This window comes from Passer montanus, unplaced genomic scaffold (assembly GCF_014805655.1).
Source record: "Passer montanus isolate IOZ18808 unplaced genomic scaffold, ASM1480565v1 scaffold96, whole genome shotgun sequence".
NCBI lineage: Eukaryota > Metazoa > Chordata > Aves > Passeriformes > Passeridae > Passer > Passer montanus.
In genome coordinates, this window is record NW_024375034.1 from 868 (window position 1) to 69922 (window position 69055).

Genomic DNA, 69055 nt, shown 5'->3' on the forward strand with positions numbered 1-69055 from the left:
TTCCAGTGTAAGATGGTATCTATTATACTGCTGTTTGTAACAGCTGTACAGTGCATACGTAATTACAGTGTGTACTATATCAGGACTCTTGTGATCAATAAGTTGCAAATCACATATTAGCACAAAAATGTGAAAGCTAATACCTATATTTGTTATTCATAACATTCTACAACAGTCTCAATTGGGAAATTGAAATTGCCCTGGCCTCTTGGAAATCACTACAAACTGGCCTGAAGGTGACACTTTTGGATTATTCTTGCAAGATATGATAAATGACTCTCACTTTTAAAATGTTAAACGTTAACAAAAAAATACAGCAATGGATTGAATAAGGAAAAATTACAGCATTCGGGATGTCTGTGACTGTCAGCTACGTGCTCGTTTACGAAATGGATGCTCTGCCTTTTATACCCTCAGGCCCTCCCAAAGTTTTGTCAGTCAGCTCCCCCTCTGCCCCCACTGGTGGAGATCACTTCCTTACACCTTGACTGGAGCTCAGGTGTTGTCCTGTCGCCCCTCCTGGGGATGAGCCGGCCCTCCCCAAATGCCCTGACTGCTGAGGGTGTGTGAGGAATGACCGCTCACTTTGAAAAATCTTAAAACGTTTATTAAACCTTAACAAAAATACAACAAAAGGACTAAATAAGGGAAAAGTCACAGTGCTGGGAGCTGCCTTTTTGGATGCCTACCCTGTGGCTGGTTCTTTTTCGAGATGGCTGCTCAGTCTTTTATACCCCTGGGGTTGCATCAGCCAGCCCTGGCCCCTCCCAAAGTCTGTCGGTCAGTTATTCTTTGCCATTTATTGGTGGAGACTGGTTTCTTGTAAGGTGGTTGGAGGTCAGGTGTTGCCTTGCCTCACTCCCTAAGCAACAAGCTTTTCCATTCCCAACTGCCCCATGCAAGGTGCTCATGTGCACGCCTTCTTCTACCTGTCCTAGACAACCCAGGCTGTCTGATGAGAATAGTACAGGGTGGAGAGGTAAAAAAGGAAGATCAAAGAACATCTAAACTACAATAATATCAATAACTACATACATACTACAACATACATCACTAAACCTTCTTTTAATATTCATCCCTTAATTGCAAGAGCCGATCATCTCATTATCCATCTATAACAAGCCTCCCTTTTCTTTTTTGTAAGTTATTTGGCTCGAGTAATTAACTAAGTTTTAATAGCGTCTGTTGATGTGGGTGAGGATAGTGGAAAAGGGATTTAAGTAAAATGACTGGTGGAGGTGGTGAACAGAGGTCCAGTATGGCTTTTACCCCCCCCTCCCATGCCTACAGAGTTGCTGCCTACAGCAGGGTTGTTATAATCTTCTCAGTGGCGAGTACAGTGGCAAGCCTGGTCTTGCCCTCTGGTTCTCACTATACTTCAGGTTTAATTGAATCATTTTAACGTTTTTCACTGTTCCTCCCCATAACAGATACTTGTAATTTTCATAGGACAATTATATTAATGTCGTACAATTTAAATTCTCTGTTCAAAATGTTACTTAAACAGTTATCTAAAGTACTTAGACTAGTCGTGAGGCTTTCACTTGTCTTCCACGAAGTACAGTAATGGGGGAGTAGTGTTAGTCTATCAATATATGAGAATGAGTTCACACATGTATACATTTTAACAAGTCTACAGCAAAATTTAGGTACGAGGTAAGAATATAAATAACTGCAGTTGGAATGGGTTGATTTGGATCTCTGTTATAAACTAAGCTGAACTTTACATATTGTAAAGGGAGCTAGGGGCTCCTCTGGTCAGTGGAGCTCAGTAGTGATACATACATACTGACACACAAACACGTTTGTTTTCTTAGGTGAGACAGCAGCTAGGTGCACAGAGCTGTACATCCAGAGCCGTGTTTCTGGGCGTGCTCGGCCCATGTCTGCATGTAGGAGTGTGTGCAGAACTAGTACACACACACAGGTATTTGTTTACTGCTCTAGAACCTAGAGGTACAGAGGTGCATGTTAGCAGTGTACACCTGGACCCACCCCACTGCTGTGCACGCTCTACTTGAACATGCTAGCACAGGTGTGCCACAGAGACACTCACTTACATAGTCTCTACCACTGCACACGTGCTCACAAACACGAGACTTGCTTGTATGTAGAGGTTGTGTACATTAACACAAGTGTAGAAATCTGTGCACACTAAGATGTGTAATGTTATCACACATAGATCTTATACAGGGCTATGCTCACATTGCAGAGCCTGTGCACACTCACAGAGGGCTGTACACCAACTTAGTCATACCTGAGAGTGGGGTAATTTAACACACGTGCCCATGATGCACACAACACGTGCATGCCTTGGTCTACGTGTGCAGCCCATCACCACTGGCATCCCCGGCCTCCAGTGTGTCTGATGGCCGCGGTCACCCTCAGTTAGGTTGGAACTGCTGAAAGCCACCGTGCTGGATGCTCCTGGCTTGCTACCAGCCATGTGGGCCCACATGGTCCCTGGCTTGGAAACTGCGCATTCGGCGAAAGTTGCTGCCGGCAGCCCTCCCACTGCCCATGGCTCTCCACCATCTCTGGGCACCATCACCCACATGTCTCTCTGCCACCTTTGGGTGCCATCACCCACGTGGCGTCCTGATCTCACGGCTCCACAGGAGGGCCGTGGTGGACCCCGCACCTCAGCCGGTCTCTGACCGTCAGCAACGCCGTGTGCAATCTTGGCACTGCGCCTCCGCTGGTCCTCGCCCATCCTCACCGGGTCAGCGCGTACCAGAAACTCGCCGCGTCCGGCGCGGGTGCAAACGCTGATTTACGCAAACTCGGCTCCTGGCCTCGTCCGTGCCCGTGGGCTCTCCGCCACCTCTAGGCACCATCACACACGTGGCGTCCCGATCTCACAGCTCCACAGGAGGGCCGTGGTGGACCCCGCACCCCGGCCAGCCCCTGCACCTCAGCCGGACTCTAACCATCAGCAACGCCGTGTGCAATCTTGGCACTGCGCCTCCGCTGGTCCTCGCCCATCCTCACCGGGTCAGCGCGTACCAGAAACTCGCCGCGTCCGGCGCGGGTGCAAACGCTGATTTACGCAAACTCGGCTCCTGGCCTCGTCCGTGCCCGTGGGTCAGGCAAACCACTGCGGCGGCCCTGTGAAGCCTTGCTTGCCCTCTCCTGCAGCCCCCGCCTGGGGAACCCATGCACTCGGCTTGTCCCGAGCAGCAGCCCCCACTGGTACCAGCCACCACTAAGTCACTGTGGCCAGGCACGCCTCGGCTGGGAAGCTGTGGCAGGTATTGCGCTGCCAGCGCACCAGGAGCTTACTGCACTCCCTGCACTGCTGCTCCACGTGGAGCAGCCATTCGGTCCTTCCCCCCTGCTGCCCGCGGGCTGGGGAAGTTACCTCGACTCCCCGTCCTGACCCAAGCACCATTTCTGCTGAATGACGACATTCACTATCACTGTAACTCTGTGGCTCTCAATGTGAGCTCTTACAAATCTTTTAATGTCATGCATCCCACCAGGCCGGGGGTCCCTGCTTTTGTCTTTTATGCATCCTGCCCGCCACATTTCTGTCCTTCTTCTACACGTGTCCCGCCAGTGACAAGGTTCCCCCCCTTCTCTTATGTGTCCTGCCCTGCTTCCAGCCCGCTGCTCCACGTGGAGCAACCACGCGGTCCTTCCCCCCTGCTGCCCGCAGGCTGGGGAAGTTACCTTGACTCCCTGTCCTGACCCAAGCACCATTTCTGCTGAATGATGACTTTCACTATCACTCTAGCACTGTGGCTCTCAATGTGGCAACCTCTAAGTGCTCTTGAGCTCTTACAAATCACTTAATGTCACACATCCCACCAGGCTGGGGGTCCCTGCTTTTGTCTTTTACGCATCCTGCCCGCCACATTTCTGCCCTTCTTCTACACATGTCCCGCCAGTGACAAGGTTCCCCCCCTTCTCTTATGTGTCCTGCCCTGCTTCCAGCCATCCACTATCCCGAAGCTTCAACAGACCAGGATGGATCCATATATTACTACTGTGAAGCTCACGTTCATATACTGGAATTATGGAACTATATTCTGGCTAAAATAATTATGAGGATCTTTTACCCTAAGCACACTCCCAGAACTACTTCACTCACACTTTGGGCATACACACACTTCTAATTACAATCCTCTAGATCCTTCTCCTTCTTTTTTTCATTATATAGTCCTTTGTAATCTCTGGGTTTAGCTGCCATCACTGTTGGACCCAAGAGAAGTCGTTTGATCTACTAAAATCAGCAGTGATGCCATTGATCCAAAATCTCTTGGGCCACAGGTGAAGAGGCTTTATATCCCAGACGGGTCCCCATTTGTGAGAAACAACTGCTCACTTTGAAAATTTACAAGGTTTATTAAACCTTAACGAAAATACAACAAAAGGACTAAATAAGGGAAAAGTCACAGTGCTGGGAATTGCCCTTGTGGATACCACATGGCTGGTTCTTGTTCAAGATGGATGCTCAGGCTTTTATACCCCTGGGGGTTGCATCAGCCAGCCCTGGCCCCTCCCAAAGTCTGTTGGTCAGTTATTCTTTGCCATTTATTGGTGGAAATTACTTTCTTGTAACGTGGTTGGAGGTCAGGTGTTGCCTTGCCTCACTCCCTAAGCAACAAGCTTTTCTATTCCCATCTGCCCCATGCAAGGTGCTCATGTGCACGCCTTCTTCTACCTGTTCTGGACACCCCAGGCTGTCTGATGAGAATAGTACAAAGTGTGGGCGGAAAGGGAACTGTGGGAGGAACAGAGAACATCTAAACTATAGTAACATAACAACACATCATTAAAACTTCTCTTAATATTCACACAGTAGTCATCCCTAATTGCAAGAGCCAATCATCTCATTATCTATCATTATCCACACCTTGGAACATGTGAGAAACGACTCTCACTTTTAAAATTGTAAAGGTTTATTAAATATTAACAAAAAAAAATACAGCAATGGATTTAATTAAAAAATACTAAAAAAAATTAGTAAGGAAAAATTACAGCACTGGGTGTCTCTGTGACTATCATCTGCATGCTCATTTACAAAATGGATGCTCTGCCTTTTATACCCTCAGCCCCTCCCAAAGTTTTGTCAGTCAAGTCCTTCTCTGCCCCCCGCTGGTGGAGATCACTTCCTTACCCCTTGACTGGAGCTCAGGTGTTGTCCTGTTGCCCCCTGGTGATGAGCCAGCCCTCCCCAAATGCCCTGACAGTGTGCCAGTCCCTGTCCCCTGCTTGGCAGCCACCAGCAGCCACGGAGGGTGTGGAAATCAGCTGAGGTTCGCCAAAGGCCGGCGGGAGGGGAGGAAAGCTGGAAGAAAAAGAGTTGGTGGATGTGGCAGCAGCTCTCTGGCCACAGAGAGCAGGCACCGACTTCCCCAGGCATTTTCCTGGAGAAGGCTGTGAGAAGATCTGAGGAAAGAATGAGAAACAATTCTTATCTCTACTTGCTGCACGTGTTGTTGTACACATGTGGAATGTGTTATGGAGATTGTTTACCAAAGGATGATTCCTTAATTGGACACTGGATGGTGTTTGGATTGATTGACCAGTTAGGTCAAACCTGTATCAGACTGTCTGTAAGGGTTATGAGTTTCTTAATAAGTATAATATAAGATGACAGAATAAAGCAATTAATCAGCCTTCTGCAATCATGGAGTCAGTGCTCATTATTCCCTGCTCAGGGGACTGTTGCTACGAGAGCCAGAAACATTGAGGGGTGGAGGAATTGCCAGTTTGTCCTGATGCGGGAGGGGGATGCTCGGAGAGCTGCTCTGTCTTTTGGAGATCTCTCTCTTCCCATCACAGGATAGAAGACAGTTCCTTTCAAAAGAAAAGACCCAGAAGTGGGGAGGGTGGAAACATCTTTTCCATGATTTTAGCTGGAGACTGGGATTTGCAGCCTGGAGGCTCAAGTTACTCAAAGGGCCAGGCTGGAGGGGATGGGGAGCACTGCTACCCCCAGAAAGAAATGGGGAAGGGCTTAGGAAATGCACGTCTAGATCCCTTGGCCCATTAACTGTACAGTATTTTTATTAATGCATGAACGTTCTGATTGCTGAGTTTAATTGTTTTCTAAAGACACCACAGTAAAGGGTGGTGAAGCAGCTCAGGAATAGAATGGGGGAGTGGAAGAGAAGAATAACATTTCACGTGTCATTCTGGAAGTGATCTGCATATGGGATCAGAACTCCAGGACTTTGGTGTTTTGGCATTTCCCCCGCGGGCACAGCCCCGTATGCCGCTTTCCCTTCATCTGGAGGCAATCCCCCGCTGTCCCCAGCCCCTCGCTCCCTCCCGGGGTGGCTCCCCCGGTCGCTGTCGGGCTGTGGCGGGGGCAGGAAGCTCCGGTCCCGCTGCCAGCTCGCACCACACCGGGCCAGCGCCAGCGGGCAGAGGAGCTTTGGCTTCCTGTCCCCTCCCCCGTGTCCCCAACCCAGCGCCACCACCCCCGAGCCCCATCCTGTGTCCCCTCGGCTCGGCCGTCGCATGGAGGACGAGGACGGCTACGTGATCTTAGAGCGAGGGGACAAGCGGGGCTCTGCGGGGAGGTCCCCACCCCGGCAGGGTGCAGGTACTGGGGGGTCGTGCCCGCTGGGCACCCCGATCTTTGGGGGAGAGGAACTCGAGGGAGCTGGGTGCGGGCTGAAGGCACCCAGGAGTCGCCAAGAGCTGCCCAGGGTGGGGAAACTGAGGCACAGCTCGAGGGAGGCGGGTCTGGGGGGGCTTTTCTTGATGCTGTGGTTGTCTGCTGTCCCATTCCCCCGAGCTGTGACCCCAAAAGATGGAGCAGAGGGGGGTTTTGGGGTCACCCAACTCTTCGTGCTCCTGTACAGGGGCGTCTCACTGAGTTGCTTTGCCCCAGGACCTCCTGCCTTGGGCTCTCGGGGTTCGGGGAGGCGACAGGTGCTCCCGATCCCGCTCTTTTTCCCATATCCTTTCCCCAGCAGCAGGATCTGGCTTTCAAGAATCCCAGAGGGTCCCCGCAGCATCCTCCTGCTGTCCCCGCCGCCTCCTCGTGGCCCTGACGGCCGCCCTGGCGCTGTCCCTCGTGCTCTGCCGTGAGTTTCGGGGTGGCAGGGGGCTCCGGGCACCCCTCGGACCCCACCCCCGATTTCCCTGACCCCCCTCTGGCAGTGTCCTGGTGTGTGGCACAGCAGTGGCAGTCCCAGGGGACCGCAGGTTACGAGAGCGCCTCGCTGGGAGTCGCCCATTCGAGCTGGGACGGCATCCTCAGGGAGATGCGGAGAGTCCTGTGCCCGCCCCGAGGTAACTCACCCCCCGGGGGGCTCCTCTGAGCCTCCCCCCATAAAGAGAGGCAGGAGATGCCCTCCGGTCCCTGCCTCAGCAGCCGGGACCCGCCCGTGTGCCCGCAGAGAGCGAGGGGTGCCGGCTGTGCGCCGTGGGCTGGAGGCTGCTCGGGGCCAAGTGCTACTGGATTTCCGACGGGATGAACCCTTGGGACAGGAGCCGGGAGGACTGCAGGCATCGGGGCTCCGCGCTGCTGGAGCCCCGGGACCAGGATGAGCTGGTGACGGGAGGGATGGCGCTGGGGATGTGGGATGTGGATGCACCCTGGGTGGGGTGGTGCTGCCGAAGGGGCTGGAGGCACCCATGGAAGGGTGAGGGGCTTCCCAAAATCCTGAACTCAGCCTCCACGCTGTGTCCAAGCCCTCCCGAGTGCCTGTGGCTGAGTGTGGGGGACACGGGTGGGAAGCTCCGGCCTGGGAAAGAAGTGATGGCGCTGTTTTGGTCACCCCAAAAGTGGCTCTGTCCTGCTGACTAAAACAGAGCCATCACTTCTCCTTTCCCGGGCCAGGAATTCCTGAATGAAAGCCTGCGGAATCCCACACGGCACTTCTGGATCGGCCTCTCGGTGCCTGCGGCCGGGAGGGGCTGGGTGTGGGAGAACGGCTCCGAGCTCGACCGGGACCGGTGAGCGCCGGGGGGAGCGCTGGGAGGGCTCCCCACTGTCCCCGAGGGCACCCCATTGTCTCCGAGGGCTCCCCATTGTCCCCGAGGGCTCCCCATTGTCCCCGAGGACACCCCACTGTCCCCCAGGGCACCCCACTGTCCCCCAGGGCACCCCACTGTCCCCCAGGGCACCCCATTGTCCCCCCCAGGGCACCCCATTGTCCCCCGGGGGTGACACGGGCTCCTTCCTGCCCCCCGCAGCTTCCAGCTGGACCTGGAGGAGCGACCTGGAGCCTGCGGAACGCTCAAGGGGAACGGGATCAGCCCTAAGAGCTGCGGCACGAGGCTGCAGTGGATCTGCCAGAAAGAGTCTGTCCAGATCTGAGCCTCCATTGCACCCCAAAAGCAGCGTTAAGGCAGGAAAAATCCCAATTCCTGCGGATCCGGCATCCCCCGGGGATGGGCAGAGCCGCAGCCGGTGAAAGTCTCCCTGAGGCGGGCGATGTAGGAGAGAAATCAACCTTAAAAACCCGAATAAAACCTAAAAATAACGCGGGGAATTGCACTTTTGGGGCGAACATTGGGGAGAGGGAGGGAGAAACGTGGCATTTTATTTTTAAGGGGTGTTTTGGTACCGGGATGATCCGAGGTTCAGCCAGAGGGGCAGAACTTCAGACTGATGATCCACAGTGTCCTGCCCATGTCCCCTGTGCTCTCCCCGTGTCCCTCTCGTGTCCCCCGCGTCCAAGGCCAGCCACAGCCGGTCCTGGCAGCTTTTGTCTGGGAGCAATCCTCCGATATTCCCAATTTTAGGAAGAGTTATCCCCGCTTCGGCACCCGCAGCCTCTGAGCCCGTGCTGGCCCGTGCAGAGGAGCAAGGACAACCAAACAGCGATTAATTAGCTTAATAAACGCCTCCTAATTAGCGGGGAGGAGAAGTGAGGCCCCAGGGCTTCTCTCGGAGGTGGAGGCACTCCACGCACCGTGAGCTCTGCAAAACGATGTGTCCGCTTTCAGACACATCTGGAAAAGCATCAGTTGACCCCTTTCATGGATCCCTTAAAGTCCCTTAAAATCCCTTACAATTTTAATAAATTCAACCCCAGGCTGTCACCATTCCCCCGAGCTCTGACTCCATCCTCACCTTGGCATCCCCCAAACTCTCACTTGAAGATACCAACCCCCCACCAAATCCTTCCAAAACTCCAGAACCTGACTGAAAATTAATTAAATGTTCTTCTCCAGACCCCTCTGGGGAGCTAAATCCGAGGATTTTCCCACCTGCTGCCCTCCCTGGAGCCCAGTCCCGAGGGATGTTATGTGAGACAACACTGCTGCTTTTGGGGTGGGGGTCCCCAATTTGAGGCGTCCCTAACTTTTTTGGGGATTCCCACTTTTTTTCCAGAGGGTCTCCCCATCTTTTGGAGAGGTCCCCGCATTTGGAGGGGATTTCATTTGATCCATCTCATGGACCAATTCCCGACGTTTTCACGCTTCTTTCAGCGGCAATTTATTGCCTCTCATCTCCCAGAGATCAGGACGAATATTTTGATCTTTTATTTTTTCCGTTTTAGGGGGCTGAGGGGTTTTTTTTTCCCTCTCGTACTAACTCCTTGTCCTTTCCCCAGTGGGCAGCAGATTTTCCTTCGTCTGCAGAGGAAACCAGACCGGAGAAAACCAACCCCAGCCCCTCGCTCCCTCCCGGGGTGGCTCCCCCGGTCGCTGTCGGGCTGTGGCGGGGGCAGGAAGCTCCGGTCCCGCTGCCAGCTCGCACCACACCGGGCCAGCGCCAGCGGGCAGAGGAGCTTTGGCTTCCTGTCCCCTCCCCCGTGTCCCCAACCCAGCGCCACCACCCCCGAGCCCCATCCTGTGTCCCCTCGGCTCTGGTGTCGCACGGAAGGCGAGGACAGCGAGCGAGGGGACAAGCGGGGACATCGCCACCCCGGCGGGGTGCGGGGCTGGGGGTCCCCTGGGCCCCCCCGATCTTTGGGGTGCGGGCGTGGCCCGAGGCTGGGTGGGGGGGCAGAGGGTCCTGGAAGAGTTCGGGGTGTCACTGTGGGGGTTGGGGTCACAGAAAGGTTTGGAGGGAGGGGGACATGGCTGGGGACCCTGCGGGCAGGAAGATGGGAGGGGGGAGTTGCTATTGTTGTTATAATTATAATTATAATTATAATTATAATTATAATTATCGTCATCACTTTCATTATCATTACCATTACCATTATCATTATTATAATTATTATTAAATAAAGAATAGTAATAGTAATAATAATAATAATAATAAACTAACCACTAATTATTATTACTATTACTATATCTAATAATATCAATATCAATATTAATATTACGTAATAATTAAGATTTACTATTGATGTAAATATTAACACAATATTAATAATTTAACACATTGTTAGTAAAAATCAATACATTAATAATATATTAATAATACTATAATTAATCTTAATATCGTTATAATAATATTATGTTATTATATGTATTATAATAATATTTATAATAATGTTTATAATATGTCATAAAATACGAATAATAACAACAATAACAACCATAACAATAGTGATAATGCTAATAATAATAATAACAATAATGAGAATAAATCCCAGCGACTAATTATTATTACTATTGCTATATTTAATAATATAAATATCAGTATTAATATTAATTAATAATTAAAATTTACTATTGATGTAAATATTAGCATAATATCAATATTTTAACACCTTATTGATATAGTATTAATATATTGATAATATATTAATAGTACTATAATTAATATGAATATCAATATAATAATATTAATTATTTCTATAGTATTATTATATTTATTATAATACTATTTATAGTATGTCATAAAATAATAATAATATTAGCAATAATAATAATAATAATAATAATAATAATAATAATAATAATAATAATAATAATAATAATAATAATAATAATAATAATAATAATAATAATAATAATAATAATAATAATAATAATAATAATAATAATAATAATAATAATAATAATAATAATAATAATAATAATAATAATAATAATAATAATAATAATAATAATAATAATAATAATAATAATAATAATAATAATAATAATAATAATAATAATAATAATAATAATAATAATAATAATAATAATAATAGTAATAATAATAATAATAATAATAATAATAATAATAATAATAATAATAATAATAATAATAATAATAATAATAATAATAATAATAATAATAATAATAATAATAATAATAATAATAATAATAATAATAATAATAATAATAATAATAATAATAATAATAATAATAATAATAATAATAATAATAATAATAATAATAATAATAATAATAATAATAATAATAATAATAATAATAATAATAATAATAATAATAATAATAATAATAATAATAATAATAATAATAGTGATGATGATGTTTTAGCTTTCCTATTTTCCAGATCCTGGACTGCTTTAGTGTGTGACTGCACTTCATACAGAGTGTCAGCAGGTTCTCTGCACAGTTTAGTCACACAAACCAATCCTTTTGCAGCCCCAGGACCAAGGGCACCGCTGCAGCCTCAGGCCCAAAAAGTGCAAACAGCAGAGAACGGAGGAGAGCAGACTGGGAGGGTGGGACTGCATCACCTGGAGCTGGAATTGGACAGTGAACCCCAGTGTGGAAATGGACCAGAACTTTTATAAACGTCTGAAAATTTGTGACATGTTCTCCATCTTGAGTGTGGCCATGGCCAGGCTCTTGTGCTGCCCAAGGTGTATCCTTTGAGGACTTTTAATAAATCCCTGCTTTATTCTTTAACTCTCTCTAGCTGCTGCTCCATGTGGCCTCTCAAGGCATCAGTTGCTGGTTTGTTGTTGCTATTTTTATATAATATAATTATAAAAATAATAAAACCATAAATAATAAAAATAATAATATTATTTAAAAAATACTACTAATAATAACAACACCCCTCTCCATCTCAAAATCACCTCCTCCATCCCAAAGTCCCCCCTCCAGGGCATGGCCCTCCTTCCTGGGCACTCTCAGACAGTCCCAGGGGGTCCTGGGGCAGTCTCTGGGTGGGTTCCTGGGGGTGGATCCTGGAAGATCCCCATGGGACCTTCTCTAGGACTCCCCAGGAACTTCCAGGACGCTCCCTTGGACCTCTCAGGACCTCTGAAACCCCAGGGACCCCAGGGACCCCCTCCCCAGGACATTCTGGGGTGCCTTAGGACCTTCCAGGACCCTCCCAGGCAGCCCAGGGATGTTGGAGGATTGCTCCCAGACAAAAAGAGGGACAGCTCTGGCTGGCCTTGGCTTTCCAGGGGCCACCTCAGTCTGTCCCCAAAGCATTTTGAGTGAGACCCTTCCCAGAAAAGAGCCATCCTTCTCAGACAGGCACCCCTGGCTGAAAGTGGGATTTGGCCCAAGCAAGGAAGAGGAAGAAACAGGGGTTTGTTCCATCCAGAAAGCAGTTATCATTCCCCCTTCCATTTCTTTGTGGAAAGAGGAAAAAGCCCTCTTTTTCAAATTTGACTGCTTTCAGACTCGACTTTTGCATCAGAGCATGAACTGATTGGTCCTGCTGGATTGGTGTCCGTGGCAGTTTCTCTCTCATAGATATGTAACCAATGCCCAGGGTAATGCCAAGCCCCCAGAGGGTCTTGGAGCACTGCAAAACCATGAATAATTTGTATTTTTCTCTCTCCAGCCCCCTTCCAAGCCGTCCTTTAAAGGAGTTCCAGCATGGGCAGTGCTGGCCAGGTGATGCTTGGCCTCTCCTGGGAAAGGCAGCTCCCTTCTCTGGGACAGCAGTCGCTTTGGCACAGTCCCAGCAGCAATCCTGCCACCTGTGAGGAGAAGCCAAGCTACTCTGATATTTTTAAAATCCATCTGAATAGTGGGAAAACCAGTTTCTACCTGGGCTGTGTGATAGACCAAATTAAGATGGAAATGGGTTCAGGGCCAGCCTGCCCCCATTTGCTCTTGTGCCACCACTGTCCCCTCACCCAAAAGGCTCCTCTCCCTCCCTGGTGTGGCTTTTCCTCCCCACCCAGGTATTCATAGCAAGATATTCCCTCCTACCCGTGCTTTTTAGCCACATTAAGCACACCCAGCTCTTTGTTTCGTGGCGTTAGGTGAAGGTGTGTGTGAACATTAGTGATGCACCTGAAGAGACTTTTCAGGGCTGGAGGAACAAACAAGATTTTCTCTCAATCCCTGGAGAGCAAGATGTCATTTAGAATGCATAAATGTGGCTTTTAAGGCTATTTTCTTGAAGGCTGGGCTCACTGGAGTTTGCAGAGGTTTTTATAGTGGGAAAACCCAGCTCCTTTGAGTTCTCTTGGGCTGATATTTTCTGTCTTGGCAAGCACCTGGGAAGGGGACCAGCTTTGTGACACGGCATTGTGTCACTAACAGACCTGTTTGTTCCTTTTTCCTGCTAAAAAGAGCATCTGATGTCTTGGCACAGCTCTGAAAACCATCCCAGGAGGGCAGCGTGCTTGAGATAAAAGCCCTGTCTGCAGGTGTCACCTCCTGAGAGGTGACAGCAGACAAACAGCACCTGTAAGGCAGCAAACTCCAAATGCCAGGAGCTGATGCTGCTGCATCTGCTTCAAAAGGGTGTGGAGACAAAAGCAAGGCAGGTTAAGAGCAAAAGTTCAAAATGCTGCACCAGAATCTGCCTGAGAGGCTGCACAGGTTTATAAATTCCGAAGGATGTGTTCTGTAGGGATTACCCAGCAATGGCTCAGTGTGGGCATTTGCTCCTGCTGCCATCTCCCAGCAGAGGGGCAGCTGGCCCAGCACTCCGTGGTGCCCTGCAGCTGCTCCAGGTGCTCATTTCTGGGACATGACCAGATGCTGCTGTGCTGTCTGTTGAGTTCACACTTACTGGCAACCAGAGTGTTTTGTTGGCCCTCAAAACACAGCCCCAGCTGAAGCTCTGCTGCCACTGCACGGGGAATTACTGATGTGAAACTTTCCCCCCCCACAACTATTCTGCAACATAGCTGCTTCAAAAAGTTCCTTTTCACAACCTAAATTGCTTGGGGTGCTTGTCAGGTTTGCCCTGGAGGTTTAAAAACCACCGTGCTGGTCCCAGACAATATTCTGCTTCCTGTATTCATTTCACGAGGTCAAAATTAACGCCAAGGGACACACTGAGACCTTTAACCTCTTAAAAATCTCCTGAGCACTTTGGCTGCTGGCACTCTGCCTGTGGTTAAGTTTTATGGAGCAGCCTCACGAGTCTGCAGCCCCCAAATCCCCCTCCTGCCAATAAACTGGTTTTGGGATCCTTGTGGTGTAAATGATTGTCAGCCACGGGTGTGGGCAGTGAGGGCTCCCTCCTGATCCACCCAGAGCAGAGCAGATTTTGATCCGTGGATTAGCAGAAGGAACGGACTGGATAATGCTGTAATGGCCAGAAGTTCCTGTCTTATATACTGCACAGAACGCAAACTCTCCTCTAAAGATATCACAAAATTAGTTGTCTTAGGATGGCCCTTAAGGATTGTCTTGTCCCCACTGCCTGCTATGGGCAGGGACACCTTCCACCGTAACACTGTAAGATTAAGTTTGGAGATCCTTGTGGCTTCTCCTGTGGATATTGCACTGCTCAAATGAAAACATTAATTTTGTTTACTTCCTCTCAAACCCACCATGTGGCTCCAAGCCTCATCCAGCCTGGCCTTGGGCACTGCCAGGAATCCAGGGGCAGCCACAGCTGCTCTGGGCACCCTGTGCCAGGGCCTCCCCACCCTCACAGGGAAGGATTTCTTCCTAATACCCCACCTAACCATTTCCCTTTGTCCCAGATCCCTCTCCAGCTCATCTGGAGCCTGTTTAGGCTCTGAGGTCTCATCACCGGCAGGGGCTCTGAGGTCTCATCTCCCTGGGGACTTCTCCTGGTGCACACCCTGAGCTTTCCCAGGCCGCATCCAAAGCAGAGGAGCTCCAGCCCCAGATAATTAATAACCAGGGCGGGCTTACAGACTGTTTTTTTATTGTTGTTGTTTGTTTGTGTTTTTTATTTTGTATTTTAGCAGAAAATCGACCTCCGCCTCTAAGGTTTTACCGCCTCCCTCCAGGTGGGGGCGCTGCTCTCCCTCCGCCTAGCCATGAGGGGCGTGGCCTGACAACAACAGGGGCGTGGCCTCCACTGTTGAGGGCGTGGCCTCGCAGCTCTGTGGAAGGGACCCTGCAGTGCTGTGGGCGTGGCCTCCACCGCTGGGGGCGTGGCCTCACAGCTCCGTGGGCGTGACCTCGCCGTGCAGTGGGCGTGGCCTCCCCGCGCTGTGGGCGGGGCGAGCGGGGCGGGGCAGGGCCGGGACGCCGCGGGGAGCGGGAGGAGGAGGAGGAGGAGCGGGGAGGAAGAAAAGAAGGGAGGAAGGAGCGAAAGGGCTGGCGGCCGCAGCAGCGATGGTGAGCGGGCACTGCGGGGCCGGTGTGGGCCGGAGAGAGGCGTCCCGGCGCGGCCTGTGAGGCAGCGAGGCCCGGGCCTGGCCGGCGGGGCCGGGTGCGGGGTCCCGGGCGCGCCTCAGGGGATGCGTGGCGAGGGTTTGTGGCCAGCTCCTCTCCTTAGCTCCCATCCGGGGCCCATACCCTTCTCCTGAGCGTAAATATATCCTTTTATTCGCACGCTGCTTTCCTCATTTCCCGCAATTACCGGGTTTCGGGGCAGAAAGGGTTAGAATCGGTGTTTTGGTTGGTTTCGCTTGGGTGGGGCGCAGCGATGTTTGCCTCGTGATTTTGGTGGAGGTGCTGGTCTGGCTGAGAGAAACCGTGCTCGCTGATCGATTGTTGTTTTTTTTAGAGACGCAGTTTGCTAATTGGCTGCTATTCTTTTAGCTGCAAGCAAACTTCGGGATTGCTTGGAATATCGCCCACATTGGCACGGCGTGAATCCCGCAATTCCTCAAAGCTGGAAGGGGCACTAGGTTTCCTGGTTGTTTGGTTGGGCTTTTCCCCTCCCCCTTATCAGCAAGGGGAATTAAATCCCAGCTGCTGAGTGATAAACGAAACAGCATTATCATTGTGCCACTCCTTTGTCCCGCTTGGATATTGCATTCCCGAGTGCTGCTGCTGTTCCTGCTCTGCTGTGCTGTCCCGGGACAGCCCCCAGAGCCCGCACACCCGTGCTGGGGTTGATTTCAGCTGCCAGAATTTGGCCCTGGGTAGATCCTTGTGCCCGGGCCCTGCTGTGCTCGGGCTCTTCTCGCCCCAGTCCCCTCTGTGACAAAGGAAATTGCTGCTTATCGCACCTGGTTTGGTTAGGCTTTTTTTCCCCCCTTATCAGCAAGGGGAATTAAATCCCAGCTGCTGAGTGATAAACGAAACAGCATTATCATTGTGCCACTCCTTTGTCCCGCTTGGATATTGCATTCCCGAGTGCTGCTGCTGTTCCTGCTCTGCTGTGCTGTCCCGGGACAGCCCCCAGAGCCCGCACACCCGTGCTGGGGTTGATTTCAGCTGCCAGAATTTGGCCCTGGGTAGATCCTTGTGCCCGGGCCCTGCTGTGCTCGGGCTCTTCTCGCCCCAGTCCCCTCTGTGACAAAGGAAATTGCTGCTTATCGCACCTGAAAGACCTGCTCAGGTCTGCTGTTTTAGTCACTAGATTGGACAGTAGCTACTGCACGGGATTCCTGGGAAGTTTAGGAAGTTGTTTTTGTGCTCGGGGAAGGAGGCTTTCCTCTGGAGAGACACTGACACACACACATTTTCCCTAAGCTGTGGTTTCACTCTGGCATCCTGCCTGTGACCTTAGCAAAAGGCAGGGCAAAGCACTGGAAATTTTCTTACCTAGACAGGGTAGAATATTTATTTTTCCGTGTTCTGCTCATGTCCACCCCTACTCAGAGTTTCCCACCCTGTTCCTACCCTGAGAAGCTGTGTCTGAGTCGCTGAGCAGGGGAGGGTTTGCTGAAGTGCTGCCTCTCTCCCTTCCTGCCTGGGGTTTGTCCAGCAGCGCCTGGTGGTTGGAGATAAACGCTGGGATTTGGGTTATTTTGTGTGGTCTGCCTGCTGTGGCAGCAATCACAGCCATGCTGTGACTCCTGTCTTCAAAGTGGAGCCCCTTTCTGAGTAAGGATTTTGGGGTTCTGCTTGTCTCTTTCTCTAAATACACGACTTTGCCAATAAAAAGATGTCTCCATCTGATCTTCTCCTGCACCAGCTGCTTCCACCACAGAGCTGCTGAGAAGGACTCGGGGTGCTGTGGGTGGCTGAGCCCCAGCAGGGCAGGGGGGATTCTGCCCCTGTGCCCCTGTGCCCAGCTGAGACCCCACCTGCAGAGCTGCCCCAGCCCTGGGCCCAGCACAGGAGGGACCTGGAGCTGCTGGAGAGAGCCCAGGGAGGCACCAGGATGAGCAGAGGGATGGAGCAGCTCTGCTGGGAGCTTCCGGATTGTTCAACTCGGATAAGAGAAGATTTGGGGTGACCAAATTGTGGCCTTCCAGTGCCTGAAGGGGCTGACAAGATAGAATGGCTCCAACTGACAGAAAGTTAGGTTTAGGTTGGATGTGAGGAAATAGTTTCTCCCTGAGAGCGTGGGCAGGCCCTGGCACAGGGAACCCAGAGAAGCTGTGGCTGCCCCATGCCTGGCAGTGTCCCAGGTCAGGCTGGAGGGGCTTGGAGCCACCTGGGATGGTGGAAGGTGTCCCTGCCCATGGCAGGGGGATGGAATGACATGATCTTCAAGGTCTCTTCCAAATGGGTCTGTGATTCCACGGTTCTGTTGTTCTTATTCTTTGCATCCCAGGCAGTGAAAGACATTTCCTTTCAAGTACTAGCAGGCCTAGTACATGCTTTAGTCCTGCCCTTAGAGCATGAGCTGAGATTTAGGATTTCACCAATTGATGTAGCAGCAGGTGTCCTGCTCTGTTTGCTGTGGTGATTGTGATACAGTTTTCTGTGTTGGGAAAACTTTGTATTTCCTGGAAACCTGCATGTAGAAGTCCCTCAGGATCCTTTGTGGTCTGTTTCCTTTGCCTCTCTTTGCTCACCAGGATTTATCCATGCCATATCAGGAAGGGCACGTGATGGATATTGCAGGGGTCGAAGGGCTCTGCGCGTTGCTGTTGATAAGATAATTTTTGAGGATTCTGCCCTATGGCTGGACTCACCCAAGAGCAGGGCCCTCCATGTAGAACAGCAGCATTCAGTTTGTGCTGATACAGGGGGCTTTGTCCCAGCCTTGCATAACCCTGCTGGGAAGCTGTGCCAGGGCTCCCTGCTGCCTTTGTTCATGGATGCCTGCTCCCAGAACAATTGCCGTGCTGGGCTCTGCTTCCAGACTGCTCCTGCCAAGGCTTCGTGTCTCAGTGCTGTGGCTACCTCTTGGTGGCACCCAGGTGCTCACAAAATATTTCAAAGAAATGCCCATTTTGTTCTCTGGAAGGTATGCAGGGACCTGAGGCGTGGAGGAATGAAATATGTCCAGATGAGCCCCAGCATGCAGGGAGCTGGGCACTTATTTTGCTCTAATTATTGTGGTGTCAGCAGAGGATGTTTCCTTGCGCATTCTTGGAGCTGGTGACCCACAGAGATCCGTGGTGAGCTCACCTTTGGGTGGATCCTGTCTCTCGTGAGGTCTGTGCTGCCTGGAGCGTGCCTAGATGTGTACAGAAACTTCTGTAAATTGGTTTGCCTAAGGGAGCAAAGTGAACATGACACTTGGTGTATATTTTGGGTTAAATGAAATTTGAACTTGATTTTTGGAGTGTCTTGGGCTCCTGTAAAATTATATTTTTTTTGAGCCACCAATCAGTCTTCTCCAATTTTGTTTTGGTAGTTTTACATTCCATCTCCACAGTGGAAGGCAGAATGCTGCTGTACTTACTCTGACTTGCTGCCTTGTTTGTTTTTGTGCTGAAGCTATAATTAGCCATTGTTTAGCCACTCCTCTTGAGCTCTCAGGCCTGGTGGTACAGTATGTATACATTCATTTTGCAGACACTATACGTGGCAAACCTCCCCCCCCCAACTGCTGTCATTCTAAAAAAATATTCAGAATGGCAGTGGTGGAAATTAATGCAATGCAGACGAAACTGGTGGTGTTGGGGAGCTGTAGTAAGATGAGTGTGGCCTGAATGTGTTTTTAATTTCATTTACTTCAGCTCATGCATCCAAAAGTTCATGATTTTTGATTTCTGAGCGATCACGCATCCGGTGTCGCTCTGTCTGCCCACATCCTTTGGTCTTGCTGGGCAGCACGTGGTCCAAACCTCGAGCTGTAATTAGGAGCTGACTAACAAATATTCCCTGCCTGCTGCTTATGCAAAGGTATTTGTGAGGCTGGGGTTGGCAGGGAGGGCGGAGGAGCAGAGTCATTATTGGGGTGCGAATCAAAACACCGCAGGCACAGGCAGCAGCAGCGCTCCGAGGAGGCTGGGCTGCTCTTGCTCAATCCCATTGCTGCCTCTCCAGTAGGAATTGGGCATGCCAGTGGCTCCGAGTTGTGAAAAACACCAATCAGTTGTTTTTTAAATTTTAAAAGTTTAATAGTAATAAAATGGTTATAAAAATAGTAATATAATTAGGGTAATAAAAATTTGAACAGTTGAGATTGGGACAATGCGAGACAATAAGAACAAAGAGTTATGGATGGTCTGGGTACCTCCTTCTGGGCAAAATAAACCCGAAATTAACAGAGGATTAACCCTTAAAAACAATCGCTTGTTGCGTATTCATGCACCTCATACATGATGCATAAATTCCATTCAAACAAAGGATTCTGTCTGATCAGTGTCAGCTTCTTCCTCTGAATCCTGACAGCGTCTTCAGGGCTGAGTGAGGTGGAAAGAAGTTAGTTTTTTCTGATAATGGGGCAATAAATTCTCTTTCTCTGAAAGATTTAGGTGTCCTGTGGCTGCTGTCTCGGTGGGAGTCCTCTCTTTAAAAGAAAGTACACATAGCATAGTTCCTATTTTAACATTGCTATAACCTAAAACTATATTTAACACACTAGTTAAGAAAATTAATACAGCATAACTTTCTAGCATAACACAAATAATATTCCTTTTAATATTTGCGAAAAGCCAATCCTAAAATACACATTTTTCACAGAGTCCAGGCTGGATCCTCTGGTCAGATTTGTGGCCAGCACACGTGCAGGCAACGAGGTGTCAGCGAAGGCAGGGCTAATTGGAGTCTTCCTTCCACTTAGGAGCAGAATAAATAAGCGAGGCTGCCGTGTCCTTGATGCATTTATGTGGTTTGTTTTCAGTCAGGAAGCTTCTCCTGGGAAGAACTCCTTAATTACAGTGGCAGCACCGGTATTCCGCCTGCTCCCGTAATCGGAGCTGACCTAACTCGGGCTCTTGGAGCCATCTCCCTTGGCCTGGATTTCCTGTGTGACAGCCACCTCCTGCCCCAGCTCTGGGGACGTGAGAGAAGCTGTGGCAGACACAGATGTCAGGTTAGGGTGTGTGAGGAAGTGATCAGAGAGTCCCTAGTTTGGGAATATGTGTGGATTCAGGTGAAAGCTGAGGATGTGGTATAAACTGACAGAGAGTAGGTTTAGATTGGATGTTAGGAAGAAATTCTTCCCTGAGAGGGTGGGCACAGGGATCAGTGTCAGCTTCTTCCTCTGAATCCTGACAGTGTCTTCAGGGCTGAGTGAGGTGGGAAGAAGTTAGTTTTTTCTGATAATGGGGCAATAAATTCTCTTTCTCTGAAAGATTTAGGTGTCCTGTGGCTGCTGTCTCGGTGGGAGTCCTCTCTTTAAAAGAAAGTACACATAGCATAGTTCCTATTTTAACATTGCTATAACCTAAAACTATATTTAACACACTAGTTAAGAAAATTAATACAGCATAACTTTCTAGCATAACACAAATAATATTCCTTTTAATATTTGCGAAAAGCCAATCCTAAAATACACATTTTTCACAGAGTCCAGGCTGGATCCTCTGGTCAGATTTGTGGCCAGCACACGTGCAGGCAACGAGGTGTCAGCGAAGGCAGGGCTAATTGGAGTCTTCCTTCCACTTAGGAGCAGAATAAATAAGCGAGGCTGCCGTGTCCTTGATGCATTTATGTGGTTTGTTTTCAGTCAGGAAGCTTCTCCTGGGAAGAACTCCTTAATTACAGTGGCAGCACCGGTATTCCGCCTGCTCCCGTAATCGGAGCTGACCTAACTCGGGCTCTTGGAGCCATCTCCCTTGGCCTGGATTTCCTGTGTGACAGCCACCTCCTGCCCCAGCTCTGGGGACGTGAGAGAAGCTGTGGCAGACACAGATGTCAGGTTAGGGTGTGTGAGGAAGTGATCAGAGAGTCCCTAGTTTGGGAATATGTGTGGATTCAGGTGAAAGCTGAGGATGTGGTATAAACTGACAGAGAGTAGGTTTAGATTGGATGTTAGGAAGAAATTCTTCCCTGAGAGGGTGGGCACAGGGTGCCCAGAGAAGCTGTGGCTGCCCCTGGATCCCTGGCAGGGTCCAAAGCCAAGTTCGGTGGGGCTTGGAGCCACCTGGGATAGTGGAAGGTGTCCCTGGATCCCTGGCGTGGGGCTTGGAGCCATCTGAGATAGTGGAAGGTGTCCCTGGATCCCTGGCGTGGGGCTTGGAGCCATCTGAGATAGTGGAAGGTGTCCCTGGATCCCTGGCGTGGGGCTTGGAGCCTCCTGGGATAGTGGAAGGTGTCCCTGCCCGTGGCAGCAGTTTGGAACAAGATGGTCTTTAAGGTCTTTTCTGGCCTAAGCCCTTCTGTGATTCTTTGATCTCAGCACTTCCTCCCTGGACAGTCAGCCTCATGGTATTGCATAACATCAGCTCGCCTTTAAAAGCTACTTTTATTCTGTGGCCCCTTTTTGAACCCACTTGAAACCTTTTTTTGGGAGGAAGCAAGGGTAAAATCTTCCTGTTTTTCCCACAGGTAAACTCAGACAGTGTTTCAATTTCCACAGAAACAGAAGGCACTTGTAAGCAAAGTAGTTTATTGCCATTCTGTTTCTCTCATTCTTTTTTTTTTTCTTTTAAGCTTTTTTTTTGTGTCCTAAAACTCGAAGCCCAGCCGAGGAAATGCTGTTCTGGCAGAAATGCAAAATGTGCTCTCATTAGCTTTGGCATTCCTCCCCGCTCCCTTTTCTATCATCTGGGACAGAAGAGCATTACTGCAGTTAATTTGTGCTCTTTTGTAGTGGGGTAAGTGCTATCCTTGGAACCAGCTCAGCTAGCTAATGACTTCTAGAAATAAAGTACTAAGGATGTATTCCTAATCTGTGCAGCTACAAATTCAATATGTAAACTGCTTAGGTAGCTGAGTGCATTAATATCAGTACAAATGAGCACTGCAAGTCCTAATGATAGCAATTAGTATTTTATCTGATACCTGGGTCTGTCTTACTGCTCTGAGAATTAAAAACAAATCCTCCAGTGGAGCTTTTTTTTTTTCTCCCTGCTCTTTAGTGTGCTCATAAGTCAGGTTTTTAAACTGCTTCTGAAATAATCCTGTGGTTTGGGAAGCTTTTGTATGGGGAAGGTTCTCTTACAGAAAGAAAAGCAGCTTATCTACTCTCTTCTAATGGAGAGGGAAACCTTTATTTTTTGATGCCTTCACAAATAAGCAGTTTATTGTCTTACATGAAATTCTGTCCTGTAGACAGGTTTAAAATCAGGTCAGCCTGTTGTCTAGCCCAGCTGGGGAAGCAGGAAGAGTTTTTCACCCTGAGCAGGGTGAAAAATCCCTTGCAGGGCAGGGGATTCTGAGGGCTGGGCTACTCAGAGGCTGATTATTGCCCCTGCCCCCTCCCTGTGAAATGAGGAACTGGTATGGGACTGCAATTGTGGAGAATCCCAGAATGGTTTGGGTTGGAAGGGACCTTAAAGATCACCCAGTGCCAGGCACCTTCCACTATCCCAGGCTGTTCTGAGCCCTTCCAGCCTAGGCTTGGACACTTCCAGGGATCCAGGGGCAGCCCCAGCTTCCCTGGGCCTCACCAGCCCACAGGGAAGGATTCCATCCTGTCATCCATCCCTCTGTCTTTCTGCTCCTGTAAAAAGTCACTCTGTCTCTTTTTTCTAAGCTCACTTTTAACCCAGCGTGTTCCTGGGTGTAATAAAAACATTTGAGTGCAACCTTCTGAATGCCCTCTGGTTTCTGTGGGATTAAGTGAATAATTCAGAAAGGAAAGGTCTCTCATGTCTTGCTGGATACTTTCAGGAAAGGGAGCATTTGGGAAAAACTGAGCCAGGGAGCTGAGAAATTGTAATTCACTGCTAGCTCATCTTCTGTGCCAATTTTCACGGGGTTTTTAAATCCCAGGTTTTATATACTCCTAAATGGATCAACCTCATCCTTCAAACTCATCTAAGTATGAAATGATTGAAGAAAGAAAGTGAGAAATACAGGGAAGTTTACCCGGTCAAACTGTAACACTTGTGGATTGATTTCAGATTGGTTTTTTTAAAGCAAGAAAGGGGAAGAAATTCTTCAATGTCTTATGAACATAGTGAACATCTTCTCTCATTTGTTCAAAATTTGGATATACCATTGAGTTCCCACATGTCTCCGCTCAGGGGTTTCAGTGACAACAAAATGTGCAGACAGCTGGGATCTTCTGTCCAGAGCTTTCTCCAAGAGTGAGGACATTCTTTTGCCAGATTTATTTACTTTGGCTTGGCCATTGACTGGAGTGACTTCTGTCAAGAAGGTCACGTTCCATTTTGATTCAGGGCTTACAGCGTCCTCCATCTTCGGAAAAAAAACAAAACAAAAAAAGGGCACAACCCACTTTAGATTTGATGCTGCAGCATTTTTTTGCCGTGAGTTGAGAGCAGCTATTGAGGCAGCAGCCCATTAGTGGCTCCATTTCCCTCCTTTAAGTGCAGCTCCACAACAGAATGATAACCTGGCATTTCATCCTAGGCAAAGAACCAAAGTCATTGCTGCTGGTTAAAGGCTCATTTCCAGGGCTTTGCCAGTGAAGATTGTGCAAACTCGCTGAAACTTAAGTAGCACCTCTGGTTAGCTGGAAAAGGTGGCTCTTCTGGAATTCTGGGGTTGAATGGGCTTTGTGGTGAGTGGCTTGGAGGACGGGCATTCATTAGCTGGGACATTGCCTAATTGCAGCGGTTTGTGTGGCCGCCTTGTTTTGGAGGCTGAAGTGGCTCTGATGTATTTTTGAATTGCCCTTTGCCAAGTGAATAGGTGCTAATTTGCCTTCTCAGAGCTCAGTGCTGCCTGCTTTTGCCCAGTTCAGTCCCTGTCCCTTCAGCCTGTGCTGGGACATGGGTGAAAACCCTCCTCTGTTAAGGGTAAAAGCTGGAATTGATGCATTAATTCTGCTGGAATTTGTGTTTGGGTTGCTTAAATACTTTCAAACTCTGCCATTATATGCATTTTACTGCTTTTCCAGTGTAGTGAGTGTTCATCAGTGTTGCTTTTTGGTGAGGAAACCTGCTTTCCTCCTTTGGTTATTAGGAAAAACTTGGCTTTTTTTTTTTTTTAAATAATGTTAGTAGCCTCTCCAGCTGTATTGGAACAACACATTACCCCCTAGAAAAAACTTAATTAAATGATGTTTCAGTTGTTGGCTTGACCCAGAAGTGAGACCTGTGAAGGGTCCTGAGAAGGGAAGTTTTAAATTTAGTGCTTTGTTGAAAAAATTGCTCTCTTCCCACCCAAAATCCAACAGCACAGGAATCAAGGATTTATTCCTTCCAAGGTTTAGTTACAAATCTTTTGAAATGCCCCAAGTACTTATCCTTTTGCTTGGAGGGTGAAGCTCTCAAGTGCTGGAGATCTCCCCAGTTAAACTGGAGGAGGGATTTGGGAGAGGGCTCTATTCTTGCTTAATCTTCTTATCTCTAGAAACCTTTTCCCAGAGAACTGGATGGAAGACCCTGTTCAGGGGGAAATGTCCTTTCTCTCCTGTGCACATCCAGTTTTTCTGACGCTCTTGAAGAGCATCTGGTTTGACGCTATTGATTAGGAATTTGGGCTGTGTCCCGACAGTAATTCCTGCTTTGACATTGTAATTGTGCTTGCATCACCGTTTTCTGGGGGTTATTTTGGCGGCAGCAGTGTTTTCCTCTCCCATCCCCCCTTGGTGTGTAACATGCTAATTAGATCTTTAAATTAAGGACTTGCTGAGTGCTTCCATCTTCATTGGAAATCCAGCCCGAGGTACTTAATAGACCTGTTCTGGTGGTACCTTCACTCACCGCCTGAGAATTCCTTGGAAAAAAAATTAACACGGTTCCATCTCTTGGGCAGTGGTAAGATCTGGTGGTGGTTTTTGGGACTGTGCAGAGAACCTCACATTCCTCATCTGCTCTTGGTGCTTCTCTCTCAGTATCTGAAGTCTCTAAAGGTTTGTGTTTTTATCTGTGACTCTTGAGTGGAAGGGAATAAAAACTATCTCCTACCTCTCCTTTTTATGTCACAGATTTCAGTGAGGTCCACAGCTCACAAATGGCCTTAGCCAGCTCAGATACCAAAATCCTCTGATTCCTCACAGAGTGGGACACTTGCCTCTTCCTCTTCATCTCAAATCTCACATGGGCAGACTACTTGACATTATCTATCTGTTCTCTAAATTTGTACCACAAAAAGTGATGCAATCTTCATCTCACATCTCACATGGGCAGACTGACGTTATCTATCTCTTCTCTAAATTTGTACCACAAAAAGTGATGCAAAACGTAACTTCCAAAAAATGAAACGCTCACTAACAAAATTTCAATTTTCAGAAATAAACAACTAAAAGTTCTAATTGCTTAAAACTATTTCTAGAAAGAACTAAACAGTGTATCTGGGCACACAACTTCCAAAAAAGGAAACGCAAACAAAATTTCAATTTTCAGAAATAAACAACTAAAAGTTATAATTGCCTAAACCAATTTCTAGAAAGAACTAAACAGTGTATCTGGGCACTGATTTAGAAAGTTTAGATCCTCTATCACTCAAAAAAATGGCTGGAATAATTTGATTTCTTTGAAAGGCAAATAGAATATTTCCTTATTTGAAGAAAGAGAAGAAGATGCCCATTTTAGTTGAAATGTATCTCTAGGACACACACTTCTAGAACTCAAGCTAATTTTTGTAGGAATCAAGGAGAGCATGGGGTCTGCATACCAAAAAGCCCCTTTTTAATCAACAGCTGGATTTTTGATGCCCTACTTGTTTTCATTTGTGCTTTGCTGGTTTTCCTTTGTCCAGGATGCCATTACTCCCTACAAGGAAATCCTCCAGATGTATTGGGAGAAGGTGACAGGCTTTGTGAACGCCCGCTGCGATGGACTGGAGCCCTGGCAGCTCATTGGCTTGACTTTTTCTTCCACCCTTGCAAGTGTGTGGCTGCATGGCTTCCTCTGCCAGCCTGAGAGTAAGTATTGGACATATGGGGGGTTTTCTTACCTTTGCAGGCCCTGAGCTGTTCCTGGGCAGTGGGAGGAAAGAGGGTGGAACAAACTTGTTAAAAGAGACTTTCTGCAGTCACCTAATATTTACCAAATTCTTCTGAATTAAGGTCGATGAAATAAATTTGATAAATGAAGCTCCCCCATTCTGTCAGCGGGTGCATGGAATGTGTTGTGCTTCTGTCTCCTTCCCTTTCCCTTCCCTCCCTCTTCTTTTGGCTAAACCATGTGCTTGTCACAATGCTCTCTTCTTGCCCAAAGCCTGGGGAGATTTATGGAGAGCTGGGTTCCTGTGAGCTTAGTCACTGCTGCAGAGTGTCTGGATAACTCCTGGTTGTTTCCCTTCCTGCTGGGGGAGCAGATGATGCCATGTTGGGGGCACATTTCATCTTCAAATATTCAAGATGTGATAGTGTGAGGAAATTTTCTTCTTGTAATTTTTAAAAAAAATACATTTCCGGAGTATCTTCCTGTTTTGAGTGGTTTCTGTTACTGGCAGCTCTTCAGTGGAGCTGAATTCTGCAGAAGCTGCAGTTTTCCCTGGTGGTGTGATGGCCTGAGCTCACTGCCATGCCCTCTGAGGTGCATTTCAGTTCCCACAGGCCTTGGGGTTACACTCTGGTGGCAGCTTGTGAAAAATGGCCAAGTTTTTAACTCGATGTCTCTGTTTCTGAAGCAGCCCCTTCTCTTTATGAAGCAGCTGAACAGTGGGAATGTCTGTAAGGAGCAAATTGCTATGAAACTTCTGTTCAGGACAGCTATCTTCCTAGCTAGTATTTTTACTGTTGCACAGTGTATTTTATTTAAGTATGGACTAGCTCTTAGAGGATCTGATGAGATTGTCGAATTTTTCAGGAGTTTGCAGTCTTTCCTTGCTATGAAAATTATTATTAAAACAGTGTGCACACTGAGATGTGCAACAGAAATGTTATTTACCAGGCCACTGACAAGTATTTACTACAGAATATGCCAATTAGTGTCCTTGGTAGCTTTTCAAATTGTATATATGAACTGAAATATATATGAAGTGTAGATAAAATTGCCAAGTCTTCAAATGGTTGGTTTCTAAACTTTATTTAGTTATTTTTTGGTTTTTCCTGGTGTGCAGGTAGGACTGGGAAGGCATTTTTGGTGGCTGTAAAGCATCTGTGTCATCCAGATTTCATTCCTGCCTTTGGAGCTACCCGAGGAGTTTTCCAGTGCTTGTCATCAGTGGCTTCTCTCATCTGAGTCTGTGCTGTGGTGGAATTTCTGCTCTTCCCTCTGTCCTTTCCCTCAGTCACCTCCCAGTGCATCAAACAGGGCAAATCCACGTTGTGTTGTGGTTGACATTGTCACAAATGTCCCTTGTTCTGGGAGTCTGCTTCACACTGCTCAGTGATTTTAAATAACTCTTCTGCTTTGAAGAGGCAGGAAATGTTATTAATTCCTTACCTTTAGCAAACCCTGAAGTCCCTCTTTTTCCTGTCAAATTCCACACGTGGGTGTGCATTCCCATGTAAGTAAGGAACAAATAACTGATTGCTGTAGATGGCTGCTGTTCTGCCGTCCAGATGCTTCCATGACATGGTTCATCCATGAAAACCTTGCTCCTGGATCCACTCATCTGCCTCACCATGTTCCCTGTGTTATTTCAGCTTGGGTCAGGAATGCTGAGCCTGGATCATGAGCTGCATCAGAAGTTTCTATTTTGTTTTTTTTTTTGTTTCTTAGGTTCCTTTCTGCCTTTTGTCTTTCAGGTTTGACATCCCGAACTAAAAAACAGTTCTTTAAACTGCTGAGAAAAATGCCATTTGTTGGGGCTATAGTAAGTATTTGAACAAGTACTTACAGGACTATTCCAGGTCCTTTTTTTCAGCTCTTTTTGAGAACATACAGCTCAGTGCATCTTTGGTGTTATGTCACTGTGATCCTGATGACCCAGGACATACATCTGGAATGTCTTCTGCTGCCTCCTGATTTAATGCCAGATGTAATTTCTACCTAATCTTTATGTCATAGCATCACTGCCATAATAAGGAGGTTCCACCTCTTTTTAACTTCCGAGCTATTTATATTAACCAAGAATGAGTGAATTCTCTGGTAGCATTTCTTTGTTTTTTGATTTTAAGAAAATGATTTTAATTCTGGAAGAAGGTCCAGGATTGAACTGGAATTATTCTTCTGAAGCAGTGTGGAGTGTGAGACAGCAATTGTCACATTGACAGCAATTCCACATTGTTGTGTAATGTGTGAGGGTATTTATTTTAATCAAGCAGCTGGCCATGATTTGTTCTGGGCTCAGATATCTATTAGCAAAAGTTAGCAGAAGGGTATCAGCAAAATGTAATCAGTAAAATGACCCAGGAGCTGTAGTGTTTGGGAGCTGGTGTTTGTGGGGTTTTTTTGTTAGTTGTTTTTTTTTGTGAGTTTTTTTTGTGTGGGTGGTTTTTTTTTTTGTTTGTTTGTGTGAGTTTTTTTTTTCGTGTGGGTGGTTTTTTTTTTTTTTGTTTGTTTGTGTTTTTTTGGGATGTGTGTTTTTTGGTGCTGGTTTTGGTGTTGTTTTTTTTTTAAATTTCTTTTTTCCTCATAAAGTCTTGAAACCCCAACTGTCAGCATGTTTTAGCAGGTTAAGGGCTGGGGATGAAGAAATGCACAGCTGGGTTTATTTCACCTCGTAAACCACGGTGTCACACTCGATTGCACTTCCTGCTGCTTGCTCTGCTGGTGTATTTACACCTTGATTCCAGGGGTCAGATCTCTTCCAGGCAATTCTATCCAAAGAGTAGCACAGAGGAATTTTTTTTCCTTTTGCTGTGGAGACAGGAGGAGTTCTCCAGTTTCTCCTGTATCACCCTGGAAGGGACTAAATCCCTCCTGTCCTGTTAAATGTCCCAGCTTTCACCTCCTAACCTGAGTAGTCCTTGATCAAGCAAATTCTCCTCTGCTTGTTTCTTGCCTGCCTGTTAGAAAAGGGCACTAGATACAATTCCTGTTGTGTCCAGACTTCCCTTGCCAGGGCTAACCCTGCTCCCCCACACTCCTGCTGTGTCCTGTCTGTGTCCTCTTCCTGTTCTTTGGTGGGTTGATACCTGATAACTTATCAGGTACAAGAGGCCTTGACTTTGAGTCATTCCAATGTGCAAAAGTCAATATCCCAACACCTGTGTTGCCTCCTTTACTTTGGAATGTGTTGAGAAAAGTCTGGGGTTTGCTGAGTGCAGGGTGTGGGTGGGAAGAAAGAAATCTCTGAACTGTGCCTGTGGTGGAGATTTCTTTGTTGTGTTTCTGTTTTTGTGAGTTTCTAAACCATCTGTGTGGGGGTAGAGGAGGCCAAGTACAAACCAGTGCTCCTGAAGACCTCCACAAATTAAAAACTGTGACTTGAAAAGGTTTTCTGGGTAAAAATGCAGGTTTTTTCCTTGAGTTTTATTTTCTCAAGCACTAAGGAAAGGGTCAAAGCTCCCAGTGGAGCAGTTCCTGTCTGCTCCATCAGCACCACAGATGTAGGCAGCAGGTTCTGTCCTGCACACACTCAACAATTATTTAGAATTTGACCAGTGTCACAGTTTGATAGACTTTTTTCTTTCTTGTTAGATTCAAAAGAAGATTGATGAAGCCTTGAATGATGTCACTTCCAGTTTATCCTTCCTGAAAGATGAAAGGGAATATATCAAAGCACTGCCAGAACAAGGCATGAGCCAGCCTGAAGTGCTGCAGAAGATGAAAGAGTACAGCTCAAAAGGTGAGTCTGTACTGCAGCAGACACCACACATGACACTTCCTCTGCTAAATGAGTCCCAGTGACTCCTGCTCATGGTTTCAGCTTAAATATTTTGTCCCCTTGCAAGTTTTTGTCAGTTTTTCTTCTGGACATGACTGAGATTCATGAGTTCTAATGCTGTGTTCAGGTATTTCCACTGAAATTCTGTTACTTCCGCAAGAATTTCAGGCTGATGGAGAGATGGGAGAGCTGAGGAGAGGGGAAATATGGAGGAAGTTCTCTTTTTGGATTGCTTTTCTGAGCTGCTGCCTTGATGTTTGACTTTTACCAGAAATGTGAAGCCCCAGAAAATACTCACAATCAAAAAAAGCAATTTCCAAGTAGGATTGTTAGGGAATTTCCAAGACTGTGACCTCAGTTAAGAGAGACAATGGTTTGTGCCTTGAAAAAGCCTTTTAAGGAAGAGTGATGATGATGTTCTCCTGGCTTGAGTCCACACAAGCAGTGTCTGACACTCATCTGAGTTGCCTCTCTCATGTAAACATGTTCCCCCTGATTTGTGTGCCTGTTACTCCTAATGAGTAAATTTGGGTGACTTCCTGTCCAGGGGAGAAGATACAACTGCCCTGCTCCTATCCCAAAAATGAGAATTTGCTGCTAGAACAGTGCATCTGCTCCAAATTCAGAAACACAACAATTTCATGATCCAGTATCCTGGAAAAACGTCCTTCTTTTCTACTTCTGTGTATTGCTAATGTTTTTTTCTGTGTGTTTTCTCTTAAATTTTTGTTTCCTTCCTTTAATGGGTTCTTTTTTTCTTTTCTAAGGTCATCCTCTCCTCCCTATTTTTGTCCCCCACTCCTTTGGAAGTTGCCTGGAAGTACCAGTTTAGGTGAAATTTAACTGAGGTGCCAGCACTGTGGATTTTAGCAGTACAAACTTGGCTTTTCCTTCTCTTCCCAGCTTCCTGTGCTGGTGGATGCTCTTTTAAAGTGGCTTTAATTTAGTGTCCAGTTGGTTGAACAGCAGTTTGGGGAGACTGCTGGGGATTAAGTGGATTATTTTATTAATTTAACTGCTTGCTCCAGCTACATGTTGGTTATGTGCTGACTCCTCAGTCATCATTTACTTGCTGTTTGCTAAGTTCACACTGTGCCAGGGGCTCAGCTTCACACACAGCTTTCCCTGGGCCACAAAACTCTGGGAAGTCTCAAAAGCTGAGTCCTCCTCTGTGGAACTGAGGGGATTTTCCCTGTGCTTTCCCACCCTGGCTGGGAATGGCTGTGTTTGTGAGCAGTGTGCTCTTCCCTCTCTTGCAGGAGATGTACGCTGGCAGGATGGGAAAGTCTCTGGGACTGTGTACAGTGGTGAGGAGAAGCTCACCCACCTGCTGGTGAAGGTAAGGTGCCAGCAGGCCAGCTTTGCATCTTCAGGGTGACCAGAAACCCCTCAGAGCTGTTCCAGCATCCCAAAGTAAATAGGGAAGGTGTAAAACTTAAGTCTGGGAAGGGGAATTAGTGGCAATTTGGGCAGTGTGACTCTGGCCAGGTGATTGTCCCTGTGAAAACACCTCGTAGAGATAACTGGGATCTAATCAGATGAGGTGCTGTTGTGAGTGAGAAAGTAATTAGTAATTACAAGTGAACTAGAGACTGGTACTGGAACGGCTTTCACTGAGCAAAACTAAACTCCTCTTGGTTTGAGCAAAAGAGAACTTTTGGGAAATGTTTTTTGGCATGGTTATGTGGTCCAAATCTTAGACAATGGAGCACTGGCATGCTTCAGTGGTGTTCTTGTGAGGTCTGTTTACCTGCTCAGGAACTCCTCCCTTTGAGAAGGCTGCAAAATAACCTAAACAGCCTAAAGGTTTGTTTTCAAGTACATCTCCTTCCAGAGTTGTTTTGCTAGAAAAGGAAGTCTGGTCCTCTTGTTCCTGGGAACAGTTTTTGTAGCAGGCTCTGTTTGGTGGTTGCTATTGGTGTTTTCTTCCTCATGTTGACATTTTCTCTGCCACTTTTGGAGAAACAAAGCTCAGAGCAGCCTTTCTGGAGGGGCCTCGGCTTGGATCACTTTGTGGAAACATTCCCTTTGTGCTGATTATTCACTGGTTTGTTTTGCTGTATTTTATTTAACATCCCTGCAGTTGCTTTTTGATCTGGACTGCAGGAGGTTGGGGCTGTTCCAGCCTTGTATCCTCAGTTGTGGAATGAGCAGAAATACTGGTTTCTACAGCCACTATCCTTGTGGTGTGGGTGGGCATTTGTGCTTTACTGTCTGCTTCAGAACCCCCTCTTAACAATAAACTTGAGAACAAGTTCTGCTAAGTCACTTTTTTTTTCCTGACTTGTGTAAAGCAATTGCAGGATGTATCTTGTGTTCTTTAAAAACAGCAAAATTATTAGATCTGTCCTTCCAACAAGAGATATTGCTGTGCTGTAGAATCCATGGCAGAGGTCTGAATGCCTTAGAAAAACATTCATTTTTTCTTTATTTTACTCCTCAGCTTCCCAGCTTGTGGCATTTACTTTCAGGAGCAGTTAAGTCCTGTAATATTCTTGTGGTAAAATGCAGCTAATTTGCTTCTAGAGTGCACATGGGGAGTTCTTAAAGCCTCATCTGCAAGTCTAACTTTCTCTCTCTGTTTTCTGAAGGTGTATGAAGAGTTTGCCTGGAGTAATCCTCTCCATCCAGATATATTCCCTGGTCTGAGGAAGATGGAGGCAGAAGTAGTGAGGATTGCCTGCACGCTCTTCCATGGGGGCCCCAAATCTTGTGGTGCTGTAAGTAACCTGTCTTTGCTGCCTGAACATTTTGGGTATTGTTGACTTTGACAAGTGCAAATGCACCTTGTGCTCTCCAGGTGAGCATGAGGATAAGCTCATTCTGGTGTATTCCATGCCTGCTGTGTTAATTAAGCTGTGTTAAGAGGTTGCTTAATTCCTCTTCTTGAGAGAGACAGTTCCACTCAGAGAAACAGTTCCCTAAGCAAGACCATTTACTTCATCTTTTTTTTTTTCCCCACTCTTAAGTGACACAGATGGCAGTTGGAAAAGAGAACTGGTGTAATGCAGCCTGGCTGGATGTCAGTGGGGAACTGTGAGCAGAGAAGTGTCACTCTGAGAAGCTCCCCTCAGTTTTACTCTCTGAGCTGCAGATCTGTGAGCCTGCCAGATTGCTGAGCTCGAGGGCAAGGCCAGCTGGCTGGCTGGCTACTCACCAACAAGCAGGCATGGATTGTCAGCTGTCCAGCTGGAAAGCTGTGTTTCCAGGCTCATGTGGCCTTCCTGTGCAAACCAGTTGTACAGTCTTGATAAAATTCCCAGCAAGAGTCCAAATGTGTGTTCTTAAGCTGATGCTTTCAGTGTTGGAAGGCAGTGTTGACACAAGAGCTTACGGGCTGAACTGGCCTTGTGTGAGCTTTCCCTGTCAGGTGGGGGCTTGCTTGTGTTGAGGGGTTGAGAACTGGAGTAGCTTTGTGGAAGGTGTAGCTGGGCTCAGACTCCCAGTGGGATTGAAGATGAGCTCGGCTGTGTGGGAGTGCAAGATGTGATTGCGTTTGAGAGGAGGAGGTGACACCCTCTGACCTGACTTTTCTTCTCAGGACTGCATTCCTTGTACCACCTTCAGCTTTAGAGGAGGAACGTGCCTCTTTGCTTACAAAAACCATTTCACCTCACCTCAGCTGCTTTCTGGCTTGCAGAGCTGAGATTTTCCTGGGGCTGGGCATGAAGCTGTTGGGACTGGTTTCTGTCAGCAGTTGGGACATCCCCTGGCACAGCAGGCAGGGAGCTGTGTGCCCCTGATAGGTGCTTGGGGAACTTTGCTTGCTGAAGCCTGCACAGGGGATCTTTGGCTTTTGTTATGTAAAACACGATGTAAAGGTGTCAGCCTTGGCCTTGGGTGCTCTCCCACTGAAATGGAAAAGTGGGATTGCCTAAGAGAAGGTCAGAACAGGTAAAAAACTGCCGCAGCCAAGGTGAGACCTGCACGAATATAGTCTGGGGAATCCTGCTTTTCCTTCTGTCCTCCTGCTTTTCCTTCTGTCCTCCTGCTTTTCCTTCTGTCCTCCTGCTTTTCCTTCTGTTCTCCTCTCACTCCTGAGGATGGTGCCACACAGCAAAGGAAGTGCCCAGCCTGCTGTGGGATTCTGCCCTAGCTGCTTGAACACAGCCCCAATGGCAGGCAGAAGGGGAGGGCTGGAAAGCTGATCAGCCAGAAACAGAAGATTAATTGCACCCCTGTAATTACCATGTCTGAGTGAGTGTTTCCAGTGGACTTCTTGTCTTCCTCCCACTGCTCTTCCTGACTGAAGTGTCCAGAGTTGCTGATCCCTCATGTGGGTGGGTATATGGAGATCTCATGCTTTTTAAGTAGTTGGGCTCAAAGACTTCTCTTACTTTCTTTTCTTCTACCCAGAACTGAATTAACATTTCAGAAGAATTTCTGGAGGCTTGGACAGTTGCAAACTCAATTAAAAAGTGGATTTTTTTCAAACTGATTATTTGCTTTCTGTCTTGGGAAGGCCCTGCTGCAGCTGGTGGCTCAGTGCTGCAGTTATACCTCTGTGAGTGGTGAGACTGTAAAGCAGAGAGGTTTTAATGCTAAACCAGGGAAGGTGCAATGCTCTGAGTTATCTTTAATCTGTTCAAGAGGAGCTGCTGGCTCATTCTACTGGAAAGCCTCTGGGTTTACTTGATTCAGCTTTTGCAGTGTTGAAATTTAGAACAAGTGCCTTTTTCCCCCCTGAACTTCCTCACTGCCACCTCTGAGAGGCAGAGTGTCATAGTGCCAGGCCCCTGTCCACTGGGTTTACTAACCTGGTGTAAGCAGCAGGGACTGCTTGGCCAGTTTGTTGGTGTTGGTGGTGGTCCCTGAAGGCAGATGGAACTCATTGGTGTTTCTGGAGAGGGTGTCTGCATCTGTGCTGCATGGAAAGCACCAAAAAGCTTCTGTCTGGACTTCTCAGTGAGGCAGTTTCAGTTCCTTTGTGCTTGATCTCCACAGCACATTGCAGAAAGCACTTTGTGGCAGTGACACTCTGCTGCTCAGTCTGGGAGAAGCTGCCCTGTGACACATCCCTGCTGTTCCCAAGGTTTTCAGCAGCCTGGGATCCCTGGTCCTGCCCTGTGTCATGTGGACACCTCCCTCAGCAGGATCTCTGGGGAGCTTCCTCTTTGAAGGTTTTTGGTGTGCTTCATAAATGCCAAAATGCAACCTGTCTTTTTTACATTTCTGAATCTTAAATCAAACCAGCAGCTTGTGTTATTTACAGGAGCTGCCTTTAGCTGAGCCACATGGGCTGTAATTCTTCTTTTGTTGACATGGCCATAAAAGCTCTAACAGTGCCCTGGTGGTTGGGAGGTGTTCAAACATGCCTTTGTCTTAAATTGCTCTGAGAGATGTTTCAAGTTTTTAAGCAGTTTTAAAAGTAATAATTTTCAGCAGTGGATGGATGTTTCCTATTTCTCACTAATTGCTACTATTGTTCTTACTTTAATTGTGTTATGCAAGAGCAAAGAGACAGGAATCAGTAAGTTTGGGTGCCTGGAAGATTCTAATCACATTCTTGCAATGATTTGGAAGGACTAATTAAGCTCAGCACACAGAAGAGGAACAGGAGAGTTTGTTCTTGTCTGATGTGTTCATGTTCACAAGGTGCTTTGTTTTGCAGTGTTAGCTGTGTGGATTTCCCCTGTAATTTGGGAGAGAAATCAGCACTTTTATGCAAGCTCCAGTATTTTTTTTAAGTAGCTTTTTGAACTTTAAAAAGGGCAGCTTTGAAGTGTAGGGAAAAATTCTGTGTGTGTGTGAGACATGTAAGTATTTGATGTGGATCTCTCTGTGAATTCTTCTTCCACTAATTCTACAGCTGAGGACAGGAGAGAGAAGGCAAAATCACCAAGCCTAAGCTTCCTGTAGAAACCCATTTTGTTTCTTCTCCCCAAATTCTGTGACTTCCAAACTATTCTACAGCTGAGGACAGGAAAGAGAAGGCAAAATCACCAGACACAAGCCTAAGCTTCCTGTAGAAACCCATTTTGTTTCTTCTCCCCAAATTCTGTGACTTCCAAACTTTAGCTGCACATTTGAAGTAGGGAGACGTGACTGATATGTCTTGAGGGGGGCTTAAACTGTGCAGACCTGTCAGATTTTATCTGTAGTGATGAGCAGGTCACCTTGAGAGACACAAGTTGTGGAATTTACAACCTGCAGGTTTCCAGGAGTTTTATGGGAGGCTGCCACAGCGTTACGACTGTGCAGTGGATTGTGGTGTGGTTTTTTACTCTGTTACTCCAGAAATAAATTGTTGTTTGCTTTTTTTTATTATTATTATTATTATTCCTGGGGTGGTTCAGCTCAGTGAAACTTTTGGTCAGCTTTGTCTCCAGGGTCTAAATGGACATGTTTGTTCAGGTGAAAATGGAAGCAAAACTTCAGAGACCATGAACCAAAGTGGTTCTTTAATGTCTGACAGTTTGACAGTGACAGGGCCAAAGGAATCCTGAATAGGGACCATATCTCTTATTGCTATTGTAATGTTGAGGTTCCAGAGCGCTGGGATTTGGAGGGAGGAAGCAACGGAAGTGATATACTGAGTTTGGAAAGCAGGAGGGATGTTTATTCCTTGTGCTCTCTCCTCTCCCCTCCCATTCGCAAAACAACAAATAAATCAAGAACACAGAATGTCTGTTTACTTTCCTTTTTCCCCCACACTTTGCCTGGCCTTTGAAGATAGTGCAGGATTGCAGAGCTGCTTAAACAATGCCTGTTTCCAGCCCCTTTTCCCATGGCATGGAAGAGCCTGTGGAGTTCATTGAGGGGAGAGAAGAATGCCCTGGGCGGGTGCTGAATCAGCGCGCCTTGGCCGCGCGCCGGCCGCGCGCCGCTGGGGAACTGGGATCCTGTGACAGTGATTCAGGCTCTGCCCACAGCAGAACGAGTTTGCTGTCAGTGGCTGAGCTGGCAAAGCCTCCTGTGAAGGAAGGAGCAGGCTCCGTGCACAGGTATAATCCATGTGGACCAAGAGGATTTTGCTGTTGGAGTTGCACTGGTTCTGTTCCAGAGTCGGGTACTTCTCTGTGATGGATACTCATGATGTGCTGACTGTGGGCCAATTTAGGAAGCTGAGCTGGCTGAAATTCAGCTTTTTTGGGTGGATTTTCAGCTGTCTGAACAAGCTTTCTGTGTGGTCGTCTGCCAGTCTGGGTGCCTGGGAGAAGATCCATCCTGGATGCTCTTCCTTACCCTGCATGTGATGGACTGCTGACAAGTGTTGGCTCTGACCTGCCAAAAACTGTGTGGCTCAGCATTCCCATGCAGGGGATAAAGCCAGACTTTGAGGAAAGGCTTGTTACATATGAAGGCAAGACGTTGGTGTTTTGGTGTTAGGATTGAAGTGGGTTGTTCCCATTCCCTGTACAGAGGCTGCTTTTTCAAGAGCAGGTTATCTAGGTGAGCATAGGGAATGCTGCCTGACGAGGAGCAGGCCTGGTGTTCAGTAACACAAATCCCAAGATCCCCATGTCCTTCTTAGCAAAGTTTTCACAATCATTATCCTAAGCAGTGTTGCAAGGATGGGTACAAGTTTGCAATAATCCCATTCCTCTTCTCCAGCCCAGTGGGAAGGAGTCTATCACCAGCTGGGTTTTTTTTTTCCCAAAGGTAATCATAACCTGACAGATCTTTATTCATGAATGGCATTGAGAAGTGAGTGGCACAGCCCATAAAACCCTTAAAACATTGTGTTCCTGCTGCCTTCCATTTGCTGCACAATTAATGCAGCGATGTCTTTATCCAGTGAGAAGCTCTGTTAGGTTTTATCTCTGACAGCTGTTGCTTTTAAACTTACCCTAAAAAGCAGGAATTGTCTGTGGTGTGACAGTTGCTTTCACACTGCCTGTGGCAGCAGCTGCTGCTGGCTTGGATTGTGCTAGGGACAAATCCTGGCAGGCTGTGAACTTTGTTCCTTATCTCTGTACTTCACGTTTAGTCATTGTCACACAGTCACACTTCTTGGCATTTTCAGGGTTTACAGCCATGTCAGCAGGAAAAAACCTAAGGAAAACCCAAATGTTATAAGGCTACAAATGTGATTGGCTCCTTTTTATGTTTATTTTTGAGGGGGAAGAGGCTAAAAGGGGAAGTTGCAGTTGGTTCAAGAGGTCTGAGGAGCAAAATTAGCCACCCATAAGCAGAATAAGTAGGTTTTGATTCCTCATTTATGTGAGCCTATGTATAACTGTCCAGCTACCCCATATCCTTAGGTTATGGCTCACCCAATAAATCAGTCCTGCAGGCTGCTTAAAAAACCAACCTCACATTTTCCCAAGTTAAAATTTTACTGGGGAAGGTCGTACCCAGTGTCCCCTGCATGCCAGAACTCATAGAAGCTGACCTACAAGAGACCTTCCACTTGAGGAATTCCTTCCTGTAAGGAGTTTAATTTGTGTATTTGCACCAGCTCTTCAGTTCAAGTATGCAGTTGTAAACCTGTGTGTGCCTCCCTCTCTTCCACCTCCTGATGCAAACGCTGTGGTCAGGGTGAAGAGGGCTGGGACAGCAGGGTTGGTGGGTGGTGTGGGTACTGACTGGACTGGCTGAGGTGAGGAATGCACAAATTCCTCCTGGTGTGAAATTCCTTGTGTCCCTGGGGGCTTTAGAAGCTCTGCTACTGGGCAGACCTAGGCTGGTCTCAGCAGAGAGGAGGTGGGAATTCCAAGTCCTGCAGCATTCCAGGTTCTGGGAAGGTTTTGTAGCTGAGGAGTGGGGCCAGCCCTGAGCTGACTGTGCCTTGGTGTGGCACTGCTCCAGACCTAACAAACCTTGCTGGACTGCAGCTGACTTAACACAGAATCAACTTTGTTGTTTCCGTGTACGTGGCATAATTAACCTGTAATGCAGATAAACAATCCCCAGGTAATCAAGAGCTTAAGTACCAGTAGTTTGGTGAGGTGAGGTGACTGCAATGTGGTCCCCTCCTGCTGGGCTCTGGAATTCTATACTTTTTGTTTGTTTTCCCTTTCCCACATCCCATTTAAATCGAGGATTCAGCATTTAAATGTGCATTTTCAAGCTGGGTGTCAGAAAGCTGCCTTGTGCTGTTCTAAAGTGGCTTCTGCTGCCCTTTAAACCCTGAGTTGTCCTGTGCACCTTTGAAGCAGAGTCAAGAGATGCTGTTCCTGCATTGCCTTTTTGCTTTTCCCTCCTGTCACACCCATTGTTATTTTCCTTGTTTGCTTCTTTTCTGGTGACAGATGACATCTGGGGGGACTGAGAGCATCCTGATGGCCTGCAAGGCATACAGAGACCTGGCTTATGAGAGAGGCATCAAGCAGCCAGAAATGTGAGTGGTGCCACCACAGCTTTTTCCTTTGGGGGCTTGTGGGATTTGCTGTCCCCTTGAGCTGAGATGTGCTGGACCTCAATAATTCTTCATTTCAGAGCTCATTGCCACCTATTCCTTGTCCATCTCTATCTGGAGGAGAGAAACCTGTGTGGAAAGAAGAGTTCAAAAGCACAGGAGGTTTTAAAACAGCCTGGGGGGGCACAGATGTTGCTGGGGCAGCTGTATTTTGGCAATACCTGTCTGCTGCTCTAGACAGCCTGCTTGGATCAGCTCTGCTCTCGAGCAGAGATTGTCAGGCCCTTTGAAGTATTCAAGGGGTTTGATTTATTCACATCAAAGAAGGCTTAGCTCTGAGGCTGGAGTTGGGCTGGTTGGAGCTCAAATGAGGAATTGTGCTAATCATTACAGTGCTAATAGAGGATTTGCTGTCTTTAATGTGCTGTCTCTTCTCTAGATGGTGCATGGAAAATATTTCTCTGGCTAATTGCTTTGAGGGGAAAATGTTAAAGGAAGCCAAACGCTGGTGTTTCTTTTCTTCCCTCTCTAACATTTAAGGCTCTGATAATGATGTGAGGCCTCAGAAAACAGGGTTAATTGAGGCTGTTCAGCCACTGGAGATGGGGGACAGCAAATGTTACATTCATTTGATGTGTTCCTTTCCCAGGTTGGTCCCAGTGAGTGCCCACGCTGCCTTTGACAAGGCAGCACACTACTTTGGCATGAAGCTGATCCAAATACCACTGACCAAGGCTATGGAAGTGGATGTTCAGGTATCACTTTAGTCTCTTTCTGTGAGGAAATTAGCACTGTACAGCAACTAGGCAAGAAATCTGCCTGTCCAGGTAGCGAGTCAGTGGATAAAGAGGGTGGAATGCTTTGTGGAAACAGTGAAAAACAGCATGAGTAAGTGTCATTGCAGATGAAGTTGTATTTGAAATAACTGGATGTTATCCCTTTGTCCTGTGGGATTCATTTAGACTCAGGTAATTTATGTATTTTGTAAACAGCCTCAGATTTCAGAGAAGGATGAACAAAAATATTATGGTATTTCCCAGTGGATGAGTGGTTGTAACTCGTTGCTTTTCTCTCTGTACTCTCATGCCTTGGTTTTTAAGACCAGACTGCATGTTCTCACACTTTATCTTTTTTGGCAGGATGGCACTTGGTAAATGGAATGTGAGCATCTTCTCTCTTTAAATCTTCAGGCAATGAGGAGAGCTATCTCGAGGAACACAGCCATGCTGGTCTGTTCTGCTCCCCAGTTCCCACATGGAATTATGGACCCCATTGAAGAGGTGGCAGAGGTAGGATACCCCTACCTGTAGGAACCTGTGTTGTAGCAATAACACCAGCACAAGAAGAGTAGAGGGGCTGCAGGATGCTGAGCAGTGAATTTGCTGGGGGGATCCCACTGGCTGGAAGGGTATTACTGTCCTCAGATGAGCTGTTTACCAACAGCAGGGCATGTTGGATGCAGTTTGGGACTGAGAGGGAATGGGTGACTGTGAAATGAACCAGAAGTGCTCATTCTTTGCTACCTGAAAGAACACTTAAATGGCTCACCTGGTGAAAAGGCTTTGATTTAGGGCCTGCTGGTTGTAGCAAAATTGGTGTGGAAGTCTGAGGAATGTGTGGAGGGAGTAGGAGTCAAAGGGCTGGGATCTTATTTTCTGAACACACCTCTTGATTTCTTTCCTCTCTGTGCTCCAGTTATTTATTTTATATGTGACCAGCCAGGGCCTCTGACCTTCTGTTCATTTGGCTCATACCCTTTTATTTTATTCTGGATACTCCTTTCAGGCAATGTTGTCACATTCCTTTGGCAAACACAGCAAACTACCAAAATGCCATGTTGTTTTTCCTGCGTGTGGAAGGCAGGAAAAGGCATCCCACAAACAGCCAGCCCTTCCACATCTCCTGAACTCCACAACTTGAGAGTGGTGTGATGTTCTCAAAGGGTTCAGTGAACATTTAACTGTGAAATGCCAAATATGTTTTGGTGACTGGAGTTTGGGTGCCCCAGCCACATAATTTTGATCTCTTTTTCACACACAGCTTGCAGTGAAGTACAAAATCCCCTTCCATGTGGATGCCTGCCTGGGTGGATTCCTGATTGCTTTCATGGACAAGGCAGGGTTCCCCCTCAAGCGTCCGTTTGATTTCCGTGTGGAAGGTGTGACCAGCATTTCTGCTGACACCCACAAGGTAGGGAGAAGGGTCTTCCAGGGCTTTCATTTTTGGGGTGTGATTCCTATTGCCATCCTGGCCTTCAGGCATTTCTTCCCTACTGTGTGGAGCACTGAGGTGCAGGGGTAGGGGCTGCTCTGTTCATGTGTTTTGTGCAATGTGCCAAAGTACAGAACCCCTCAGGCTGGGAAAAACCTCCAGGATTGAGTCCAGCCTTGAAGAGTCCCCACCTTATCAGCCAGAGCAGAGCACTGAGTGCCACATCCAGTCATTCCATGAACACCTCCACCACCTTCCTGGGCAGCCCCTTCAACCCTGACAGCCCCTTTTTCCCCTTCCACAAAGAAAGTTCTCCTGATTTCCAACCTTAACCTCCCCTGGCACAACTTGAAGCTGTTTCCTCTTGTCCTGTCATTGTTTTCTCTGAGCAGAGCCTGACCCCCTCAGGCTGTCCCCTCCTGGCAGGGAGCTGTGCAGAGCCACAAGGTCCCCCCTGAGCCTTTTCTTCTCCAGGCTGAGCCCCTTCCCAGCTCCCTCAGCCCCTCCTGGGGCTCCAGCTCTGTTCCCTTCCCTGGAAATGCTCCAGCCCCTCCAGGGCTCTCTGGCTGGGAAGGCCCAGAGCTGGACACAGCCCTCAAGGGCCCCCAACCCAGAGGGACAATCACTGCCCTGATTCTGCAGGTTGCACTGTTCCTGATCCAGGCCAGGTGTTATTGCCACATGGGCACGTGGTGGCCCATGTACAGCTGCTGTCACCAGCACCCCAAGGCCCTTTCCAGCTTCCCAGCCCCTCTGCTCCAGCCTGGAGCTGCAGGGAGCTGCTGTGACCCAAGGGCAGAACCTTGCACTTTGCCTTGCTGAACCTCTGCCCATGGACCCAGCCCGTCCCAAGCCTTCTGCTCTCTAGCAGATCAACAAATGGGATCTTGGTGAGGACTTGGGTGCATTCCTGTGCCCTCTTGCTGCTTCCTAACCCTTTCTGTGCCCCTTGCAGTATGGCTACGCTCCCAAGGGCTCCTCGGTGGTGCTCTACAGTGACAAGGAGTACAGGAAGTACCAGTTCTTCATAGCCCCTGACTGGCAAGGGGGAATTTATGCCTCCCCCTCCGTGGCAGGCTCCAGGCCTGGTGGGATCATCGCTGCATGTTGGGCAACCCTGCTGCACATCGGAGAGTCGGGCTACGTTGAGGCTACGAAGAGGATCATTAGAACAGCTCGTTTCCTGGAGTCAGAGTACGTGGGATCCTGCTGCACCCATCCTCCCAAACTGCTTTTGTTTTGTTTTTCACTGGTACCTGCTGGGCACTTCTGGGAGAACATTTGTTTGTGCCCTGATAGCTGAGGGACACAGATGGGAAGGGTGCAGGGACCTTCATTCAGCCTGGCTTTGGGAATTCCTTCTGCCTTCAGCTGTGGCTGAGGGGGAATCTGGAGGGAGGACAGAAGAAGGGTTGTACTCTTCATTGTTGGGGTGCTTGGGTGGCTGTGTAAGAGAAGCTGATTTTCTGTCTTCCCTTACTTTTCTCTTTCCATTTCTTCCTGGATTTACTTGACTTTAGGGTATGCAATGACCCAGGTCCTCTGGCAAGTCCCAATGGCCCGGGATGGGTGCATGATTTTTGGGTGGGAGTGTGCTGCCATCTGCTCCCTCTTGTAGCTTTTCCTTTAAGGCTCCAGCTGTGTGGACAGAATGTCTGAACCCTGTAACATTGATCAGTCGTTTCTTTTCTTTTCAAGGTTGAGAAAAATTGACAGCATCTTCATTTTTGGGAAGCCAGAGGTGTCTGTCCTGTCCATTGGCTCGGACACTTTTGACATCTATCGATTATCTAATTTTTTAGCTGCAAAAGGATGGAACTTGAATGTCCTACAGTTCCCACCAAGGTGAGTGTGTGGAGACCAGGGAGTGATGTATTTACTTCAGGCCATGCAGCTCTTGTGATTTGCTGAGTACTGTTGTCCATAGCTGATAAATTGTATGTAGAATTTTCCTCTGCAGACAGGAATCACTTTTGTAATTGCCATTATACAGCAGTGAAGATAAAGTATTAATAATTTTAATGAGCCTGGCAGAGGATTTTCTATTTGCCTCCATCTAATGCAAGCAGAAAAATATAAATAACCAAGGCTCTGTCTTATGTTTAGTTAACTGAGTGTTTCTAGATTGATTTATTTATTTTTATGGTCTTCCTCCTGCCCACTGAAGATGAAGGAAATTAAAACAACAGTGAAGGGCTGATCATTTTCAATGTAAAATTAATCTTTGTCAGAGACTTTCCTTAAGTGGGAAATTGGGCTTTTGTGGGCAAAAGTGGTCAATGCTCCCAGATGCAGCTGCACTGAAAAAAATTTTGACTGGCTGGCCATGTGATGTAAAGTCCAGAGAGCCTGAGGTGATAGCTCAGAGGTGGGTGCTTCCTTCTGGTGATGGCTTAGAAGCTGCAGAGGAAGGAGAAGGAAATGATAACAGGGGTCACTGTGCTTGCAGGCAGCTGCATTTTTCTCACCAGACATACCTGGAATGAGGTGAGAAACTTTAACCTAATTGTGAAGTCAGGAAAGAAGGAAGAAGGAGCTGGTTCTAGCAAGCATTCCACAGGGATTACCCTTAGTGGGAATGCTGTTTCAAGGAGATCCAGTTACCACTGGCCACAGAAGGGCTCAGCTGCTGTTGGGGGCTCAGAAAACATGGAGCTGTGTGTACTGTGGGTGTTTAATGTCTGCTCTGTGCCCTGCCTGCCCAGCATCCATCTCTGCATCACGCAGCTGCACACCAAGGCCGGCGTTGCTGAGCAGTTCCTGAGGGATGTCAGGGACAGCATCCAGGACATCATGAAGGACCTCAATGCCAAGACCACGGGCATGGTGAGGAGGCCAGCACGCAGTGAGGGGGTGTTTGGGCTGAGGGTGTTTCTCCTGTGTAACAGCCTCTCTTCTCTGCTCAGGGAGCCATCTATGGAATGGCACAGTCCGTCCCCGACAGGAGCCTGGTGGCAGAGATTTCCCAGGCCTACCTGGATGGCCTCTACAGCACGGATGTTCTCAGCAGTGAAAAGCACATGAACGGCTCTCCCAGCCACCACTGACTGTAGTGCAACAATCTGTGCCTTGCCAGCCAGCACTGGGGTGGTTCCAAAGGTTTCCTAGGGAAAGAGATTGCAGTTCCTTTGTTCCTACAATTGCAGGTCTGAGAGTGGCTTGATCTGGAAGAATTCCTTCCCTGTCTTAGTCTGTTCGAAATCTGCATTGTTTTCATGCCCAATTTGTTTTAGGGCTTTTCCTCCCTCCCCCCTGCCTGTTTTCATCATGGCTGTTGATGGTGAATTGAATGTCCATTCCACAGCTCTGAATTCCTCAGGTACTCTGCACGTCCCTTCATTCCATGTTGTTTCTCCTTCTCCGACCTGGTATTCAGCCAGTGTCCAGCCAAGTGTTAAATTTGAGTTCTCACATTGTGCTCCACAGCTCCAGTCTTCCTGGAAGCTAATGGCAGACAGTAAATTGGAAATTTTGTTTTCTCTTGAGTATTGCTGTAAGCTGCTGCATTTAACAGACCGTGCTGGGAGCCTTATAGCTGTGTAATGCAGAGTGATAAATTGGCAGAGGGAAGGTAGTCATGGCCTCCCTTTGAAATCTGAGTGAGACTGCAATCAATATCTGCTGAGGGGGAGAAAAAAACAACACAAAATTCTTTCCTGGAATCTCTTGAACAACAGCAGAAGCAGAAACCAAGCAGGTGGTGTGGGGAGAGGAACTGGATGGTACTGAAAACCCCGGGTCCATCGTGGCTGTTCTGCTCCCCTGCCTCTTGCAGAAGACATGCATTGACCACCCAGGAGTGCTGTGATCCCTTGCACAAATCTGGAGGGAGGTGCAAAGCTCATTTCACTGTTCAGAACTTGAAGGTTTTACGCTGTCCCCTCACGATGCTGTAGCAGAGCCAGCCAGGGACGTCGTGCGCAGACGGTTTATTTTTTACCACGGTCTTTTAGTATCAAAAAGGTGACTTTTGTAATAGCAGTAATCTCAGTTCTTTGCACTGATTCTTTTAAGGCACATTCTCAAAAGGGCATTCACCATTGTGCCTTGATGCTTCTCTGGCTTTTTCTTTTGTGGCATGCCAGGGAGGGTTGGAGGGTTCAGCTGTTTGACCACGACCTTGGTTGCGGTCGTTTCTTTATGGTACTAATTCTGAAAACAAACCTCAAAGGCAGGCTGGCCTCAGAGGAAGCACCCTTGCCTGTTAGGTAGGATAGTAGTTGTAATGAGCCAAGTCCCTTCACAGTATTACAAAGATGCTGGGAGAAGCAGAGGAAAGGATGCAGCACGTTGGAGCTGTTCCAGCCTTGGGCACGTGGCTCAGCCTTCGTATTTTTCCCCACTGTTTTTAGGGTGAGAGAGTTTTCCCAGCACAGCCTTGTGGCCTCAAGGGCAAGCCAGAATCTCTCAAGTAGCCTTAGAGTTATTCCTGCAGGGCTTTCCCATGTTTCCTCTCAGCTTTTTGCATGGAGCAGAGTTTCCCAGGCAAAATCCCACACGTGGGTGAAGATTTCATGCTGTGTCTGCACAGTTCTGTGCAGGGCATCTGAAGGCATCTCTCAGCTCCAGCCTGTTAGCCTGAAGCTGACCCTGGCTGAAGCCCAGGAATTTTAAGCAATGAGGTCATTGACCAGCTCCTGCACAGACCAGCCCAGCCATTGTGGGAAGGATCCTGGCTTTCCAACAGCTTTATTCCCTGTGCTAGGAGACACAAGCATTGTGGCCATCTGCCCTGAGCTTGGTGACTTCATGTGAGTCTCTGAGCCCTTTTGAAATCATTGAATTGCCTGAGAGTCTCTTGATGGTGATATCAGCTCTGGCAGTTTGTATTGGACCCATTTATTCTCTAAGGTCTTGCCAGTGTGACCATTACTGTATCTCTGAGTTTGGAGACAGTCCTCAGTGTCTGGCTACTGTGATGGTTCTCTTTGGAACCGAGATTTAACAAAACAAAAAAAAGGGAGGTACTCTTTTTGTTTTTGCTTTAAAAGAAAGAAGGGGTGGATTGGGGTGGGCTGAAGGAGAGCGAAACTCCCTTCTCTTCCTTCCCTGGTTGCATTTTCCTCCCAGGAAGTAGGTGGATCTAACAGATCAGTGCTCCATTTCACATTTTTGGATGTATTTGAAGATGTTATTTGTAAGTCAGTGTATTCTATTCTGGGCTTTGCTTATTAATAATATTTGTGGGTTTAATTGTTCCATGTGTATTTGTCCTGTACTGTAAATGTAATCCTGTGGTCGGGAGTAGGCCACTGTAATTCCCTGGTGTGTAGTTTTTATTTATCCTTGTCACCTAACATGTAATCTGCATCTACTTTATCATGCCAAATGGTCCTGGAAATACGGATTTACAGGCTGTGTGATTGTTTTAATGACAAAAAAGAGAAGAAATTGATGAACTGGATTATGATCTGCAACTGGACGGTACTTTTAGACCTGGAGGGATCCTTGCCACTGTTAATTCCTGCAGGATTTTCTAGTTTTCCAAGCAGGACACTCACTTTATTGCTTGTACAAAGCACTCCCAAGGGATTCACCTGTTTTTAGGTACTAGAATGAAGAATATCCAATGGGATGGACCAAGAAGAGATGTGTGTCTTCATGCCATGGATTTCATCTGCACTTTTCTGATGACTCGGGGGAGAGGGGAGCGGAAGGGTTGCGTACAACACAATAATACCTTGCCCAATAAATCCACAAGGACTTTTTAATGGACAATTGAGATGAGTTGATCTGATGGCAGTTTTCTGCTTTGCTCTGATTTGCCCCTGGTCGAACTGGAGGCTGAAATAGCTGGAGAGATGGTGAAAATGGGCCTGGTTTGTATTAAAATGGTGCATTTAGCTATCTAGGCTCACTGAGCTCTTATTTTTCTGCTTCAGTGCTTGTTTGAATGAATGTGGACCTGTTGTTCCTGGAATTTGCTCATGCTCAGCCTGGTCTGTGGCAGGGAGGATGGTTTATGAATCTCACTAACTCTGCCTGAGGGCTGCTCTGCCCTTCTATCAAAATGAAGGTGGTGTCTGTGTCTGCATCTTGTGTGTGATGTTCAAGGATGCTGGAAGTTAAGAGCTATGGATTTTCTATTAATACTTTGTATAACTTGAAAGGGTTAAAAAAAGAGAAGCAAAAAAGACTTGAGCTGGGTGTTTGTAGTGTTTTTCCCCAGACTGTTGTGCTGAAAGCAAATGCTGTTGGTTTCACATGATCAGTGAAGATCCTGTACCACCAAATCCACCCACAACCTCTTTTTGGGAAGTATTCCACCCTAAGCAACCCCTGCCCTGGTGCCATGCTGCCTTTGTGCCTTTTGGTTGTCCTTTCCCTGTGTTTCTGCCTTGGCACAGCTGTGATTTTACACGAGCAGTTTTTACCTGCCCTGGCTTTGATCTCTCTTACTCTTTCAGACCCCAGTCACTCTGAGGTGAAGGCACCTGCCATTTCTGTGAAGTTTTTTTGTGGCAGCAGCACCTTGAGAGCAGTCAGGGCAGTACCTGCCTTTGGGGAAACCTGTTGGTGTCATTTGGTCAGTGAGGCCTCTTTGCAAAGAGCCATCAGGTTAAATGAGATGTTTATTGTAAACATTTTCAGTTGGTATCCTGTGAAAGGCGGGGGTGAGACCACGTGCCTGATGTAATACTGCTGGAGAGGGGTCAGTGACAGACTGCACAGCACTCTGCTGCTTGGGTACAGAGAAGCCAGAGGGGTCACAAAACAGGTTTTGGGCAGAAAGCACATTCCAGGAGGTAAGGAGCAGTGATGGGGCAGGATGGGGGCAGATTTATGGTGCAGTGGTGTAACTTGGCTCTGGAAGGACATTAACCTGTTGGAGCGAGACCAGGGGAGGTCCCAGGATGATCAGAGGGATGGAGCACCTCTGCTGTGAGGAAAGGCTGAGAGAATTGGGATTGTTCAGCCCAGAGAACAGAGCCTTTGGGGTGATGTCACTGCAGCCTTCCAGTGCCTGAAGGAACTGACAAGAAACATGAAGGACTTCTTACAAGAGCATGTAGTAACAGGACAAGGGGGAATGGATTCACACAGAATAGGTTTAGATAGGGTATTGGAAAGAAATCCTTCCCTGGCAGGGGGGGCAGGCCTGGCACAGGGTGCCCAGAGCAGCTGTGGCTGCCCCTGGATCCCTGGCAGTGCCCAAGACCAGGCTGGATGGGGCTTGGAGCAGCCTGGGACAGTGGAAGGTGTCCCTGCCATGGCAGGGGCTGGAACAAGGAGATGTTTAAGGTCCCTTCCAACCCAAACCATCCCATGACTCTGTGATATGACTGACTCCTGGAAAGGAGCTCAGCAGCTGGGGGTGTGGGATCACATAGCTAAGGGTGTGATTCCAAGGATGGAATCTGCAAGATCAGAGATGGACACGTGCACCCTGAGAAGTGCCTCCATCCATCCGAGCTGCGCTGGGGGGCTGGCGAGGTGTCAGGGCTGTCTGGAACCAGGATCTAGCTTGGGAGTGGGAAGAGGCTCTGGAGGCAGGACACAGTGGCACAGTGGGGTTGTGGCTGCGTGGATCCCTGCTCAGGCCAGGGAAGCTGCCACCTGCTCGATGAAGCTGGCCAGGTTGATGTCTCGCTCCGACAAACCCCCGCAGTCGTGGGTGCTCAGGGTGATGTGAACCTAAGGCAGACAGACAGGCCCAGAGTTGTTGACAGAAACAGCAGGGCTGCTTTCCTCAGTGCTGCGTCTGATGAGACAGTAGCTCCAAACTTGTTAGCAAAATTCCCTGGGGTGGCAGAGGCACTCTGGCACTTTGCCTGCTTTTTCTCCTTCCTGCAGCTCATGCTGGCCACAAGCTGTCACTGCCACCCCTGCCTTGGTCACAGCAGCCACCTGTGCCCATTTTCAATTCACTCTTTTCCCCAGAAGCTTTTCCTGTGGCTGCTACTTGATACAGATTTTAAAAAGCAGTGCTGGTGCCAGCCTTTGTCAGCTACTGCTCAGCTGGACGGGATAAAAGGAGGAGGAAAGGTTCTGTGGTAGCTGTAGGCTGGCTGTGATATGAGAATAACATCTGAGAGAAGAGGTTCTGCTGATGAGAACAGCACTTGCTGCTCCTCTTTTATCCCTCAGAAAAGCGAGCTGCTCCCTGAAGTGCTCTGCTTTGTCCCCACCATCCTGTTTCTTACCTTATTGTACACATTGAACCACTCGGGATGGTGATCCAGTTTTTCTGCCTGTAGAGCCACTCTGGTCATGAAGCCAAAGGCCTGCAGGGTAAGAAGAAAAGTTAACTCATTTACCCTGCAACATATTGGTTTTCACACCCATTGCTGTTAATTTTACACTGTCTGTGTCTACAAAACCCAACCAAATGCAAGGCCTGGGCTATTCTGGGAGTTTTCTGTGGGTTTTCCTCTTCCTGAGGAGTGTTTACCAGACAAACTCTGTGCTGGGTTGAGCCCTTTGGTGTCTCGGGGAGGTTATTTTGCTCAGCCATCCCATTTCAGGAGAGACACAGAGGGCTTTCTTTGGCTGAGCTCTGCAAGCTGGGTGTCCCAGTCTGCAGAACTCCGTGCCCCTGGTGCTCGTACCCGGTTGAAGTCCTTGAAGTGGAACTCTTTGAAGATGGCGTCTCTGCCTTCCACCTCGTTCCACCCCACGGCTCTCAGGTTTGGCAGCAGCTGCTCCCTCTCCTCCGTGCTCAGCCTGTGGGCTTTGCCTGCCTGGAAAGGGAAGGAAGAGGAGCAGGTCAGTGTGGCAGAAGTGGGATGAAGCAGGTGTTGAGAGCAGTGAGGCATCCCATGGGTTAAGGAGCTGTAGCTGCAGAGTGGGTGGGAGGGTTGGAATATCAGTGTCCTCTGCTCCCTGCCTGGAATCCATCCTGCATGTACCAAGGAAGTCCAGCTGGACCCTTCTGTCCTCTCACCTGCAACACCTCCCACAGTGCCTGAGGTACTAGGAAACGATACCTGTGGGAAGTCAAACTCCAAAATACATTTTCTTTTACATATAATCTTCCGGGGGAAAAAAAATACAAACCAACAACTTAAAAAGCAGAAGCTCTTGTGATCATTTCTAGATCCAAGAGTTGCTTTAGGGTTCCTGAAGCAGCAGGGCACATTTATTTATTTATTTATTCATTTATTGGGAGCCTGCTTTTGAGGAGAAAGAAGTGGTGTGGATCAGAGATGAGTCACACTAAGCTGCAGTTCAGCTCCTTTCCCCCCCTCTCCTTTATATCACAATGGATTTTAAGAGGCTGTTTCTGCCTGTGAGGAACAAAGGGCAGAGGGAGGGATTGTGGTTGAGCTCTGCCTTGGGCAGAGCTGTTGGTACTTAGTTTTTAAGGGGTGGTGGTGGGGAAGCAGCAGTTCTTGGCTTTGAGGAGTGTTTATAGGCAGAGATGAAACTAAAATGAAGCTCTTGGGGATGGGGGCTTCCTGAGCCAGCTCTGCTCTGGCTCGGTGGGGAAGGCAGGAGCAACTGCAAAGGGACACTGCTCTCTGAAATGTTATGTTCTGGCAATTAAAATTCTTTCACAGAATCACAGATTGTTCTGAGTTGGAAGGGACCCACAAGGTCCAGCTCCTGGCCCTGCACAGGACAGCCCCAAGAATCTCACCATGTGCCTGAGAGCATTGTCCAAGCACTCCTTGAGCTCTGGCAAGTTTGGGTGAGTTTGTCTTTCCAGCTGGTGATGATAAAGAGCTCCTTGCAATTTATTTTCCTTTCTGTGCTGTAGAGCCAAGTGTGTCAAGTTGGATATGAGTCTTGACAAATCTGGCCTAGATTTTTTTGTGGGTATTTGATCAGCAGCCCCTTGAGATGCTTTGCTCGGGCATCAATGCTCAGAAATGGCATTGGGCAGCAGAGGCAAATCATCCCCTCCTGTGGTTCCTGTTCTCACAGGCTGCACAAAACCAAAGAACCAGCTGTGAAACTGATGTTTTTGTGGTTGGTTCTGGCATGTTTTGGGGAAGACTGGAAAGATGAGACCCCATTCCCGTGGCTGTGTGGGTGCCTACCTGTCTGTGTATCCCTGCCCTTAGACTGCACGGAATGGAGAGCGCTGGGGGTGGGATGCTTCCTGTCCCCTGGCTTTGCAGCTGCAGGATTTTTGGGGAGGGTGTTCCTTGGATGACCCCCTGGCAGCCCTGGCTCTGTCACCCCCCCTCCCCACCCCCTAAATGTCAGCGGCTCGCTGTGCGGGGAGGGGAGGCAGTGAGCAAACATGAGCGAGCTCAATAAACCCGGAGCCGTTGCCCTTCCCCGCTGATGGTGTGATAAGCCGGGCACAGGTAGCTTAGCAACTGGATAAGGAAGGGGCAGAGGATGGCTCTGCTGGCAGGGAGCCACCCTGCTCTGATGGGAACAGGGCAGGGGCTGCACCAGCATTTGGGACCGGGGGCTGAAACCGGCTCCTTGTCGGTGCTGAAGAGAGGAAAGGTAAAAGCTGGAGCTGTAGCTTGGAGCAGAGGGGTATGGATGCAGAGGGCTGGGTTCCAAACCAGCCTTCCCCGGGCAGAGCAATAAAGGGACGTGGTGTAATTGTTCTTTTTCTCCGTTGTGGCTCTGTGGGAGGATGGCCCCCGGGCTTTTTCCAGCCCAGCTCCTCCCAGCAGCAGCGGGAGGCATGGCCAGGCTGAGGTTTGGCATCCAGAGCCAACTCCTCTGGCTATGTCAGAGGGCAAACCCTCCGCCTGGGGCACCCCCTGCCCTCCATCCTGCTCCAATCCATCCTTCTCCATCCCAGGACATCGGTCAGCCTGCTGGTTTTGTCAGGATGGCATGTTAATGCTTTCATGTGCTCTCACTCCTTAAAAACACACTCTTCTCGTTAGGGAAATGAAATTATTTTGATTTCTTCTGCTGGCTTTCAACTGCCATAAAGTTCAGATTTTAATTTTTGGGGTTTATTTTTTTGCCAGCAGGAAACCAAGTCGATGCATTGTGCAACTGAGGGAAAGGAACCAGCAAGGGAAATTGGGAGAATCTGAACCCTCTTTGATCTAAAATCTTCCCTTTTAAAGAATCATGGAATGGTTTGGGTTGGAAGGGGCCTTAAAGATCATCCAGTTCTACCTTCTGCCATGGGCAGGGACACCTTCCACCATCCCAGATTGCTCCAGCCCTGTCCAGCCTGGCCTTGGGCACTGCCAGGGCTCCAGGGGCAGCCACAGCTGCTCTGGGCACCCTGTGCCAGGCCTGCCCACCCTGCCAGGGAAGAATTATTCCTTAATGAAAGGTAGAACTTCCACCTAGCAGAAGGTACAGGGCACAGCCCTGGGCGGGCGGGCAGGGCAGGAACGCTGTATTCCACCAGGCTCTTTTGCTGCGGTGGAAAAGCCGATTTCCAGCGGGAAAAATGGAGCACACGCGGGGGTCGTCCCTGCCCTACAGATTGTGAGGAGGGGTCGTTGCTGGCGGATCCTTTCCCTGCCCCTGGCCGAGGAGCGAGCGCTGCCCTGGCAAACCCGGCAGCAGCCTCCGCGTTACTGATTAACCCCGGCGCTCGCTCCTTCCCCTTCCCCCTGCCTCTCCTCGCAGCCTGCCCGAGCATTTCTGCCTCGGAAAACGCAGCCCGAACAGCCGGCCTGCCCGGCGGCCACTCACCATGCCCGCGGCTCCCGGTGCGCTCCGGGCGATGCTCCGCGCCCGATCCCGCCGGGGTCCCGCGGCTCCTCCGGGACGCCGGGAGGCGTGGCGGGGACACCGGGTCCTCCCCCGGCCGGCCGAGCCTTCCCTGCGCTGGCCGCCTGCCTGTGGGGCTCGGCATGGCCGGACCCGGGCTCCTGGAGCCCTGCACGACAAGGTGTGGAAGATGTGTGTAAATTCGTGCTCAGACTGCGGTAATCTCACCTGATAAAATCCTGGCGTACCAAAAGAGAATTCCGGGAAATTCCCTCTGATGAGATTACAGCAATGTGTGCCAAAATCCTAGCCTGAATGTTTGTCCCCAGAAATGTATATTCCAGGGGATTGCTCTCGTCGGATGGGAGGCATCTTTGATAAGCATCACCAGCAACCACAAACTAAGTGATAGAAATTCAAATACCAGGACAACACTACCTCCAGAAACTATATTCCAAAGAATTTTTCGTCTGACCAGACTCCTGCACGAGGGATATTGATAAGCATCATCAGAAAACTTTCCCGGAAAGTCTTTTTCTGACAGGATTCCAGCAATTATCCACCAGTTCCAGAAAAACACAATGATATGCTAAAGAAGAACCCTTTCCAGGGTATGGAAAACTGTACAAAGATAATATGCTAAAAAAAGAACAGTTTCCAGGGTCTGGAGAACCATATAAAGATAATATGCTAAAGAAGAACCACTTCCAATATGTGTTATGTTAGAAAGTTATGTAGTGTTAATTTTCTTAAGTCGTGTGTTAAATATAGTTTTAGGTTATAACATAATGTTAAAATAGAAACTACGCTATATAGGATACTTTTTTTAAGAGAGGACTCGCATCAGATAGCAGCCACAGGATACCTAAATCTTTCAGAGAAAAAGAATTTATTGCTCCCTTATTGAGTTCTTCCTGCCTCTTGCTCAGCCCTGAAGACGGTGTCAGGATTCAGAGGAAAAAGCTGACACTGATCAGACAGAATCCTTTTTCTGAATGGAATTTATGCATCATGTGTGAGGTGTATGAATATGCAACAGGCTTTTAAGGGTTAATCCTCTGTTAACTTGTGTCCTTTTTTGGGCTTATTTTGCCCAGAAAAAGGTACCCGGACGTCAGTAACTCTTTGTTTCTTATTGTCTCATATTGTCCTAAATCCTAATTGTCCAAATTTTTATTACTCTAATGATATTATTTTATAACCATTTTATAACCATTGATAATCACTGATAACCATTGATAATCACTGATAGCCACCAATAACCATCGATAATCACCGATAACCATTGATAATCACTGATAACCATCGATAATCACTGATAACCACCAATAATCATCAATAATCACCGATAACCGTCGATAATCACCAATAATCACAGATAACCACCAATAATCACCGATAACCACCAGTAATAACCGATAACCACTGATAATCACCAATAATCACCAATAACCACTGATAACCATCGATAACCACTGATAATCACCAATAATCACCAATAACCACTGATAACCATCGATAATCACTGATAGCCACCGATAATCACCAATAACCATTGATACTCACCAATAATCATCGATAATCACCAATAACCACTGATAACCATTGATAATCACCAATAATCACTGATAATCATTGATAATCACTGATAACCACTGATGACCATCATTAATCACCGATAGCCACCAATAATCACCAATAACCATCGATAATCACAGATAATCACCAATAACCATTGGTAATCACCAATAATCATTGATAATCACCGATAACCACTGATAACCGTCGATAATCACCAATAATCACTTATAATCATTGATAATCACCGATAACCACTGATAACCATCGATAATCACTGATAACCACCAATAACCATCTATAATCATTGATAACCACCAATAACCAATGATAATCACCGATAATCACCAATAATCAGTGGCTGCGCTGGCCGGGACAGCCCAGTTATACCAACTGAGAGCCCTGCAAATGGGGGAGAAGAAGTAGTGTCCCACACAACATTTCTGAAGTGTCCCACACAACATTTCCCAGCATTTTTAAGGCATTTTCTGCCATTACCGAGGGAATGTTCACGGATGCTGAGTGCTGCTCCCTGGCCTTTTTCCTCTCCAGGCCAGATGGATTCGTGCCCATGTCCTGCAGCTCGTCGTCTGCTCAACTCACTCACATGATGGGCAGTGTTCCAGTGCTGACCATTTTTTATTGTGCTGGTGTATGTGGCAGACAGAAATTCAGCCCCCTGCTATTCCCTCGTGGCTTTCTTCACCTCTGAAGCAACTAATTCCAAATTTATTTTTTTTTAGTACAGGATGATATACACCCCTTGTATATACTCTTGTGCACATTTTGTTTTCCACTGTAATGGATTTTGGGTACTGCAGGGATGATTTGTTTTTCCAGCAGGCAAGTTAGAGGGAAGTAAATCCTTCCTTTCTTTTTTTGATTTTTTTTAAATTTTTTTTCCTCCCTCTGTAGGTTTGATCGCCAAGGTAATGAAAAGGAAAAATGACCATCTTTTGTGTCCTGGGAAATCCTGAGTGTCTGTCCAGGGAGGAAAGACTTGGAGAGCAATGAAACACCTCAGAAGAAAATAATTTTGTGCAGATTCTGGGCTGGAAGCTTTGCTGTGCATGGCAAGAGGAGGTGTGCTCTGATTCATTCAGCAATGAAATCAGGAGGTGGGGCTGCTGGTAGGGCTGGGAAAGGGCAGCAGAATATTTTCTTGGCCTTAGTTGGAAGTGCAGGATTGGCAGTTCCACCACAGCCCTGTAAATAAGTTTGAGCAGGTGAACTGAGGGCAGCTGGGTGGGTGGCAGTGCCTCTGGTGGCCTCCCCATTGATCAGGAGATGGGCAGGAAGCAAATCCCTCATGTTGCCTGGCTTTCCCTTCACTGGATTTTCCTCCAGCCTGCCTGGGAACTGATCCTATTTCCCTTGGCAGCATGTGTGCTGCCAGTGCAGAGTGACTGATGGCCCCCCCAGCTCCCTAGGAGTGGGGAACACCAGGAGAAACAGGATTCCTTCCCTGTCTTCTGGCTGCTCAGCTCCTTTGTACTCCCGTTTTCCCTCCTGGGTGGTAAATCCAGCTTTAAATGCAAGGTTCAAGGGAGGGGTCTCTTGCAGAGGGTCCTAAAAAACAACAACAGGGCAGTTGAGGTTTTCCTCACTCTACAGTTTTGAATTGTGTCCAGGAAAATCCTTTGGCTGACTCCAACTCCTGAACCTCTAAGTTCCCCTTCTGCACAGTTTTAATTTCTCTTTCTGAAATGGGATCATTTAGGTTTGTTTTTAATGATTAATTGAGGGGTGTTGGGCAAGGTGTTTGCTCAGAGCAGTTTGCACCCTGTGCAAGGGGTGAACCTGTTTACTGGAAACAGATTTGTGCTCTTTTCCCCTCTCATTTTTGTCTGTTTTACAGCTGTGCTGCTTTTGGTGGCAGCTAAACCCACATGTGTACAGGACTCTGAATATTTGGAGGGAGGTCTCATGTCACTCACTACTGGAATTCTTATTTTGTCAATAACTTTTTAACAAAACATATCTGACCCTGGAAGCTGCTTTGCTTGGCAGCAGTGCTCTGTCTTCCATCTCAAAATTTGCTTTTGCAGGGGTGGATGGGATATTGGGAAGAAATTCTTCCCTGTGAGCATGGGGAGGCTCTGGCACAGGTTACCCAGAGAAGCTGAGACCCAAAGGTTGTTTTAAACCAAACTCTTTCATCATCTGCAATCTGAAACATTGCTCTCATGGCAAAATAGATTTAATTAAAGGGTTTGTTTACCACTGAAGGGGATTTATGGCAGGTGTGACAAGTTTAAGTTGACAAAAGGGCCCAATAAACAGAAATGAATCATTAATTAATTGTGTGCGAGATTTCCTCTTGTAGCAGTGTTTTATCAAAATCAGTGAGGCTCTCAGAGCAATGAACAAAATAAATTGGAGGCTGGCAGAAACTGGGGCTTTGTTCTGCTCACACTGTGTGTCAGGCTAAGGTCTGTTGTCTGAGGCAGAGTATTCTGCATGGAAAACAAGATGGAAAAAGTAGCAATAAAATGGCATAACCACCTCTAGTATGTCAGACACACAAATCCCAAAAAGGGAGGTGACTGCTTTCAGGAATATCAGAGCATATAGGAGTGAGCAGTGATTCATTGAAGGGAGGTCCTGGTTGGATATTAGGAAAAAGTTTTTTACGGAAAGGATGATAAAGCACTGGAATGGTCTGCCTGGGGAGGTGGTGCAGCCACCATCCCTGGATGTGTTTAAAACAGACTGGATGTGGCACTGGGTGCCAGGGTTTAGTTGAGGTGTTGGGGCTGGGTTGGACTCAATGACCTTGGAGGTCTCTCCCAACCCAGCCCAGTAATTTTGTGAATTCTGTGAGAAATCTGAGTTTTGCTGCAGTTTACAAGTGGCTTTGGATAAATTGCTTAACCATCCTCAGCTCCCATTCCCTGTGCTGCGTGGGATACTCGTGCCCAGTTTACTGGGATGTCTCATGAATTATCTGGTATTTGGGAAGCTCTTAAATGCATGTAGCTCACATGTAACAATGAATGTGATCCTCCTTTTACATCAGAAGAACAATAATTCAGCACTGAACACTTTTGTTTTGATTTTCCTGAGACTGAATTCACAGAGACAAGTGACAAAGGAATATGATTCACCAGATTCATGACTCCTTCTGAGGTTTCCCAGAGGAGGATGATGATGCAAACCTGAGTGCAAAGTATCCAAGAGCACTTTGCTGTGGATCCCTTCTCCTGTGTCAGACTGGTGCTGGAAGACACCTCCCGTTCCAAGCCAATTCTGGCATGGTTTAGATTAGGAAACTCAGGGTTGGGACAGAATAATCCTGTTTGCATTCTGTGTTTGCCCTGGAACCAAACAGAAGGGCTCTGGCAGCTGATGTACCCCTGTCACAGGTGTTTTCTGCTGGATTCCCAGCAGTGTGCCCTTTGGTCTGTAGCAGACAGCGGTGAGATCACAGAGCTTGTGGCCTTGCCAAGGTCACCCAGGTCCTAAAACAGGACTCATTTACCCCAGGGGAAGGCAATCCATCCAAACTGCCTTGTTTGGGCTGGTTTGCTGATGGATTAGTCCTGTAACCCTGAGCTTCCCTGGGCACAGCTGCAGCCCGGCTCAAGGGAGGCTCCTTGTATTCATTCAGCTTGTTTCCTCACTTTCTGCCCAAATTTCTTTGTTTCAGGTTGGATTTTCTGCCAAATTCGCAGGGGTGGCGGAGGGGGAGTGAGTGTCTTGAGAGATCTGGAAACGTTTTCCCATGTGAAGGAGTTCTGTTCCCTGTTTATTCAGGGAGGGCTCGGCGCTCCATGTCCAGCGGCTGCTGCACAGCCCCGTCCTGTCACTAGGGGTCAGGAAAATGCTGGAAAACCGGGGATGCTCCTGAAACAGCACACGGTGAGCGAGGGCTCTCAGAATCCCTCCTGGCCCCAAAACCAGGAGTGGTTCCTTCTCGGGTTTCTGAGGTTGAGATGACCCCGAAGTGTTAGAAAGTATTTTTATTTATTTTTATTTTTTTATTTAATTAATTAATTTATTTTTTTTCCAGCCCCGTGACTGAAGAAGCTGTGTCAGTTCTGCTTTTCAAGGTTGTTTATTTTTTGTTATCTATTACATTCTTTCTCCGACCTGCTGAGCTCTGTCTGGCAGGTCTGTTCGTGGCACAGTGTCTGCCTTTGGAGTGGTTTTAATATTTTATACTAATAACTATGTGTACTTTATTTACAATAATTTTCCAATACCTATCACCTATGTTAGCCAGTCTGTCTCTACTCTAAACCAAAACCAAAAGTGTCACCATCCCAGCAGAAGATGGAGGACAGGAAGAAGGAGAAGAAGGACAGGACACGTCCAGATTCCTCCATCTTGCCTCTTGAACCCCCATTCTAAAACCCCAAAATTCTACTTTTTCACCCTGTGACAAATTAACTATCATTCTACTCAAACTCTCGTGGCTTGTAAATCCTCACACAAAGTTGGTATTTTTCTCCATGGACTAAAATCAAAGGTACAGGCGTTTTTGACTTCCTGCCAAGGTCTCTGAGCCCCCTGCCAGGGTCTTGAATCACCCAGGGCAGGCAGAGGGATATTTCACAGTTCCTGGCCCTGGCAGCCCTGTGGAAGCCTGGAGTGCTCTGTGGAGCAGCTCTTCAGCTGCACCTTTGGGATCAAGTAACTTCCCACAAGAAGCATTTCCAGAGCCTTTGGTGGGTCCCAAAGCCATTGGAACATCGGGGCTGCTGCTGGGACATGCTTGCATTGAGGGTGCCTCTCCAGCCACATTGCTGGAGATCATGGAATGCTTTGGGTGGGAAGAGACCTTAAAGCCCATCCAGTGCCACCCCTGCCATCAACAGGGACACCTCCCACTGTCCCAGGCTGCTCCAAACCCTGTCCAACCTGGCCTTGGGCACTGCCAGGGATGGATCAGCCACAGCTGCTCTGGGCACCCTGTTCTAGTCCCTCTCCACCCTCACATTTAGAGGGGATGTTGGGATTTTCTTCCCAACATCCCCTCTAAATCTCTCATCTTCCTTTAAAACCATTCCCCTTGGTCCTGTCACTCCAGTTCCTGATGAAGAGACCCTGTTCAGCTTGTAGGCCCCTGTCTGCTAAAAGCTTCTCCCCTGATCATTTGGCTGCCATTTCCAGTCCTGGAAGTCCTAGGGTTTTATTAATATATGTTATATATTTTAGTATAGTATATATTTTATTATTTATATTGCAATTGCAGGACAGAAGCAGTCAGGGGACAGGAGAGGGGTCCTGGGTGTGGGTGTAAAGGTGAGGTCTGTCTGTGCAAGTGTTTTGTGGGGTAGGATTAGAGAAGGTAGGGAAGCTTTTGGGCAAACAAGCCCTCTGATCAGAACCAGAAAGGTCAGGCTGCAAAGCCAGGTGAGAAGAGTTGCTCAGAGACTGGTGAGGTATTTAACACCTGGGGATGGTTTGGAAGGAAAGAGTGAGTGTGACACACAGGAGACAAGATATTCTAAGGCAGCATTCCCTTGGAGACACAGAAGCAGTTTATGGGCCATGGCACATGATGAGGTGCTGGAGGGGACAGGGGCCAACTCCAGGAGCCTTGCTATATGGTGGAGTTGTGGATTTCAATTCCTAAATCTGCCTTTGGGTGCTTTTCATAGTAGCATTTTTTTTCCTCCGATCAGGGCTGAGAGAGCAGACAGAGTGGGATTTTTTTGGTGATAAATGGTGGCCTGGTGGCTGGGGGTGTGCCTGTCTCTCACAGATTGTCTGTGGGAGTGTGCTGGGGTGCTCAGCTTCATCTGTGCCCTGCCAGGAGGGTGGAAGGTGAGGAGGGGAAGTCTGGAAGCACACTGCTGGGAGTATCCAGGCGTGGAGTGTGGTGTACGTGGAGCTGCTGGAGGCACACTGTCAAATTTTGCATTTTTCTTAATGCAGAACCTGCTACTGGAAGCTCATGGTATTCACGTCAGGTGCAGCACAGACTTTTTTTTTTTCTTGTTAGCATTAAACATACTCTTTTGATGAGGTTACTCTCTTATTTACATTACCACCTCTCTTCCTCCCCAGCCTAATGAGCTTTGTGCTACTTCTCACAAGCTGAATCCGTGTTCTTGCTATTAGTGGGAAGGACCACTGGACCATGCTGTCTGCACTCTTTGTTCAAAGCAGGATCAAAATTAATGGGAGAATTGTGTACGTGGCAATCCTGAGAACCCAAAAAGCCACCGTGCCTCACCCGCTGGGGGCAGCAAATTAGGTAACAGAGCAGCTTGCTTCAAAATCCAGGGATAAAGAATTCCTGAGGCAGGCATGGCGAGGAGGAGAGATGAAATACCACAAAGTGTCATTGATTCACAGCCAGGGCCGGGCACTTTGTGCGAAATGGAGCTGTGTGTGAGTCCAGCCAGCTCTGCTGCCCCTGTGACAGCTGTGCCTTGCTTGGGAGGGTTTTGGGATCAAAAGCAGGCGCCTGTCACTCGTGGTGGTTTGTTCCAGCTCTTGGACTTCTGCTGACATCCCTCTGAAGGGCTGCTGAAGGTTGTCTGAGCAGTGCCTTGGAAGTGACTCCTCAGTGTTCATGACCTGGCAAAGCCAAGGTGTTGGAGCTGGAGGGGAGGAAGGAGAAAGGGAGGTGATTGTTTCTGACCCAGAGCAGGAATTCCCTGGTGCTGGGAGCACCTGGGGGTGTGTGGCACCAGCTGTCCTGGGTTAGCATCTCAGAGCTCGTGTCCTGTGGCAAGAGAGCCTTCACAGGGAGCTGCTGCTGCCTGCTCGAGGCAGCCTGGGAGTGAAGGTGTTGGGCACAGAGCTGGGAAAGAGAACTGCTGCTTTCTGGGACGGTGAGGAGTCAGATGTTAGGAAGATTTAGGTGGGATATTAGGAAGGAATTGTTCCCTGGGAGGGTGGGCAGGCCCTGGCACAGGGTGCCCAGAGCAGCTGGGGCTGCCCCTGGATCCCTGGCAGTGCCCAAGGCCAGGCTGGACAGGGCTGGGAGCAGCCTGGGACAGTGGAAGGTGTCCCTGCCATGGCAGGGGGTGGAAATGGATGGGCTTTAAAGTGCTTTCCAACCCAAATCATGGTGGGGTTCTGTGTCTTGTAGGATTTCTCTCAGCCCTGAGCCCCTCAGAAGGTGTTTGTCCCTGGAGAGGAGTGGGAGTGTGTCCCACAGTGTTTGTTCATGGGATGGGAGGGTTTCCACTGTGAGGCCATGTCAGGGAATCCACCTCTAATGCATCATCAGTGCCTTTGGACAAACTGCCTGCAAAGCAAAGAAGGAACAGACCCAGTGGCCAAGGGCAGGAGAAGAGGAAGAACAAAAGAACAAGCTTTTCTCCCATGACTCCTGTTCCACCTGTGATAGCAGAAAGGATGAACAGCTCCAGGGCAAGTGGGAGATGTGCTACTGACCACCATGGCAGCAAGGACTACAGCCAGCAGGACCAAAAAGCAACTCTGGGCAGCAGCAGCAGCATCACTCAGCAAAGGGAGGGTTTCTCTCCAGGTATTGATCAGCAGTTTGCAACAAATGCCCAGCATGGAGATAAACACAGGTTCTGTGGTGGTGGAGACCTGGGCCTGAGGCCACGGGGAGCTCTGCAATAACTCAGCTGTCTCTCCTGCTGCCCAGTGGAGCAGGTGAGGCTGACCCACTCCAGCCTGGTGACTGCAGCTGCTCTGCCTTCTTAAGCAGGTAACTGAGGGTTTATGTGACTGGCAGGTGCCTTAAATCAGCTGAGGGGCTGCAGAGGGTCTCACCCCAATAGCTCCTTGGAAATTCAGCCTGGCTGTTGTGGCCAAATCCTGGAGAAGTGTGGTATTGAAAAGCACAGGCAGTTTTGGGCACCCTCCTAGTGCCCCTGGAGCTCTCCTGTGCACAGGGGGGGCTGCTGTGAGGGGGAAGGAGTGAGACACCTGCTTGTCTCACCCATCTCAGCAAAACTTGGGATCAGAATTGTTGTGTCTGGAGCTCAGGTGTGGACTGCAGCAGCACGCTCCCCTTTTGATTAGTGGTGCACAGCTTTTATTAATTAATGCTGTAAAATACCTGCTACGAACCAGAAAAATCTCACTGTAGGTGCTGTGGTTCTGGGGCATGTTTTAGGTGTTCATTGCCAGAAGGAGGGAGGAGTTGGGGAGAAGGTTTTTTTCTGTCTTTTTAGCACCATCTTCTGATAAAATTTGAGGGACAACCTGAAATATACTCCAGGTTTATCTAAAAGATACTAGATTGACTTTTATTTCATTTGCTTCCACTTAGAGTGCTGGGAGATTTTGCTGTGCTTTAGTGAATGGAATTGTGGTTTTTCCTTACAGAGCTTCAGAAAGGGTATTTTAGAGCTCGTGGGAAACCAGCAAAGTGGGGAATGGGCCAGGATCTGTCTTTGCTGGCAGTGAGCAAGGTGCAAAACCCACCTGTCTTACTTTCCAAGCCTCTGTAGCAAGCAATCAAGTCTGCCATGTCAACAAAACCCACGAAGACCTCTGCTTTCTGCTGAGGCAGAAAGATAATTTGTGGCTCAGGCATGACTGAGATGTTAGGTGCCAAAATTATGACCACTCTGTCAGATTGGCTGGATAATTTTTACTCCTAAGCCTTCCACCAAGATGATTTTCAGTGCTTAGAAATTAGTCTTACTCTGCAGAGCTGTCAGTGTCTCCCAGCTGTGTCAGTGTGTGCTCTAACAAATGTGTGTACATGTGATAGAGCTGTTTCCTCATCATTCCCTGCACTCCTCCAGACACCTGGGAAGCTTATCTTAAGTGCAGTTCTCCTCTCCCAGGGGTCACTTTTGTAAATTTGTTTTCTGGTTTGTTTTCCAGTAGTGTAGAAAACTTCTATAACAGGCTGCTTGTTGTGTGGGGTTGTTGTTTGTTTTTTTTTTCCTAGGCTGTGTAGCCACACAGGGAAAAAGATTTTATGTTTTGAGTAGATTATGCTTGAAATTGATGTGGGGGAGGTTTCTTTGTGGAGGTAGGGAGCTGAAGCAAGGAGAAATTGAGACCTCAGAGTGTTTAAGACTCAATTCTGAGTAAAACTTTGTGTCCTCAAAGAGGGGCTGTGCTGAGGTCTCTTGCCAGGTCTGCAAGGGGAGTAGATCCCCTTGCAGAAGAGGAGCAGCAGATCCTTGGGGAAAGGAGCATCCCTTTGCTGACCTCTCCCAGCACTGACCCAGATCCACAATCATGGATTGGGGCTCCATGGATCCATGGTCACTGGTCCTCCCTGAGGCCCCCTGGCCCTGTAACAACACCTCTCCTCCTAGCAGGAGGTGGGAGGTGCACAGAATCCACCTGGAAGAGTTTTTGCCTTTGTTCCTGGTGGTGAAGGTGAGCTGTGAGCCTACAGTTGCCTCATCCTTTTGGCTCTGCTTCCCGACTGATTTGGGTTCTATTATTAGCAGCTGATGTGCTGCTGGAGTCACTCTCCTCCTACCTCTGCTAATTAATCAATGTGCCCCGTGACAGCCCTTGACCATTAAATAATATTCATTAGTATCCAGACCCCAACAGTGTGGATGAACACATCTATCTTCATTAGCTCTTGGATTTCAGCATCAGGAGCAGGAGCCAAAAGGGACAGTGAAAGGGCACTTTTCTTCCTCATCCCAGTGAAAACTGACCTTGATGGTATTTCTCTTTCTTCCCCTCCCTGCCCCTTGTGTGGTGGTTAAAGGAGAAGGTGGGCAGGAGCTTCAGCTCCTCTCCTCATCCCAAGTGGCCATCCTTGGGGAAAAAGGAGACAGGATGCTCTTTAAAGGTGCTAAATAATGTATGATTATTTGTAAGGAATCCAAGAACGTCTCTTGGGCCACGAAGGAGGGAAGGTGAAGATGAATATTTATGCATGTCCCAATTACCCTCCTCCCCCTGACAATTAGCTTGGCCAGTGGTGGAGCCACATCTGCACACAGGTGCCCCTAAATTGTCCAAAGCTGTCTGCACAACCCCAAAACCAGGGAGGAGGAGTTACACTTTTTGGAAGTGTTTCCTGACCCGGGCAAACACCTGGTGTTCTCCTGGGAAGCCATGGCTCACCCTTGCTCCCCAAAACAAGAGGGAATTGCTGTCCTTGCTCATCTGTGAGATTATTTCCTGAATGTTCCCACAACACAGCAAACGCGTTGGGACATTGTGTCATTTCCTTCCTGCCAGGTGAATCTGCCCTGAAGCAATTCCTCTTTTTGTCAGATTAAACGTATTCAAATGGAAGAGCTAAAAGGACTTGGTGAGGCCTCCTGAGATGTTGAGTTTGTCCCCTGCCCTTGAGTTATCCAGCGTGATCCTCCAATCCCCATGGATGTCCTGGGAGTGGTGGATTTGTCTCCTGGTCTCAATCCCATGCATGACCCAGGGAGAGATTGTGCAGTGGATAATTTCCCTCTGTCTCTCAGACCTTTTTTTTTGCTCCCTGTGGCTGTTGGAGATGAACAAAAAATGATATTTTTGCTCCTTGCAGGCTGCTGTACTCAGACTTTCCCATGCATGACCCAGGGAGGGATTGTGCAGTGGATAATTTCTCTCTGTCTCTCAGACCTTTTTTTTGCTCCCTGTGGCTGTTGGAGATGAACAAAAAATGATACTTTTGCTCCTTGCAGGCTGCTGTACTCAGACTTGCTTTCTGGTCTTCCAGCAGCATTCCTGGAATTATTTTTTTTCCCCCATCCTCCTGTAGATCTTAATTTGAATCCACCTCTGTTGATGCAGCTCTGCTGAGAAGATGAAAATCAGTCGTTTTCCTGGAGCTACCGCTGTAAGTTATTTATACAGTGATTAGTTAAAGCTTCAGATATTTAATGCAACCTTTAAATCACGTATCCACCAACAGCAATTGGTCACATAAAACTTCATTGAGTGGTATCTATCACTTACTGTTTTTCTCAATAAGTGCATATATTTAATTTTCCACAGACCTCTCGCTGATATTTTCTGCTGAGGAGCCAGTAAATCGAGGGGCTTCATAAAGTGTTTTGTTGCATGGCTCTGAGTGAATTACTTGTAAAGGGAGCATGGAATATAAAAATTCATCTTGCAAGGAAGTTGCCCTGTTGGATTAATCCCATCTCTATGTTAAAACAGGCTGAAGCCTAAAAATTAAATGTATTTTCACAAGATGAGTAGTTAGTAAAGGCTCTTCCACCCAACCAGCTTTGAATATTCAGCCTTGTTGGTTCTGCTTCTGTTTTTTTCCTCTTCTGCCTCAGCTTGTGGGACAACAGCTGCTTTGTGCCAGGGGTTCAGAACTGTACCTGTAAACATTTGAATTCAAAGATATGGTCAAAATTTCATGGTGTAAAGCCAGCTCAAAAAGCCAAGTTCTTAGGCTTAGCAGAGGAAATGGAACTTGAAAGTAGCATAGGTAGAAAATGTAAAGCTGAAGTCTAATGAACTTTATTTTTGGAAGAAATAGGAATTAAAATTAACAAGAAGAGAATATTGCAGCTGGGGAAGCTGGGCTGAGCCCAGACCAGCACAGACCCCTGAAGTGAAGCATTTGGGCACCTTATCTCCCACCCTGGGTGTGTGGAACTGCTCCACCAGGGTCTGTCCATGACCTCAGCTGGACCTGGCACTGGGTAGGTTGAGTGACGCAACCTACAGACTCAATTTGCATCTTGGACTCAGATTTGGGATTTCTCTCATCCTGGAAGCAAATTTACCACTCGTTTCTGTGGCAAATATACGTCAGGCAGGGTTAGCTGCTGCTGCTGCTACAGCAAAGGCCTCTGTCTTAGCCTGTGCTGTAATTAGGTCATTAATTAAATACTCTCTAAATATTTCCTTTTCCCATTTTTTGAAGCAAGGATGGATCCACAGTCCCTTTGGATGTGCTTGGTGGGCTGAAAACAGCAACAGAGTGGCAGGTCAAGGTGATGGGGAGTCCTTCCTGTGCCTTCCCACACAGCTGTGAGTACTTCACTGAAAATCTCATTACAAACAGGGCCTTGACCTCTTTCTAACTGCAGCTAAAAGCAGTGTAGCCCCTTCCCAGCATTGCTATGGCACGAGGAAAGGGGGGAAAAAATGTCCACAGACTTCAGAGGATCTTTTCCAGGTGTGAGGGAGCTCCTGCTGTATGTGAAGTTCAGAGCCAAAGACTATCTCAATACATCGTATTTAACTTTGTCCAATTCCCTTCCCATTTTCTGCAGTGATAAAATCCCTATTGCTCTTTCATCTCTCCCCTTTTCCTCCCAAGTAGGTTCTGTGAAAGTGATGTTTGGGGGCAGTAAATCACAAAATGGAAGCCTCCGTTCATAAAATGCTTTATGCCTCCCTCCATCAATATTTCAACGTGCAACACAGACACCAACATTTCATTTTAATTACGCTGCAAGTTTCCTGGCTGAGGGAGAAAGCTGAACTCTGCCAGGCAGCCCAGCCCCATCCTCATCCCCTCCTTGCCATGGGATCCCTGCAACATCCAATTATTTGTGGGTTTTGTTCACCTGGGTCACGGGGCTGTGTGAATTCCAGCTGGGCTGAGCCTGGCCTGGCTCCTTCTTTCCTTGCCCTGGGGTGAGAGGAGCTCTTGGATGTGTCTGTGGGAGCTGGTGCCTTGCCTGGAGCCCTCCAGCAGGCAGGGAGGGCGATCCAGCACAGACAGAAGGTTTGGGAGGACAGGCTCTGACAGTGATCAGAGGCAAGGGAAAGGCTCCCCTGCTACAGCAAGCATCCCATTGTAAAAATTATCCTTCCTCAGGCTGCTTCACTTGCAAGGACTCTTCTGCTTCTCCTCTGCTGTGAAATGCTTGATCCAGCACAGCAAGACATTTGCCTTATTTGCAAGGAACAGGGCACACCAAGTATATATAGTTCTGGGGATCTGGATGGAGAAGTTTTGTGTGCTCAAAAAATTAGAAATAATTTGCTGGACAAAGGGGGACAGCACTGCCCAGCTTGGAAGGAATGGCTTTTTTTGGAAGGATCAAGGGAGGGAAAATGGCACCAAGCCACTGATAAAAATTGATGAGGAGGGCAAAGCATGTGCAGGCTTCCAAGCAATGAGTAAGCACCATGACATCAAGGAAAGGTTTTGTCAGTGGGATGAAGAATTAAACAAGGTAGATGCATTGTGCAGCTGAGGGAAAGGAACCAGCAACTGGGAGAAGCTGAACCCTCTTTCAGGTCTTCCCTTTTATAGAATAATGGCATGGTTTGGGTCAGAAGGGACCTTAAAGCTCACCCAGTTCCACCTCCTGCCATGGGCAGGGACACCTCCCACTGTCCCAGGCTGCTCCAGCCTGGCCTTGGGCACTGCCAGGGATCCAGGGGCAGCCACAGCTGCTCTGGGCACCCTGTGCCAGGGCCTCTCCACCCTCATGGGGAACAATTTCTTTCTAATATCCCACCTAAACCTCTCTCTGTCAGTTTAAAACCATTGCCCCTCATCCTGTCACTATCAGCCCATGTAGAAAGCCACTCTCCCTCTTTTTACACACCCACATTTAGGCATAGGAAAGGGCTCTCAGGTCTCCCTGGAGGCTTCTCCAGGCTGAACAGCCCCAGGTCTCCCAGCGTGTCTTTGTGGCAGCCCTCAGAACATCTTCATGGCCAATACTGCCGTGTCCCTCCCAAAAAACCACAGCAGATATTCCCAATTACAACATTCCCAGGTGTGTGAGGCAGGACGAAAATCCACGTGACAGAACACAGAAGGAAAGGAGGGGGCCCTAACGCAGAGGAAATGTGTCCCTCGTGGTGGTGCTGTTCCATCATTGTCAATTAGCAGGAGAGTTAAATCCCCAGCAGCTGGTGTGGGGTACGGCTGCAGAGAGGGCACCACACTGGATGGCTTGTCAGGGTAATTCGATGTGACAATTGCTGTGCTTGTATGCTGGGGAAGGTGGGGAGAGGGAGCAGTGCCTGTGACACACACAAATGCTAACTGGAAGGGAGGGAGGGAGGCATTCGTTCCTTGTTAGCACACGCAGACGTGAATGCACTGATTTATGTAGCTTCCCAAAGCCTGGCTGCTGCCCACAGAGCCTTCTCAAAACACACATCCAAATTAAGATGCCACGCAGCAGACAAATTGCTCCGTGTGGAAACTTTGTTTGCAAAGTCAACGTTTTTGCAACAGCTTATTTAAAGCCCTAAAATTTATTTTTTTTTATAAAAAAACCCAAAACAATCTGTGTGGGGAAACAAATATCTCTGTGCTGCTGGTATCAAGGCCCAGGACATGGTTTTGAGGCAAGCAGAATGTCACAGCAGTTCAGGCTTTCAGGGACAAGGGTGGGCATCCTTGGATATGGATTCACTAAAATTAATTCAAGTCCAGGCAGCACCAAAGAAATTATTTAACAAACAAATCACCTGCTTGGGAGCAGCAATTTGGGATTTTGGAACAGAGGGCTACCCATTTCAAGCTGAGATGGGGAGTGTGG

At 47.7% G+C, this 69055-nt stretch overlaps 3 protein-coding genes and 1 long non-coding RNA gene across 6 annotated transcripts in view; 3 read left to right on the top strand and 1 right to left on the bottom strand.

Moving 5' to 3' along the window:
• Positions 1 to 6244: 6244 nt before the first annotated feature.
• On the top strand, positions 6245 to 8992 carry LOC120496124 (killer cell lectin-like receptor subfamily F member 1). 3 transcript variants are annotated; one of them, XM_039696263.1, is made up of 6 exons: positions 6375 to 6556; positions 6930 to 7043; positions 7120 to 7251; positions 7359 to 7513; positions 7802 to 7917; positions 8158 to 8992. In XM_039696263.1, the coding sequence occupies exons 1-6, from the start codon at positions 6472 to 6474 to the stop codon at positions 8279 to 8281; spliced, it is 726 nt and encodes a 241-aa protein (XP_039552197.1). In that variant the 5' UTR covers positions 6375 to 6471; the 3' UTR covers positions 8282 to 8992. The 3 variants fall into 3 exon arrangements, 1 of the variants encoding a protein (XP_039552197.1); XR_005626218.1 differs by having other exon boundaries at positions 6245 to 6556; positions 7359 to 7917; positions 8158 to 8178; XR_005626217.1 differs by having other exon boundaries at positions 6933 to 7043; positions 7359 to 7917; positions 8158 to 8178.
• Positions 8993 to 15240: 6248 nt separating this feature from the next.
• On the top strand, positions 15241 to 47686 carry SGPL1 (sphingosine-1-phosphate lyase 1). The gene is made up of 14 exons (XM_039696245.1): positions 15241 to 15340; positions 26078 to 26243; positions 28017 to 28084; positions 29854 to 30001; positions 31300 to 31379; positions 32632 to 32760; positions 39235 to 39323; positions 39991 to 40096; positions 40532 to 40630; positions 41382 to 41531; positions 42508 to 42746; positions 43251 to 43397; positions 44258 to 44378; positions 44459 to 47686. The coding sequence occupies exons 1-14, from the start codon at positions 15338 to 15340 to the stop codon at positions 44597 to 44599; spliced, it is 1686 nt and encodes a 561-aa protein (XP_039552179.1). The 5' UTR covers positions 15241 to 15337; the 3' UTR covers positions 44600 to 47686.
• A 420-nt stretch (positions 47687 to 48106) lies between these two features.
• On the bottom strand, positions 48107 to 53534 carry PCBD1 (pterin-4 alpha-carbinolamine dehydratase 1). Its single transcript, XM_039696246.1, has 4 exons — positions 53124 to 53534; positions 50102 to 50233; positions 49697 to 49777; positions 48107 to 49187 (listed from the first exon to the last, which is right to left on the bottom strand). The coding sequence occupies exons 1-4, from the start codon at positions 53124 to 53126 to the stop codon at positions 49089 to 49091; spliced, it is 315 nt and encodes a 104-aa protein (XP_039552180.1). The 5' UTR covers positions 53127 to 53534; the 3' UTR covers positions 48107 to 49088.
• An 11807-nt stretch (positions 53535 to 65341) lies between these two features.
• LOC120496125 overlaps positions 65342 to 69055 on the top strand; it is a 9264-nt gene continuing 5550 nt past the window's right edge. The window contains exons 1-2 of the long non-coding RNA XR_005626219.1: positions 65342 to 65418; positions 66466 to 66572. This is a non-coding gene — a long non-coding RNA (uncharacterized LOC120496125). The remainder of the gene's footprint in view (positions 65419 to 66465; positions 66573 to 69055) is intronic.

Coding starts and splice junctions, on each gene's coding strand:
- SGPL1 (XM_039696245.1), top strand. Junction 30,002..31,299: donor GAAAGAGTACAGCTCAAAAG/GTGAGTCTGTAC, acceptor CCTCTCTTGCAG/GAGATGTACGCTGGCAGGAT. Junction 41,532..42,507: donor TTTCTGCTGACACCCACAAG/GTAGGGAGAAGG, acceptor TGCCCCTTGCAG/TATGGCTACGCTCCCAAGGG.
- PCBD1 (XM_039696246.1), bottom strand. Junction 49,778..50,101: donor ACTTCAAGGACTTCAACCGG/GTACGAGCACCA, acceptor CTTACCCTGCAG/GCCTTTGGCTTCATGACCAG. Junction 49,188..49,696: donor GGTTCAATGTGTACAATAAG/GTAAGAAACAGG, acceptor TGTCTGCCTTAG/GTTCACATCACCCTGAGCAC.
- LOC120496124 (XM_039696263.1), top strand. CDS start 6,472: ATGGAGGACGAGGACGGCTACGTGATCTTAGAGCGAGGGGACAAGCGG. Junction 6,557..6,929: donor CCCACCCCGGCAGGGTGCAG/GTACTGGGGGGT, acceptor TCCTTTCCCCAG/CAGCAGGATCTGGCTTTCAA. Junction 7,252..7,358: donor AGTCCTGTGCCCGCCCCGAG/GTAACTCACCCC, acceptor GTGTGCCCGCAG/AGAGCGAGGGGTGCCGGCTG.